Here is a 67900-nt window from a genome sequence, read left to right as displayed (position 1 = left end):
AGTCCCATCAGCAGTCCCAAAACCTTACCACTGCTACACCTGGCTATCAGTGGAGCCTTGTCTGGCATCGAAGCAGTTCATTCAGCATTATTTACTGCCTTAAAAAAAAAAAAGATGATATGGCTGACTTGCTTAAACAAATGTGGTTTCTACTGACAATTGAGATGTACAAACTATGGCATAAGGGGACGACAAGCGGATAAGAGGCAATCCGGATTTTCGATTAAGGCAAGAATGAGCGAGCTAGGACGGACGTAGTCACTATAACTATTTGTTCAGCACTTTTGAAATGTACAGGTGACAGAATTCAGAACATGGGCCGTTCTTACAGTGCTCTCCCTGTACACCAAGTCAGAACCGTAGGATAAATAAAGGGGTTATATAAGCAGACAATGAAAGCTCTTACAATATTCAATGATTACATTTCTCAAAAACAGGTTATAGGCTACATATGCACCACCAAGTCAGAACAGTAGCTGAAAATAGACCAAATTATAACAGTGAAGCACATGGGCTACTAACAGCTTACTACACAACATACACTTAGTATTACTTTCTTAGCTACAGTATACATATCTCCCTGGCATATTACATAATTTATGCAATAGCATATAAGACATTTTTGGACTCAAATTTTATCATCCATTTTGTCATCAAAGTCTGCCATTCTCTGGTGCTTTCAAGACAACTGGGAACTCAAAAAGAAAAAAATGGAATCATGATGACCTCAGTGATCTTCAGGTTGTAGCTCTAGAAAGAGGCTTGAGTTATGGATTTACAATTCCGAGTTGGATGAAAGTGCAAAACGTATTTTCCCAGTTGTAGCTCGTTTTTCCCCGAGTTCCCAGTTCCGAGTTTACAATTGTTTTTAGCGCTGCACAAATCATGCTTCATTGACAGCATGGCCAATGTTGAATGTTTATCATTTTAAACTAGGAAAAGAGACCCTGAATCTTGTCCAATGGCCGATGAGCACAGATACGTTTGATCTATAGTTTCTCATTATTATTTCTCTTCATATGATAAGGATTAAAAAGGATTTGCAAATAGATTGTTGACTTGATTCGTGATGATGACTGCTAGCTAAGATTTTGAAAGTATGATGTTGACATGATCAGTCCAATCAAAGCTACTGTAGATTTAAAGTGATTTGGTGTAATTTTATCTGTGGCCAATGACCTGGAGCTTTCTTGGATGGGCACTTCTAATGTAACTCTATGGCAGCATCCAAGGGGCTTGAATTTTCAAGCTCTACCCTTAGACTTGGCAGTGACGTAGTGTCCCCATGAGTGACAGAACAGTGAGCCAATCACGGCGCTACGCTCTGTATTTTCTGCTGGCTTGCCCGACCACAGAAAGAACTGAGCTAGGCTGAAACACCTGCATTTTGGAGCTGCCTTACTCAAGAAAACAAAAAAGAGACCATGTTTGTATGCGGCTTTATTAAGTAAATTATATATTTTTTTTTTTACATCGTTTGCAAACTGATATGTGACGTATATTATTGCCAAAATAAAATGCAAAGCAGGCAAGCCCCCCCTCTCCACAAAAAAAATTAAATAATTGATTTGTTAAAAATGTTTTGCTAAATGACAGGTCCCACTGAATGCATATACAGTGATTTGCTTCGGGGGCATTTATTTGACTTTGGAACATGTTTTAAAAACCCAAATGTAATGCAAATGTAACTTAAATATGAACAAAAATGAATCACTGTTAATGTTTAGACAATTATTTTTATTACATCATGAATAAATACAGGTTATTGACACTTTCTACTGTTACCTGGGGGGACTTTTATTTCGACAATTTCCTAAATTCCATGAACCGGAAATACTTTATTTTGTGTCGCTGAGGAAACGTTGGTCTTGCGCTATCATACACGTCCTATGCACACAGCACCACGGCGTTTATCAACTGGTGGCTATATAGCATTTTTGCAAGTGGGACACCTGTGTAAAATATGTTTTGGAAGCGTTAAACGTAAGTAGACATGTCTCGAGTGTACGTCAAGCATGGATATATATATATATACTTAGTATATGCGGCAACTGTGTCTTGACTGCCAGGAATACAATCTGAAACCTGAGCTGTCAGAGATTTAGAACTCTGAACTCTGTTTTGTCTTGAAGCGCATGGTGTTTGTAACAAACTGTTACATTAGCATGCTAGCTTAGCTGTGCTAACTTGTTACAAGGAAGGGAACATGCTAACCTAGCACTTTCAGTTCAATTACATTACACGTCATTGGACGAAGCAGTCTTCTGTAGGGCGGTGTTTTGTTAACAAGAGTCGCCAACGGTCGGTCTGAACATTAACACGCGTTGGCTTGCGGTACGGGTTTGGAATCATAAGGACTTTATATGCGCGAGAAATCATTAACAAAAAGTGAAATTGATACCTCTTTACGGTTAGGGTTCCCACACGGCCATAAGTCGATGTTATAGCGCTTGTTTACGGAAAACAGACTACCTGTGCTAATTGTGTAAACAAGACAGACGTCACAAACGTGTGTCCACTGAAAATGCTGTCGGCTGGTGAGCCCAGGACCTCCACATCTGTCTTCTTCCCCTGTGGGATCTCTGAGACCAGCCACCTGGACAGCTGATGAAACTGTGGGTTTGGACAACAAAATAATTTCTGCACAAACTGTTAGAAACTGTCTCAGGGAAACTGACTTCAGTGGACATATGCTCACCTTCGATGGTCACTGGCACTCTGGAGATGTGTGCGCTTCGTTGATGAATCCCGTGTTTCAACTGTACCGGGTAGATGGCGTTGTATGGGTGAGCGGTTTGCTGATGTCAACGTTGTGAACAGATTTCCACATGGTGGGGTTACGGTATGGGCAGGCATAAGTTACGACAACCAACACAATTGCATTTTGTCAATGGCAATTATTATTATTATTATATATATTTTTTTTAACCCTTTTCTCCCCAATTTCGTGGTATCCAATTGGTAGTTAGTCTTGTGTCATCGCTGCAACTCCCGTACGGACCCGGGAGAGGCGAAGGTCGAGAGCTGTGCATCCCTGAAACACAACCCAACCAAGCCGCACTGCTTCTTGACACAATGCCCACTTAACCCGGAAGCCAGCCGAACCAATGTGTCGGAGGAAAAACACTGTACACCTGGCGACTGTGTCAGCGTGCACTGTGCACGATGGGACAAGGATATCCTTATCGGCCAAACGCTCCCTTAACGCGGACGACGCTGGGCCAATTGTGCGCCGCACGATCCTGTTGCCCATTATCGTGCCATTCATGCGCTGCCATCACTTCATGTTTCAGAATGCTAATGTACTGCCACAAGTCGCAAGCATCAGTACAGCTAAATGTCCTAGGTCTTCAATGGCCTGCATTCTCACCAGATGTCACCCATTGAGCATGTTTTGAGATGCTCTTGATCGACATGTATGACAGCGTGTTCCAGTTCCCACCAATGTCCAGCAACTTCGCACAGCCATTGAAGAGGAATGGGACAACATTCCACAGGCCACAATCAACAGCATGATCAACTCTATTGGAAGGAGATGTGTGCATGAGGCAAATGGTCAGCTACTGACTGGTTTTCTGACCCACACCTCTACCTTTTTATTATGTTATCTGTGACCAACAAATGCATATCTGTATTCCCGGTCATGTGAAATCCATAGATTAGGGGCTCTATTTATTTCAATTGATTGATTTCCTTATATGAAATGTAACTCAGTAAAATCTTTGAAATTGTTGCGTTTATATTTTTGTTCAATGTAGAACTCAGGGCCGGTCCTGGCCATTCTGCCGCCCTAGGGGAGACACATTGTTGCCCTTACTAGAATAGTCCCAGTAAGGAAAATTACGTTGAAAAGACGTCCTAAAATACCTATTTTTCCGTATGTTCAATTTGGGTTCTGAATGAAAGTTGAAAAGATGTAATTTATAGACATCTATGTTTAAGGAAAATCAAGGCTGGTCCAGACAGGACAAAATCTGAACCAAACATAGACGTCTATGATTGGTTCAGACCAAAAACCAACGTCCGTGGATGTGGAAATCAAGGCCGGTCCGGATTGCACCAAAAAAGACTCACGGACAGAACAAAAAGAAAAACATCTAAAAGGCGCCAGCGTCGGTCTGTGCTTACTGGGGTATAGCCTACAGTGTCGCCTGAAATTGAATTTTAGGTTTGCCAATCTGTGGTAGGCCTACCATTTGTGACCCAACGTTTCGATTCGATCTTATGTAGCAAAATTTGTAATGGTGTTTATTTTTTATTTTTACATTGGACAAAATGGTATATCATACACTGCAGTTGGGGAGAAATGGGGAAAATAATTCTGCTTTGAAAGTTGATAAACTTGTAACCCCACTTGGCCTTTGGAATGTTTTGGTAAAGCTACTGGAGAGCTCTTCTTTGCCTACACCTATTCAGCATCGTTCACACCCTCTTAAGCCTTAGCCCCAACCATCTCTAAGGTAACCAACCAAAGACTAAAAGTGGTGAAAGTAGTAGCCTACATTAAGGCAGAACTCCACGTAAAAATACACTTTGTCTAGTCCTTGGCCTAGATGATCTGACATTGAAAGTGTCCAGATAAAAATATAGTATAATTATTAGATGATGCTTACACAGACACTTGTCTAAATTGATGGGTCATGTGAAAGAAATGCTGTAACCACCCTCCCAGCCATATCTAGCTAAGTGGATGGGTCACTATTGTCTAGACATGTACACATGTTCATGAAATACAACAGATGGCTGGAATAACCCCCAGACACACCTGGCTAACTTTTATGGGTCATGTAATCCTTCTCTTGTGAAGTGGAGTCTTTTGTTTAGACAGGTAGCTAGCTAGCTAAACAATTAACCATAATCCCACCCATAGCTACAGTACAAAATGATTGGCATACAGTAGTTAGCCACCATCCATGAAATGCTGGAGTATGAATCTGCATGTAGCTAAAGCTAACCAACTAGATTCGATGTTAGCTAGCTAACATTAGGCTATAACTAGCAATGCAGATTGCTTTCTGAGATACGAATAATATTACTACACAGATCATACACGTAATGTTAGCTGGCAAGCTAACGTTCGCTATCTAGCGAACAGTATGCTTTATCTTGCAATGAAGATGACTTTCTGACTAAATTAGAAACTTAATATATGAAAATGTAGGCAGACTCTTACCCATATATGTGTAACGGATGTGAAATGGCTAGCTAGTTAGCGGGTACGCGCTAGTAGCGTTTCAATCAGTTACGTCACTTGCTCTGAAACCTATTAGTAGTGTTGCCCCTTGCTCTGCAAGGGCCGCGGCTTTTGTGGAGCGATGGGTAACGACGCTTCGTGGGTGTCAGTTGTTGATGTGTGCAGAGGGTCCCTGGTTCGCCCCCGTGTCGGGGCGAGGGGACGTACTAAAGTTATACTGTTACATATGGATGAACGCTTCACGGTGGCATGTCTTTTCCGTTTGGTTTGTAGCTAGCTATAGCTTGTTTGGCCCGTTGTCAAGTCACTCCGGGCAACCGTGTGCAGGAAGTAATGTTAGTCCAACACAACTTTTTTTCCCACTGATCTCTGAATCAGCTACCCAACTTTATCAAGAGGAGTTATACATTGCTTATTTGCAATGTGTTTACACAGCAGGAAATGCAGAAGTATATTTTTAGCTATGAACAGCTTATTAAAAAAAATTGGCACATACAAGCATGAAACCAGTTATGGGATGAAACTCCTGGACAGCAGTTGTGAGTAGCCTGATTTGTCCATTTTATTTTGAACTGTCCTGTTTTTAGGATGTTGTTAACATATCACCACATTTTTTTGTTGTTGTTGATTGGGCAACATTTAGGTTAGGCTATTTGATCGTAGAAAGCTAATGCAATAAGTTTACTTCTCATTACATTGTCATACATTTTATCTCCAGCCTGTAGGCTACAGAAAAGGGCACATACTCTTTCTACCATATGCTATATCTGCTACATGATTTATGTTAGATTTGTTTTTTGGGCGGAATATTGGTGGAGTGCTGCAGAGATGGTCTCTCCAACAGCACCATGGTGAGCCACGCTGGGAATTGACAAGATAAATATTTGGCGTCCTTGCCTTTGATAAAGTGAGCACTGCTTATCCCAGGGCGGTATCAGCGCCCACCTAAAAAGGCCAAATACCACTGGTGGGGAGAAATGTCATTGTTTTTGGGAAGAATTATGTGTCGTTTTATGTGTTGTTGGAGGTACATCTTGGTCAGTTTAACTCAGAAAATGACGCCCTAATGAGCAGCCCGGCCCTGGTAGAATTGTACCGCAATTGAAAACCGATTCATGTTTAGATGGAGTATTTGGCTGTTTTGGCTTCCAGAGCCAATTCGCTCTTTAAACAGAACATGTAAGGTCCTTGGACTAAGGAGTAACGTTACCCTTCTTTAGTCCAATATTGGGCTCACCTGGCCCTCATACTATGCTGGATTCTTCCTTCTCCCTACAGTTCTCAGCCATTAGCTTTGCCCACGACTGCCTCATGTGAGCTACAATCCCGACGCTGTGTTTAAACGTCAATCATCGCTTGTTATGGCTTTTGAAACATATGGCACTTTCTTTAATCAGCGAGGAAGAATCCTTCAAATAAAAGATACTTACTGTTGCAGTTTTGCACAGATTCATACAGCTATGGGTGGCTCCAGCCGACGAAACTACAATTCCCGAGTTATGCTTACATACAGGTGCTCGGAACATGCTGATAACTAATTAGCACAGGTGATCGCCTCTTGTTTTCCGTAAACAAGCGCTGTAACATGGAGATATGGCCATGAGGGAACAAAGTTTTTTTTAATACATTTGCAAACATTTCTAAACTTGTTTTTGCTTTGTCATTTATGGGGTATTGTGTGTAGATTGATGGAAAATAACAATTTCATCCATCTTAGAATAACGCTGTAACATAACGAAATGTGGGAAAAGTTGAGGGGCCTGAAATACTTTCCAAATGTACTGTTAATCCCAGTCATTTGGTTACATACATTTCTTTTAATGTATGCATTAGTCATTTTACAATTGAACATTTTTCAAACTAAGAAAATGAAGAAATGGACATAACTGGTAAAAATAATTGAATAAACCAAAGCTTTATCGCAAGTGTTACACCGTTTGAGCTCTCCAAACAATGTACGTCTCCACTATGAGAATGAGAAGAGAACATGTATGTAATATATTCAATGAATTAACAGAAATTACTGTAAACAAACTGTAGGAAAGGCTCTCATTTTCTTATACTATTTAGGGAACTGTCCCTTTAATTGTGGGCACCTCTGAGCGCACCTCCAACCCTTTACCTAGCTGCTTTTATCAACGCGGGTGTATTTACATACACTAGCATTGCTTTTAATTGTGTTTGGTTTTACAAAAGCAGTGTTTTTAAACAGACTACAAAGTGTAAATAGGATCATTTTGGTAAAGTCAGTCTCGCCTAAAATGTAGTTTGGAACATCCGTGCGTCACAACAGGTAAATTAAGGTTGGGGTTTGATTTGAAGATGTCCATATGCCCACGTACATGGGGTGAACAACTGCGGTGATTGCTCTCTATCCAATAGCATAGACAGCGAGACAGACCTGCCCAGCAGCTCCGACTTTGTTTACATAAGACACGTTGCGCATTTTTTTACTTGGATAAATACTCCACCAAACACCTTAGTTAGATCTAAAACATCCTCAGCAAAAACGTAAACTCGAGAAATCTGTAATTATCTTAGACGAATTCCTGTGATTTTGAGGAAGTTAAAGTGTCTCATGGGGGACAAACCTCATTAACCAAACGCAGAATCGGTCAGGAAACACACGTCCAAGACTGAAATCTCGTGTTTCTAATCAGCATCAGAAAAACACGTGTGCCAATCGGACTGTTTTTGTTCAGCCCAATACAATTGAAAGCAACGCTAGTGTATGTAAATACACCGACCCGTTACGTACCTGAGTACCTTTGAACTAAAAGACAGTTACAAACCATCCATGCATTCTAAAATAGGCTACCTGCCGTAACACTAACATTCTAAAATGACTGGGGAAATGCGGGTATTAACGGTAACTTTAATACTGAGTAGGCCAATATATTTAACTGCGAATGTATAAACATTGTCAAAGGGCACACAATTGACACATTAGCTGGTTTCCATCCAATTGGTGACAGATTTTCATGTGAATATTATAAAATGTGCACATTTTCCAATCAGTGGTGTTTGTTGAGAATACAAATCAGTGCGTGATGGTTTTGTCACAAACTGTTGCGTTAAAAAGCAAATGTGCCTACTGTTGTCTTGGCATGTACACTATAGCCAACAATTCGGAGATACAATGCGGGTAGGCTAGTCTACGTGATGAGATTATGGGTAAAGGAGAATATTTGTCAAATGGCAGTCAAGCATCGATTATGTCACCAGAATAAAACCCTCGATAGTTATTGGAAAGGAACATCAAACTGATCACTATGCACTTCCGCCACCCTGTGAAGTTCATCACGTTTTTTCATCTGTAGCCTAATAAACTGCATGGTTTCCCGAGTCATAGTGGGGGGACAATCGGCGTCCACTTTAATTCGATATGATCAATATTTGCTCATAAAGGCGTTTCCACTGCCATTTCTCACATAATGAATTTAACCAACACTGAGATCGCACCATATCGAACAAATTCTGTCTGCATTTATACAATTGTACTGAAACGTCCCGTTTCCATCACCAGCTTTTGTAAATTTTATTTTTTAGATACGGTATGACTTTACTCGCATACACTGGTAGATCGAAACGTGGTTGTTGAATCAATGAATGCGCGATTTGACGGGAGTCGATGCGCATTCGTGGGGAGAGCCGTGCCTAGTGAGTCTCTGCCATACATCTCAGTACCGGAAAGGAAGTGGCGACGCAAGAGTGAGGAATTTGTTTGACTTCATGAGTGTCGAATTTGGTCAACAAAAAATGTAATTGCTACTGTGAGGCTTATTTTATCGAAAATACGTTTGGTAATGGTTAGGTTGTTACAAATGCACTGATTTATAAGTGGACGCACGTGGCATTTTGGCAACGTTGAAAACATCTCATTTATATCGGGAGTTGTGCATGTTGTCATAGAGAGAACTAATCATGGGTATAGCCCGTTTTAACATGGACAGTGCCATTGACTGCGTCCACCATTTTAAAGTAGCCAACAGGGTGGGGATGCCTATGAGTTAGGAGCAATCGGCCAATGAAGAAGGAAAATATACTACTTTAAAATTCAGATTGCCTCATTGGCGCTTCCCATTCTGTCAGGTGCTATAATGGTACAGATGCAAAGATGAGCCCTCTATCTCTATGGCCTGTTGTTCAAACACGCATCTGCCTTCACATTGGCTAGAATGGTCCCACCTGATCTCGCCGCCTTCCATCTTCGAGGACATGTTTTTCCATTGTTAGAGCGGTCAATCGAGTATCTTGTTAATATAATAGTCTTTGTCAATTACTAACAAGTACAGTTCACTACAACAAAGCATTTTTTGTTGTCTCATTTGCCACCATTAGGGGGCATCCAAAGGCCGTAAAAGTAATATCTGAGGTGTTGAAAAAAAATCACTAATTTCAACATAGAGATGAGATGCTATGATGTAATGTGAAAAGGACATTGTCCTACATTTCTTAAAAGTGAAGCAAAAAAGAAATAGTCCTCCAACTGACGTTTCCTATATGACCGTGTAATCATGGCCGTCAATGCCATGACTATTTTAATAGTGAACTGAGTTTGAGCGAAAGGAATTATTTATTCTGTCTGAGTGGCCTCTTGAGGTATAGCAATGCAGCATAGAGCATGTTTACAATCTCACATTACTGTTCTCCCGGAAAAGCCTTTTGAAATCTCTCTTTGGCTTCTCACCATTATCATGATTATAATTTGATCTATGTTCCATAATGTTTTCTCCTGTGAACATACTTTAAATCGTGTGTCTTCTAGAGTTGAACATTAGAACACTACTTACATTATGGCTTGCCTGAGGCCAGACTGTACAAGAGGAATGTGGTGTAACAACATAAGACCATGACAGAAGAGGTTATTTTCATAAATATCTTATCATGAAGTTTACGGTGGGATCCCTGCCTGTATAACGTGACGCGCAAAAACATGCACTTCATACAATGGCTTTATCCACTCTTTTCTCTCCAGTCAGAACTCCTATGAGGACGATAAAGGAGATATCCAATGTGGATTGACTGAAGTCCCATCTTTGGAAGGCCTCTTAGAGGAAGAACTGCCAGGAACAGAAGGATGAAAAGGAAAAGGAGAAGGAAGAATGTTGCTGTAACAGAGGCCATGGGAGGGGAGGAGGACCCAAAAGATGAGGCCCACCAGGGGCCTAGCACCTTAGCTGATGCGAGGGAGGAATATGGTTCAGCTGTGGAGGATCTGGGAGTTAGGTTTGTCAATGTCCCGCTTTGTATTACCTCACAGCTGACCGCAGATCTGTGTCGATGTCACATAATAGAGCCAAAATGGGTCTCTCTTAGTTAACAATAATGTAATTACTAACAATTAAATATCTTCCACTTAGTGAGGAGGAAGACCTGTATCGAGGAGCTGAAGAGCTCCCCCAAGGGCCAGTCAAACATGCAGGACCGGACGCACTGTTTGAAGTCACACGTCAGTCACTTTCAGATCATTTCATTTTTCCCAGAATTGTTTTCCAGAAGTGTCTCCTTAAAGGGGCAATCTGCAGTTGTCAGATCAATTGTTTTACTTATAAATGAATGATATGATCCCATAGCTTTTGAATAATGTTACGATCACACCCCATCAGAACCCAGGAAATATAAATTTGTTTTATTTCAATGTTAGTAAACATTGTAAATGTAAAACAAAAAATGTATATCCTCAACATGGTTAAAATGATATCATTGATGATCAGTCCTTGCATCCATAGCGCTCTCTATGAATTTGATTGTGGTTACATTTCTCCAGGTAACCTTGACAATTTGTTTAAAACGAGTGGCCTCCTGGATCTTTAATTTAAAGCACTTGCTCCCTTCGGTCTCAACGTAGAGGTTGACCTGAAGCCATTCATGTGATTGTGATTTTGCTATTCATTGTAAAGCATGTTTTGTAGGCCTATGTAGCCCAATTGTATCTATGATCGTATGTTATCCATTCATGTTTTTATATATATATCTATATATATATGCCACAGCTGCCATGATTACATATACCTGTGTGTCCTTCCAAACTATATAAACTAGTAACCCGTAGTGTTTGTCATTATACCCTGATGAAGATTGCTTGGCTGTCTAAATGTCGGTTGTACAATTATTGCACCTGAGCTCCTATTATTTTTCATACATTTCTCCAGACCCATCTGTCAGCTTTTTACCAAAAAAAGAGGCGGTGTGCCCTCTTATTGTTTCAACTGTGGATTGGCCCTTTAATGGTACACCCCAAAATATTTTAGAAACAATTCTAGTTTGCACCTTCTCACTTTCTTCTCCATATCTCAGTTCCAAAGGTTGAGGACAGATGCAGTCTGGAGCCGATGCTGGATATTCTGTCCTACAGTGAGAGTGAGTGGAAGGGAAACACTACCAAAAGTACCCTTATTAGAAAGGTCAGTTGATTTGACAGTTATTATGATCTTATATTTCCAAATAAATATTTCGGACATTCTTCTAAATCGTTCATGATTCACCTAGATCCCTCTTCCTGTCTGGTCCCAGGGTTACACTAAGCTGTCTCAGAGGTTTGAGAGCCTGAGACGGGTGAGAGGCGATAACTACTGTGCCCTCCGAGCCACTCTGTTCCAGGTGCTCTCCACCAGCACCCAGCCGCCTGTCTGGCTGCAGGTCGAACACATCTCCACGGTACACCATGCTTGCGTAACTGATGCTGACTACACTGTGACACTTTTATATAAGTCACTAGCCCTCGTACTGTCTGTACATTCAGTGGAAGTGCAAGTATACAGTTGAGTGGACATTAGCTGATGGTCAGTGTGGCTTGCCTTTAGTTTATTGTATTAATCTTGGGTCATATTCATTAGTGCACACCGTAGCAAAAGATTTTGCAACAGAACTAAAATTAGCACATTTTGGGGTTTTAGGTTTTCCTTCCCTGTGTCTGTTTTCTTCTGTTTGGTGCATAATGAATATGACCCTGTTTCTTCTCCACAGTGGGCGGAGGAGCTGGAGGCACGTGAGGGGCTGATTGGCCAGTGGATGTTCCCCTCGGAGTGCAGACAGGGGGGTGGGAGCGAAGACGCCGTCCAACAGCTCAAACGCTACATGGAACTCCTCCAGAACAGGGTACCGCCCATGTCTTCCTTCCACAGCCATACAGTTGAAGTCAGAAGTTTACATACACTTAGGTTGAAGTAATTATAAAACTCGTTTTTCAACCACTCCACAAATGTCTTGTTAACAAACTATAGTTTTGGCAAGTCGGTTAGGACATCTACTTCGTGCATGACACAAGTAATTTTTCCAACAATTGTTTACAGACAGATTATTTCACTTATAATTCACTGTATCATAATTACAGACCTCAGGGGGAAAAATGTAGACCTCCACAAGTCTGGTTCATCCTTGGGAGCATTTTCCAAACACCTAAAAGTACCACGTTCATCTGTACAAACAATAGTATGCAAGTATAAACACCATGGGACCACGCAGCCGTCATACCGCTCAGGAAGGAGACGCGTTCTGTCTCCTAGAGATGGTCGTACTTTGGTGCGAAAAGTGCAAATCAATCCCAGAACAACAGCAAAGGACCTTGTGAAGATGCTGGAGGAAACAGGCACAAAGTATCTTTATCCACAGTAAAACGAGTCCTATATCGACATAACCTGAAAGGCCGCTCAGCAAGGAAGAAGCCACTGCTCCAAAACCGCCATAAAAGAGCCAGACTACGGTTTGCAACTGCACATGGGGACAAAGATCGGACTTTTTGGAGAAATGCCCTCTGGTCTGATGAAACAAAAATAGAACTGTTTGGGTATAATGACCATCGTTATGTTCGGAGGAAAAAGTGGGAGGCTTGCAAGTTGAAGAACACCATCCTAACCGTGAAGCACGGGGGTGGCAGCATCATGTTGTGGGGGTGCTTTGCTGCAGGAGGGACTCGTGCACTTCACAAAATAGATGGCATCATGAGGAAAGGAAAATTATGTGGATATTTTGAAGCAACATCTCAAGACATCAGTCAGGAAGTTAAAGCTTGGTCGCAAATGGGTCTTCCAAATGGACAATGACCCCAAGCATACTTCCAAAGTTGTGGAAAAATGGCTTAAGGACAACAAAGTCAAGGTATTGGAGTGGCCATCACAAAGCCCTGACCTCAATCCTATAGAAAATGTGTAGGCAGAACTGAAAAAGCTTGTGTGAGCAAGGAGGCCTACAAACCTGACTCAGTTACACCAGCTCTGTCAGGAGGAATGGGCCAAAATTCCCCCAACTTATTGTGGGAAGCTTGTGGAAAGGCTACCTGAAACGTTTGACCCAGTTAAACAATTTATAGCCAATGTTACCAAATACTAATTGAGTGTATGTAAACTTCTGACCCACTAAGAATGTGTTGAAAGAAATAAAAGCTGAAATAAATCATTCTCTACTATTATTCTGACATTTCACATTCTTAAAATAAAGTAGTGATCCTAACTGACCTAAGACAGGGAATTATTACTAGGATTAAATGTCAGGAATTGTGAAACTGAGTTTAAATGTATTTGGCTAAGGTGTATGTAAACTTCTGACTTCAACTGTATGTACTGTGCGCTCTAGTTTAAACACTCAAACACTGATGTCCTTTTTACTGTCAATGGAGATGTTGCTGATTCCCAATCCTTATGGTTGTAATTGTGGCCATATAGAAGAGGGTTTTAATGGCAGTTTCAGGATAGTTTGGTATACTGCAACAACTGTACCCTTCCTTGTGGATTGCTGTGTCTTATTGAACCAGTCTGATTGGAAACAGGAGACAGGATAGATGGACCCTCAGTCTTCAGGAAACAGTTTAATACATATGTGTGACGTAGACTTGAGACCTCTGCCAAAAGTTACAGGCTGGCATCTAACAGCCTCTTCCAGTTCTTGAAGAATTCTGTTCATTACACTCTACACTTCAAAGACTCCTTCTGTCGTTAAATGGTTGGTAGCTGTACCCTAGCATCGCTAACTAAGGGGAAAATGGTGCACACTGTCACCTGTGTATTATGGTGAAAACTGACAGTGAAGTCATGAATTGCAGTTGCGGAAAGAGCAACATTTGAATATTCAATATGGTTTACACTAAATGATGACAGTAAGTGCGTGTGTGAATTGCAGTCAAGAAACGGGCAATAATTCAATATACATGCTGTGTATTATTTCCAGCCATGGTAATGTTGACACTGTGGCATGTCTGTGTGTTGTGCCCAGTGGCAGGCGGCGGTGGGCTGCTCCAGCATGGAGGAGAGACAGCGGTTGTGTGAGAGTGTGTTCCAGGGAGGTGAGGAGGAGCTGGGGTTGCTGGAGGCCCTGAAGCTCCTCATGCTGGTCCGGGCGTCGGAGTTCCATACCACCATGCAAGAGGGAGGGGACGTGCCCGTCTTTTGCTGGCTGCTCTATGCACGCGACTCTTCCGACTGCCCACGCACATTCCTCTTCAACCACCTGAGTCGAGTGGGTTTCAGCGGGGGTCTAGAGCAGGTGAGCACTGAAGTTGTCCCGAGATGCAGATTTTTGGGTCAGTTTAGCATTTTCCCCACTACTGGTTAGGATTGGGAAAGAGATAATCCTGGATCTTTTACCTAGGGGAAACTTCACCCCAGAGCTGTGACTGTACGACTATAGAATACACATTCATGGTTCCCTGTTCAATTAAATGGTGGTAAATCACAAACCGGAGGATACAGTAGGATGGGAGTGCAGCTTTCCCACAAACCAAAGCCTAACATGCATACAGTTGCACCGCACGATCTGTTCTGTTGGCACTTAACAGCTGTCCAGTCTAAGCCTCCGGGTCTGTCTGAATTGTTCAGTGACCTTCTTGGGAAGGTCTTAAGCCAGAGCACAACATTTTTAATTTTGGTTTGAAGGTTATTATCATCAATGACAGTGCGGTGTCTCGGGGAAGAATGTATTACACAACCGTACTTTTTTAGAGGTTTCTACTGATTAAAGCTCATTTTCAAAGTGGAAACTGAACAACGTAAACACTTCAATTAAATCTTAATGCCCAGTTTTTAAATACAGTGTGTAATAATTATATTTTAAAGCATCAACTCCGTATCTCATTGGTTCCTTCAGGTGGAGATGTTTCTGCTGGGATATGCCTTGCAGTGCACCATCCAGGTCTACAGGCTGTACATGGCAGACACCGAGGAGTTTGTCACCTATTATCCTGATGACCATAAAGAAGACTGGCCCTGTGTGTGTCTGGTCACAGAGGATGACCGCCACTACAACGTCCCAGTGGGCCAGCACAATGAACTTCAAGTCCCAGAGTACGTCCCTCCAGACTGTTTGGAATCTAAGTCCCAGAAGACCTCACGGCAGGCTGATTGCCACTGAAGAAAAATCTCATGGCATGCACACAGGGCCATAATGTCAGAAGGCTCCTCAGGTTGACTGGAAGAAGACTCCTGCTTATTGACAGTTTACACTTAGTTAAAAATAGCTTTTGGAGTATGACTAGGGCAGAACGACAGATTTTTACCTTGTCGGCACAGGGATTCGATCTAGCAACCTTTCGGTTACTGGCCCAACGCTCTAACCACTAGACTACCTGCCGCCCCAATGTGGCTTGCTTGCGTTGAATCCCGTCCCACAACTGATGAATAAATATATCAGATCACAGGCTTTGCACAATACCATCACGATGCATTTTAATATCAGGTGTAAATGGTGTCTGTCAGATGTCCACTTGCATGAGAGATGGACACCTAACCATCCTGCAAAAGGTGACCAGAGCAAACTACAGTAAGCAGAGGTTGAAACCTCACAGCACGTCATTTAAAATAGAACAGATGACTACTACTTCATGTTAAGGGTTTAACTTTAACATTGTTTGACAATGAAACCATTTTGATACCAGTATTTGCTATGTGACTTTAAAAAAAAATGTAAAACATGATATACACTTGCATTTTGAGACAATCGTAAGGTTAGCACGAGCAATAACGTATTTGAAGATGGGCTTAAACTAGAATACAGTCGAGAGGAGATTGTTTGATCATTTGTCCCTGTGTCAAAGGCATGCCTGGTCTGCTTTTGCCATTATGCTCTTGACTGAAGGTGTGATCTTTTTTCGATATGTAACATGTTGCCTTTAACCAAGGTGCTCTAGGAGAAAAACATTGTGCCCGTGTTGTTGCAACATCCAGATACTGGCAACTGTTTCCAGGTTCATTGTCAAACCACCACTTAGTTGGGTTCCAGATATGGAGCCTGGCTTGGTCCTCCATGTCGCCTTAAGTCATTTATGCACAATAGGGGTGAAGATTGGCAATTGCTGCCTAGAGACCATTTAGCAACGAAAGATAAAGGTAACAATGATTATACCACTTGGGTAAATGCTTTTCTACAGTGTTCAATTTGTGCAGATTAAATCAAAAAAGATATTCAATATGTGTCAATGTTTCAATTGTCTTCTATTATTTTGATATATTTATGTGCCAAATAAGATGCCTTTACAATATGAAGAAAATAGCTATACTTGTCAAAATAAAATGAAAGAGCAGATTCCCAGTCTGCATTAAAAGTGGACAAGCATAATGATGTAAACAGTCACGATACCAGAATTTTGACTTCAATACCACCAAAAAAGCAGCTAGGTTTTTTTTATAGAAAAACATTTGATGTTCTGAAACACCAGGAGACCACATTTTTAGGTCTGGGGAAAATGTAAGAACTGTAGATTTGAGTAGTTTAATACCTTGTAATTCAAATGCATATAAACCTAGCCGTTTTTTTTATTAGCAGTGTTTTCTGTAACGCACGTGTTGGAATTTGCTAAACAAATGTCCGCTGGATTGATGCCAATCATGATTCTGCCAGGTAGGCATAGGCTAATTTGTACCTAACTTTTGATTGTACTTAAGGCCTACATGTAGATTCAATCCAATCAAGAGTTAACTAGCGATGTCAGTGGAACTGCAGTTGGAGCGTCAAATCGTTGAGCAGCTGCTCTTGTAATCATTGTTACAAGCCACACTTGCCCCCACTGGCGTTACGAGTTCAGAACGAGAAATTGTAGGCTATATAGAAATAATTACGCTCAAATTAAATTCATAAAATAATGATTTATATCATCCTAATTGTGGTGTAGATTACATTTCACATTCCAGTATTTTAATTTGTAAACAAGGCTGCATGGGATTGACTCCATGCAGCCAATGGCAATGTCTGCTTTAGGTACAGTATAATGCCAGGAGCCACTTGTGGATTTGGCATCTCTAACGCAGTTCCACCTCGGACACAATCAAAACAACCCCTATGTGAATGTTGGCTAAAACAGATCTGATTGAATGTAGCCCTAGTCTTTCCAGCTACCTGAATATTGTTGTTATTAGCATTACTAACAGCTACACAAAGTGGCAGACATACTTTTATATATATATAGATTCAGCTATTTCATCCACATTCGTTGCTGACGGGTGTATAAATATTAAGCACACAGCCATGCAATCTCTACAGACATAAATTGGCAGTAGAATGACCTTACTGAAGAGCTCAGTGACTCAACGTGGCAACGTCATAAGATGCCACCTTTCCAACAATTCAGTTTGTCAAATTTCTGCCCTGCTCCAGCTGCCCCGGTCAACTGTAAGTGCTGTTATTGTGAAGTGGAAAAGTCTAGGAGAAACAACGGCTCAGCCGCGAAGTGGTATGCCACAATCTCACAGAACGGGACTGCCGAGTGCTGAAGCGTGTCAATTGTCTGTCCTCGGTTGCAACACTCACTACCGAGTTCCAAACTGCCTCTGGAAGAAACGTCAGCATAACTGTTCGTCGGGAGCTTCATGAAATTGGTTTCCATGGCCAAGCAGCTGCACACAAGCCTAAGATCACAATGTGCAATGCCAAGCGTTAGCTGGAGTGGTGTAAAGCTCGCCCCCATTGGACTCTGGAGCAGTGGAAACAAGTTCTCTGGAGTGATGAATCATGCTTCACCATCTGGCAGTCCAATCGACTTATCTGGGTTTGAGGGATGCCAGGAGAACGCTACCTGCCCCAATGCATAGTGCCAACTGTAAAGTTTGGTGGAGGAGGAATAATGGTTTGGGGTAGGCCCCTTTGTTCCAGTGAAGGGAAATCTTAACTCTATAGCATACAATGACATTCTAGATGATTCTGTGCTTGCAACTTTGTGCTAACAGTTTGGGGAAGGCCCTTTCCTGTTTCAGCATGACAATGTCCCAGTCCACAAAGCGAGGTCCATACAGAAATGGTTTGTTGAGATCGGTGTGGAAGATCTTGACTGGCCTGCACAGAGCCATGACCTGAACCCCATGTAACACCTTTGGGATGAATTGGAACACTGACTGCGAGCCAGGCCTTATCGCCCAACATCAGTGCAGGCCAGTCAGCAATGTTCCAACATCTAGTGGAAATCCTTCCGGGAAGAGGGAAGGCTGTTTTCCCAGTAAAGGGGAGACCAACTCCATATTAATGCCCATGATTTTGGAATGAGATTTTCGACAAGCAGGTGTCCACATACCTTTGGTCATGTAGTGTACATGCACTGCACACACACAGACAGGGGCATTGCCGTAGCCTCTTCAGAAAGTTGCAGGAAATAGGAATCACTGATGCATTCTGTTCTAATAAGCTTGGGTAAATATATTTTTTCTCTCCAATAAGTTCAATAGGCTTCATTAACTAGATTTCCAAATGTGTGACACATTTGATAGAGCTGAAAGTTCAAATTCTAATACCAGACAGTTTTCATGTTATAGTATCAGAAAAGTACACTGTGCAAAATTTAAGGCTGGTATTCAATCAGATCAAGTGTCAACGAGCGATACCAGACTCCCGCATAGCCGGTGTTTTGACGACGTCAGAGGTGTAACTGCAATAGAGCTGTCAAATTGGTGAGCGGCTGCTCGTGTGGTCACGAAGGCACACCCTTTCCACTCAAGTTAGAAGTTCAAAACGAGGAATTGTAGGCCCCTCAAACTCAACTCTTGACCTCGAAACCAGTTCCCTTGCATTTTTTCATTGTTCCCCTCTAATCAGGGACTGATTTCAAATGGGTGTAATTAATTATCAGGTAGAAAAGAAAACCAGCTGGTTCCAGAACTCGTAAGGCAGTTTCCCAAATTTGTTTGTTCCCCTAACACTATACAATGTGCACCCGTTAGGGTCCCGAGGAGCGAGTTTGGGAAACCCTGTCGTAGGGTTAGAGTTGGAATACCCCTGGTGTTGCCTATATAGAAATAATGACCCTCAAATTAAAAAATAATTCAACGTAATGAGGATTTCTATCAGCCTAATCGAGGCGTAGATTAGCCTACATCTCATCCTAGTGTTCTGCATGGGAATTCTCTCTATGCGACTCCGTCTGCTATGTCCGCTTCAGGATAATGTGCGCTCGTGGATTTGACAGCTCGCAGTACCACCTCGACACGTCGAAACATCAGCTTTGTGGATTTCGGCTGAAGCGGATCTGATTGAATCCGGCCCAGGGTCACACACACAATAAGCTTCTCAGGTATTCCCGACCCCTCATTGTTAGTCAATACACACTTTGCAATACCCGTCACCAGTATAAAATACACTTGCCCAACTCAACAGGTCCTTAAAAATGTCCCGGCCATAAGATCAAGTAACACATTGTTACCCATGCTCCATTAGCAGTAACATGATGGAAGTTATTTAAATGTATGAACACTTTAGTGCATGGCTTGTCTGTACAGTGTGCGTTCCTCATCATGGCAGATCTCCACTCTTATTGGCTGACTGTCCACACTCAAGGAGCCAATTAACCCTTTACATTCCTGGGAATTGTCCTATATGGATTAGCGCTTAATTTAAACGTTTCTTACAGAAGAAATCTGAAAATAATATGCATAACCATTGTAGCAACTGAAAGGGATACAGTTTGTAAATAATAGGAAAAATAAATAATGGGAAAATCGCTTCATACTCGTCACCAAACCCACTGGCTCTTGGTCATCTACAAGTCTTTGCTAGGTAAAGCCCCGCCTTATCTCAGCTCACTGGTCACCATAGCAGCACCCACCCGTAGCATGCACTCCAGCAGGTATATTTCAATGGTCAATCCCAAAGCCAACACCTCCTCTGGTCGCCTTTTCTTCCAGTTCTCTGCTGCCAATGACTGGAAAGAACTGCAAAATTCACTGAAGCTGGAGACTCATATCTCCCTCACTAGCTTTAAGCACCAGCTGTCAGAGCAGCTCACTGCACCTGTACATAGCCCATCTGTAAACAGCCCATCTATCTACCTCATCCCCATACTGTATTTATCGTGCTCCTTTGCACCCCAGTATCTCTACTTGCACATTTACCTTCTGCACATCTACCATTCCAGTGTTTAATTGCTATATTGTAATTACTTCACCATGGCCTATTTATTGCCTTAACTCCCTTATCTTTCCTCATTTGCACTCACTGTATATAGACTTTTTTTTCTACTGTATTATTGACTGTATGTTTTGTTTATTCCATGTGTAACTCTGTTGTTGTATGTGTTGAATTGCTATGCTTTATCTTGGCCAGGTCGCAGTTGTAAATGAGAACTTGTTCTCAACTAACCTACCTGGTTAAATAAAGGTGAAATAAAATAGAGTCCAAAAAGTCCACAACTGAATCCAAATAGTACATTTGATTTTGTGCATTTCACATTTACTGTACTTTTGCAGCATTTGTTGATCATGAAAAAAACAACTTGAATATATTCAGTAACAAGACTATTCCTGGAAAATGTGGGTTAGGTGGATCATAAGACCAAACAATTACAAGGGTTTGAGTGAGGACTAACTTGAGTCCATATCCCAGTTTATACCTGGTGCTAACATTGTATTTTGTCCTGATCTTGTCCACATTCTGATTGTGCCCACATTTTTAGACAGATGTAGATGATTAAAATACATAGAGATCTGATTGTGACCAGATCTTAAAAGTGTAAACAGACAAGATCAAGACATCAGGTCAAGATCATGACGAAGGACATTTTGGCGACAGGTATAAATTAGGCTCAAGTGGCCACTCCTTTCCAAAGTGTGCACAGCAATTTCAATGCCCATTAATGACTAAGGCTGCGTTTCCACAGGCAGCTCAATTCTGAAATGTTTCCACTGATGGGTTTTTGACCAATCACATAAGTTATTTTGTTTTTCACAGCAGATCTCAGAATTGGGATGACTTAACGCAGCCAAAGAAGTCTTCAACAATAAGGTACTTTTAGTTCTCCTAGCTGTGCCGTTGAGGAACTAGAGCAAGCACACCTGCAATTGTTTTGTTTGGAACAACCCTGCATCCCCGCCATCACACAATTACTGTTGTTTACGCAATCCAAAAACAGTCCATAAATCACAATCTGGGTGAGGTGGGCATGATTTGAAAGCTTGTTCTATTGCCAAAATGACAAGCTAAGTTATAAAACACGCTGTTACAGTGTTAGGCTTTTACAAGGCAATTCGGAGAAACAGATGGTAATTTCGGTGAGCATAGAAAGAGTCATGAGTGCATTCAGGTTCAAGTGCAGCAGCAAATTTTCTTCACAAACAGGCTCATTCTGTTCAGAACAACCCAGAGTATGGCACCATGTCATCTTGTAACTGTACGTCAAACAGTGATCATAAACGTTGACACTGTATATTACATACGTTTTATGATTTGGAAATGTGAAGTGCAAATTTGGACAAGTTGTTCGGGTTGCTGGTTTGACATCAAAGCGGCATTTATTATAATCCTCATCTCATCTTTCAAAATATAGTCATCTTTTTAATTTAAAGCATTCTCAGACAGAAATTGCAAGAGTTGCCCAATTATCAGGAGGGATGGGGGAAACTTCTTGTCGCACAGGGTGCTCAAGTTCAGAATGGCTGTCAGTCAAAACCCATACAGCGCTGTGACATCATATATAGCATGTTACTGTACAGCCACAACATTCCAATTTAGGCTCTTATTAGTGCCCAAATCTACACTTTTCAACCAGTATATGAGTATGAGTGTAAAGGGTTAAGGACTCTGTGTGATCCCCTCAGTTGTTCTCGCAGGTCCGGTATTAGGACCAACCCACTGGAATTCCCTTTCTCTGTGGCTTTCAGCTCCATTTTCTCCTGTCCCTTTCCCTCCGAGTGCCTCTACTCATGTTCCTCTTCCTCGATGGCGTCCTTCTGAGTTCTGGAACACACCTCACTCGGCGGAACAGACTCCTCTCCCTCCACCAGCTTGCTGGCCATCTCATAGTTTTTCTGTGCAAAAGAAGTGGAGATCGAAAGAAGGAGAGACATGAAAGGAATGAAGAGAAATGTAGAGTGATTTTGTACTTCACTGTGACTATACAGTTTCTTACTCTCCTTTTGCCTTTAGGGATGGGACTTCACCTGTTTTTGATAGACATAGCAGGCAGCTAGGGCCACCATGATAGACTCCCCTACGAAACCAGCCAACAAGGAACCAACCCCGAGAGTAGCCCCGTGGACACTGAAACACAAACCCAAATTCATTAACCCTGGAACCACTGACCAGTAGAGATCAGAATACAGGATATACAGTAGGCCTATGTGGTACAGGCTTACCATTTTTCAATACATTTTGAGGATCCATATTAGACTAAAATAAGACACTTAACCCTTCCTCAAAAACAAAGCAGCCATTTAGTTGTAGGTCTATTATAGTGTGTGGCGAGCGAAAAATGTGCGAGCGGGTTCCCGGAAGAACATGAGTCATCTGAGATGTCAGGCTATTTCACGACAAGACATCTGGCACAGATGGATATTGTTGGTTGGGTAAAGATAAAAAGGATTTTCCACTCTTGTGAGTCTTCGCTATAGCAGCAGGTCTGGTCTACTTGCTTCCACTTGTCAGTCCGGATGAAAGGTGTTGCTAAGCGAAGGACGAAATGTAATCTCTATATGGCCAGTCTTTATGGTGACGTATATAACAATACGTTTTTATTTGTAACTCACTAACATTTTTGCGGAATAAGTGCAGATGCAGTTTGCCCACAGAGAAACAACCATCTTGAAGTGACAGTTTTCTGGTGCATACGTTTCAGATATAAAAATGGCTTTGCGAGAAACGGCAGTAGCATATTCACTTACATTTACGGATAAGGTAGAGTAAAATAAGGCCAGCTAGTATTGCAGATGGGTCAAATTCTGGTGGCATAGCTCATAAATTCATGTTTTGATAACCTTATGCCTTATGTTTAATTCAAAACCATGCACAAGGAACCGGTATAAAGATTGAATGTGTATATTAGCTCAATACAAAAAAACTGCAGAGAATCCATTAATGCGTACCTCACAATGAATTTGCACAGACTGCATTTGATGGTAGGTGATGCAGTGAATGGTGATCCTTTACATTGTCCCGATTTAAAAACTCACCTCAATACATTTCTATGAATATTTGCTCATCATGAAACAGGGCGCAGCTCTTCAACTGTCAGATTGTAGTCCAATCAAAATGACACTGAGCAAAGTTTGCCGAATTCAAAATGAACCATCTTTAGAATAGAACATCATGTGTCATATTAGTCAAAAGTAATGCACTAAAGGGAATAGGGTGCCATTTGGGACACAGAGGCTGGTCTGTGTCCACTGAATTGTCCACCTACCCAATAGAAGGCAACACGACCAGGCTGGTGATGAGGACGATGATGCGGAGCACAGAGCTGGGGGCCAGCACAAAGGTCATCTTCAGGGTCATGAACCAACCGGTCAGGTGGGACCGGACTATAACTACACACACACAGGGGAAGTCAGTGGAAACATTACATCCCAGACACAATGCTCTCTCAGCTAAACCATGGCTCATTGCTGTTCACAGACAAGAGAGGAACAAAACACTACATTTTGGGACTAATCATTATGGTCAAAAATTCCAGCAGATATTTCCTGTTAAAACAACTTTGTTAAAAAAAATTGTATTTAACCTATGTGGCCCGTCGGTAATCAAACCCACAACTCTAGTGTTGCAACCACTACGCTCCAGCCAACTGCTCAAGAGGCATAGGGAGTGTTTTAATGCTGAAATAAGAAGAGCGGTTCTTCTTACCTGGCAGAGGGAAGAAGGAGATTATCCTCAGTGGAAGAACACAGAGGTCAGCGAAGGCCAAGTCCACCCCAATCACATTCACCAGGATCATTTCCGAGATGTGAGGGGTCCAGAACACCATGAAGCAGAGCTGTCCAAAGTTTAACAAAACAAACAGAGGTGGTCGGTACATCACACACAGCTGGGCAAATAAACAGAGTAATTTAACTTGGTGTTAAGCACACACAACAAAGTTGGTCAACCTTGCCAAAACCATGCCTCATTAGAATTTACTAGATCGTTAAAGCGGTAATCAGCAGCTATAACAATAATAAAGCGTCCTCCCCACCCATTTTTCGGTAAAAAGCTGAAGGATGGGGCTGGAGACAATCCACAATATCAAAATCAGTTTTAACCCTGTTTTAAAAGGTTATATAGTGTTTGATTACATTTATTTGTTTACAAACATTGGAATAAAACAAGCTTATATTTTGGGTTCTGATGAGGTACGACAACTAAGCTCATGAGGCATTTATAAATCCAAAAATGTAGGTAGCAACTGCATATTTCCCCTTTAAGGCGAGTGGTTTCGTTTCACTGTGGTCCCTTAGAAGTTAACACAAGCCAGACGTGTGACCGAAGTCATTCATTCAAATTGTGGTAGCAATGTACTGTAGATACAGTATATAACAATATTGCAAATCAACTTATAAACCATCTGTAGCGCTCATCAGGTTCTGGTTAAAAAACATTGTATTGTCAAAGAAAATGTAGCAGTGTAGTCGTGCTGATTACCATCAGATGTTTATCTAGTTGTAGACAGTCAGTCACCTGTCATACTCTCTACACAAATAGAGTGGTCATTTTGAGTCAATGAATCAGTGGTTTTCCTCCCTTTTTCGCCAGACTTACTCAGTCTAAATCTTTAAACGCCGTCTAAGGGGGGGGGGGGGGGGGGGGGGGGGGATAGATACCTAGTCAGTTGTACAACAATGCATTCAGCTGAAATGTGTCTTCCGCATTTAACCCAACCCCTCTGAATCAGAGAGGTGCGGGGCGCTGTCATAATCGACATCCACGTCTTTGGCGCCCGGTGTTTCTTGTGCACCGTTATCCATCTTGTCCGCTCTGTGCTGTTCTCCGTTGTCTGTCCCTCGGAGTCAGACGCAAATCAGAGAAAGTCCTGGCCTGTGGTCAGACAGGCGTTGCCCAAGTTTTCATCAAGCCCTTAGGCCACGCCTATCTGGCCCAACGTGTTGTGTGCTGCCAGGCATGAGCCCACACCCCACTTGTTTAAAACTGAAATTCCACATCTGGCTGGAATGCCACTTCTTTCTCGGGTTCCAAGACCTAACTTTGGCCACAAACGTCAAACCAGTTTCTTACTATTCCCATTTCCATCCTACAGGGGTTAAAGCAAAACAAAATCCCATGATTGATTTCAGATCGATTGTCTATGGGGGCCCAGTTATCCTCCCCTGTAATGTAAAAAAGTACTGACCACCATGATTTTAGGGAAAGACGATCCATTTTGTACATAGTTCTACAGTTTCCATGGTGCCCTAGCAGCCTACGCGGAGAGCTCCTGTACATTTTGTAAATATTTTTGTCATCAATTCATTTTGGTTTTAAGAATGAATATTTAATATAGCTAATTCATATCAGAATCAACCACAGCATTAAGACTGAAGCTGGCAAGTCATTTGTTTGTTTGGCTAGCTAGCTAGCTAACATTAGCTGGCTAGCTGTTTTGATTCGAGTTCCAGCCAATGTCCAGCGGTTGAGGATGGAGAGAAGCCGAAAGCATGATGGCAGAGGTGTGCGGTGATGAGGATCGTAGGGAGGCTGCTCTTGAATTATTATTGAAATGTGGTGTGCTTTCTGGCGCCACGTAACTGCTGCAGTGTCATCCAAGTGGCTGCTTCATTTTGGTAGTAGTGAAGGAATAGTTAAATAGCTAGCTAGCTACCTACTACAGAGTCCATGGGCTACAGTGTCTTAGCTCAGATTATGGAAAAGACAAACAGTGAGACACCTTGATGAGCTACCTGCCTGTCTCCGGCCTCTCTCTCCCTGCTTGACCACCTCCCTCAGATGATCACTCAAGCCATGAACTTTCTCATGACTGTCCATCATGAAGTTGTAATGTTGTTTTTCTTAATTACATTTCTTTTTTTGTGCTTTCAGGGCTGCCAACTTTTGATAAAAACTTGGAGTGAGATTCGCTATGTGAATTGAATTGCCCTCTGGCACAACCTCGGGGGACTAATTTCTACGTATTTTGACATGGCTTAGGCCCATGACCAGGGTGGAACATCTTTAAATAAAACCCCAGATCATGTGGATTGAGGATGCTTTGAACATTAAATGAACTCAGAAGAATATACTTAACTGTCTTATGATTTATATTATCTTGTTTGATATTGTACATTTATTTGTACAAACGATTTTGGAGTATAGTTGAAAAGTTAACACACAGAGTACACAAATGGACTAATTAGAAAAATAAAAGCAGTAGTTTTCAATGCGCGAGACATAAGAGGTGTGAGGGAGTGAGAAGAGGGTCCAAATGCATCGCACAGCCAATGCGTGAGAGTTGGCAGCTTTGAAAAGCTCTATAGAAGTTGAATTATGATTATTATTCGAACTGCAAGTTTCACCAATTCCAGTCCTTTTTAAAATTGTAAATTAAAAAAGTGAAAAACCAGACGGTTTATGACAGGGCATAACTAAACTCCGCAAAAAAAGAAACGTCCTCTCACTGTCAACTGCGTTTATTTTCAGCAAACTTAACACGTGCAAATATTTGTATGAACAGAAGATTCAACAGACATAAACTGAACAAGTTCCACAGATATGATTAACAGAAATGGAATAATGTGTCCTTGAACAAAGGGGGGGGGGGGTCAAAATCAAAAGTAACAGTCAATGCAGCTGGTAGTCACACCAGATACTAAGTACTGCAGTGCATCTCCTCATGGACTGCACCAGATTTGCCAGTTCTTGCTGTGATATGTTACCCCACTCTTCCACCTGCAAGTTCCCAGACATTTCTGGTGAGAAAGGCCCTAACCCTCACCCTCCAATCCAACAGGTCCCAGATGGCAGAAAACTGACATTCCTGTCTTGAAAGGAAATCACACACAGAACGAGCAGTATGGCTGGTGGCATTGTCATGCTGGAGGATCATGTCAGGATGAGCCTGCAGGAAGGGTACCACATGAGGGAGGAGGATGTCTTCCCTATAATGCACAGGGTTGAGATTGCCTGCAATGACAACAAGCTCAGTCCGATGATGCTGTGACACACCGCCCCAGACCATGACGGATCCTCCATCACCTAATCGATCCCACTCCAGAATACAGGCCTCGGTGTAACGCTCATTTCTTCGACGATAAACGCAAATCCGACCATCACCCCTGGTGAGACAAAACCGCAACTCATCAGTTAAGAGCACTTTTTGCCAGTCCCGTCTGGTCCAGCGACGGAGGGTTTGTGCCCAAAGGCGACGTTGTTGCCGGTGATGTCTGGTGAGGACCTGCCTTACAACAGGCATACAAGCCCTCAGTCCAGCCTCTCTCAGCCTATTGCGGACAGTCTGAGCACTGATGGAGGATTGTGCGTTCCTGGTGTAACTCGGGCAGTGTTATTGCCATCCCTTACCTGTCCCGCAGGTGTGATTTCGGATGTACCGATCCTGTGCAGGTGTTGTTATGTGGTCTGCCACTGAGGACGATCAGCTGTCTGTTCTGTCTCCCTGTAGCACTGTCTTAGGCGTCTCACGGGACAGACATTGCAATTTAATGCCCTGGCCACATCTGCTGTCCTCATGCCTCCTTGCAGCATGCCTAAGGCACGTTCATTCAGATGAGCAGGGACCATGGGCATCTTTTTTTTGTTGTGTTTTCCAGAGTCAGTAGAAAGGCCTCTTGTGTCCTAAGTTTTCATTCCTATGACCTTAATTGCCTACCGTCTGTAAGCTGTTAGTGTCTTAACGACCGTTCCACAGGTGCATGTTCATTAATTGTTTATGGTTCATTGAACAAGTATGGGAAACAGTGTTTAAACCCTTTACAATGAAGATCTGTGAAGTTATTTGGATTTTTACTAATTATCTTTGAAAGACAGGGTCCTGAAAAAGAGACGTTTCTTTTTTTGCTGAGTTTCTATCCTTTGGGATATATGCTCTCTCAACAGCGCTTTTACAAAAACAACCTGTTGTGCTTTGTTAATGTCTATTATTTGTACATCTAGAGCTGAATGTAAAATAGAAGTCAGCTTTCATTATTTTGAAATACAGGCATATATAAACGGGTATGTTTTATGGGAAATATGATATGTTTTTGTACCCCTTAAACCAGGAGTAGAAGTGTTAGGGGGAACAACAGCCCCCACCATGGTGTGCCTCTCTTAATCTGACACACACTGCAACCTGACTACTAAAGCCAGAATTAGAACTGTCCAAAAAACCCTGGTGGTCAAAATACTGTACATTCAGTCCAAATATACAGGTAGTTAACCACTTATTCAACATCACTGGTTCTATACTTGCTTGTTTGGTGGTTTAGCGCTTCAAGCCCCAGGACTTATCTAGAGCCACACACACACACAGTCAAAAGTTTAGACACCTACTCATTCAAGGGTTTTTCTTTATTTTTACTATTTTCTACATTGTAGAATAATAGTGAAGACATCAAAATGATGAAATAACACATATTGAATCCTGTAGTAACCCAAAAAGTGTGAAACCATACATTTTATATTCTTCAAAGTAGCTACCCTTTGCCGTGATGACAGCTTTGCACGTTCTTGGCATTCTCTCAACCAGCTTCATGAGGAATGCTTTTACAACAGTCTTGACGGAGTTCCCACATATGCTGAGCACTTGTTGGCTGCTTTTCCTTCACTCTGCAGTCCAACTCATCCCAAACCATCTGAATTGGGTTGAGGTCAGGTGATTGAGGAGGCCAGGTCATCTGACGTAGCCCTTACACAGCATGGAGGTGTGTTTAGGGTCATTGTCCTGTTGAAAAACAAATGACAGTCCCACTAAGGCAAACCAGATGGGATGGCATATCGCTGCAGAATGCTGTGGTAGCCATGCTGGTTAAGTGTGCCTTGAATTCTAAATAAATCACAGATGGTGTGGGGGTGCTTTGCTGGTGATACTATCACACCTCCTCCATGCTTCACGGTGGGAACTACACATGCAGAGATCATCCGTTCACCTACTCTGCGTCTCACACAGACACGGTGGTTGGAACCAAAAATCTCAAATTTTGACTCCAGACCAAAGGACACATTTCCACCCGTCTAATGTCCATTGCTTGTGTTTCTTGGCCCAAGCAAGTCTCTTCTACATATTGGTGTCCTTTAGTAGTGGTTTCTTTTCAGCAATTCCACCATGAAGGCCTGATTCATGCAGTCTCCTCTGAACAGTTGATGTTGAGATGTGTCTGTTACTTGAACTCTGAAGCATTTATTTGGGCTGCAATTTCTGAGGCTGGTAACTCTAATGAACTTATCCACTGCAGCAGAGGTAACTCTGGGTCTTCCTTTCCTGTGGCGGTCCTCATGAGAGCCAGTTTCATCATAGCACTTTATGGTTTTTGCGACTGCACTTGAAGAAACTTTCAAAGTTCTTGCCATTTTCCGGATTGACTGACCTTCATGTCTTAAAGTAATGGACTATCATTTCTCTTTGCTTATTCGAGCTGTTCTTGCCATAATATGGACGTGGTCTTTCACTAAATAGAGCCATCTTCTGTATACCAATCCTACCTTGTCACAACACAACTGATTGGTTGAAACGCATTAAGGAAAAAAATTACACAAAATAACTTAATGCACACCTGTTAATTGATATGCATTCCAGGTGACTACCTCATTAAGCTGGTTGAGAGAATGGCAAGAGTTCAAAGATGTCAACGAGGCAAAGTGTGGCTACTTTGAAGAATCTCAAATGATTCCATATGGTGTTATTTCATAGTTTTGATGTCTTCACTATTATTCTACAATGTAGAAAATAGTAAAAATAAAGAAACACACTGGAATGAGTAGGTGTTCCCAAACGTTTGACTGGTACTGTATATCCATCCATCCATGGCAATGTGCTAATCTATCAGATGTTCCAGCTTTGCCTTCCTCCTTTTCTCACAATCGTTTTCCGCTAGGACCAAAAAAGTAGGCTATAGTTCAGGAAATTAATAAGTAAGACACCGGATGTTATGTAAGAAGCATTGACAGAGGTAGAAATACCAAGCATTTGTCAGTGCAGGAATCTTAAGGGACGATTTGCTCTGTTTGCTGAGTCTCAACCTGTTTTGGCTCTGAATTCTATACTCCGACTTCTTTTTTCTGTAGAGTTGGTATACTTCCCAATATAATTGGATTCTGTGACTTATCAAAATACAGTATTGGAATAAAAACAGATCCATACATCCTTCCATCTATAGATCCTTCTTACCGTAAGTGATAGTGCCAAACAACAGGCTGTAAACTTTTTGATATGCGTCTTTGTAACCGGTGTGTCAGAAGTAAGCTTATTGCTGGGATTGGTCTGTTGGAGAAGAGAATAGTATCATTATTGGGGAATAAAGGAAGCCAATACAAGTCACCTGTATTCATTTAAATCTGATGATATTAACTATGTTGTGATCTGCAACAAGAGGCTATTCTTAGACTGTGGATGAGGTCTTGGTTTACCTTGTCGAAAGCAGGATAGATGGCCCTCAGTTCGGTCAGCCAGCCGTACGGCAAGTGACCCACAGGATAGGTGGCAGTGAGGACAGCCACAGCCTGGCCAAGCAAAGAGAGAGACAGAGAAGTCATTAGGACTCATATTTCATTTCCTTTTTAAACAGCTTACAGTAATGTAGAAAAGTTGTTAAAACACGACTGTGAGCCAAAGCCTGTCAGCAAAGACAATTATGAATATGTGCTAAGTTGGTAATCACATGTGGATTTTCCCATAACTATCAAATCAAATGTTATTTGTCACATGCTTGGTCAACAACAGGTGTAGATAAACAGTGAAATGCTTACTTACGGGTCCTTTTCCAAATATGCAGAGTTAAAATAAATAGCAAGTGACACAAGGAATAAATACACATAGAATAACATGGCTATATACAGGAAGTACCAGTACCGAGTCAATTGGCAAAGGTATGAGGTAATTGAGGTAGCTTTCAGAAAGTATTCAGACTCCATGACTTTTTCCAAATGTTGTTAGGTTAGTCATTCTAAAATTGCTTCGTTTTTCCCCCTCAATCTACATACAATACTTTTTTTATTTAACCAGGTAGGCCAGTTGAGAACAATTTAGTTCTCATTTACAACTGCGACCTGGCCAATATAAAGCAAAGCAGTGCGACAAAAACAATAGAGTTACACATGGGATAACAAACGTACAGTCAATAACGCAATAGAAAAAGTCTATGTACAGTGTGTGCAAATTAAGTAAGATTAGGGAGGTAAAGCAATAGAGGCAAAGTAATTACAATTTAGCATTAACACTGGAGTGATAGATGTGCAGATGATGATGCGCAAGTAGAGATACTGGGGTGCAAAAGAGCAAAAACAGAAATAACAATATGGGGATGAGGTAGTTAGATGGGCTATTTACAGATGAGCTATGTACAGGTGCAGTGATCTGTGAGCTGCTCTGACAGCTGATTCTTAAAGTTAGAGAGGGAGATAAGTCTCCAGTCTGAGTGATTTTTGCAATTCGTTCCAGTCACTGGCAGCAGAGAACTGGAAGGAAAGGTGGCCAAAGGTGTTGGCTTTGGGGATCACCAGTGAAATATACCTGCTGGAGCGCGTGCTACGGGTGGGTGTTGCTATGGTGACCAGTGAGCTGAGATAAGGTGGGGCTTTACCTAGCAGAGACTTATAGATGACCTGGAGCCAGTGGGTTTGGCGACGGATATGAAGTGAGGGCCAGCCAACGAGAGCATACAGGTCGCAGTGGTAGGTAGTATATGGGGCTTTGGTGACAAAACGGATGGCACTGTGATAGATTATATCCAATTTGCTGAGTAGAGTGTTGGAGGCTATTTTGTCAATTACATTGCCGAGGTCAAGGATCGGTAGGATAGTCAGTTTTACGAGGGTATGAGTGAAGGATGCTTTGTTGTGAAATAGGAAGCCGATTCTAGATTTCATTTTGGATTGGAGATGCTTAATGTGAGTCTGGAAGGAGAGTTCACAGTCTAACCAGACACCTAGGTCTTTGTAGTTGTCCACATATTCTAAAATCAGAAACATCCAGAGTAGTGATGTTAGTCGGGCAGCAATCGGTTGAAGAGCATGCATTTAGTTATAATAGCATTTAAAAGCAGTTGGAGGCCACGGAACGAGTGTTGTATGGCATTGAAGCTCGTTTGGAGGTTTGTTAACAGTGTCCAAACAAGGGCCAGATGTATACAGAATGGTGTCGTCTGCGTAGAGGTGGATCAGAGAATCACCAGCAGCAAGACCGACATCATTGATATATACAGAGAAAAGAGTCGGCCTGAGAATTTAACCCTGTGGCACCCCCATAGAGACTGCAAGAGGTCCGGACAACAGGCCCTCCGATTTGACACACTGAACTCTGAGAAGTAGTTGGTGAACCAGGTGAGGCAGTAATTTGAGAAACCAAGGCTATTGAGTCTGCCAATAAGAATGGGGTGATTGACAGAGTCGAAAGCCTTGGACAGGTCGATGAATACGGCTGCACAGTACTGTATTTTATCAATGGCAGTTATGATGCAGGTTAGGACCTTGAGCGTGGCTGAGGTGCGTGCACCCATGACCAGCTCGCATAGTGGAGAAGGTACAGTGGGATTCGAAATAGTCGGGGATCTGTTTGTTAACTTGGCTTTTGAAGATTTTAGAAAGGCAGGGCAGGATGGATATAGGTCTATAACAGTTTGGGTCTTGAGTGTCTCCCCCTTTGAAGAGGGGGATGACCGTGGAAGCTTTCCAATCTTTGGGGATCTCAGACGATACGAAAGAGGTTGAACAAGCTAGTAATAGGAGTGGCAACAATTTCGGCGGATAATTTTAGAGAGGGTCCAGATTGTCTAGCCCAGGTGATCTGTAGGGATCCAGATTTTGCAGCTCTTTCAGAACATCAGCTGTCTGGATTTGGGTGAAGGAGAAGTGTGTGTGTGTGTGTGTGTGGGGGGGGGGGGGGGGGGGGGGCAAGTTTCTTCAGGGGGTGCAGAGCTGTTGGACGTGGTAGGGGTAGCCAGGTGGAAAGCATGGCCAGCCATAAAAAAAGCTTATTGAAATTATTGCTTATCGCAGATTTATCGGTGGTGACAATGTTTCCTAGCCTCAGTGCAGTGGGCAGCTGGGGGGGGGGGAGTGCTCTCATTCTCGAAGGACTACAGTGTCCCAAAACTTTTTGTAATTAGTGCTACAGGATGCAAATTTCTGTTTGAAAAAGCTAGCCTTAGCTTTCCTAACTGACTACCCGATAATAAAACATTTACATAAGTATTCAGACACTTTACTCAATTCTTTGTTGAAGCACCTTTTGCAGCAATTACAGCCTCGAGTCTTCTTGGGTATGACGCTACAAGCTTGGCACACCTGTATTTGGGAAGTTTCTCCCATTCTTCTTTTCAGATCCTCTCAAGCTCTGTCAGGTTGGATGGGGAGCGTCGCTGCACAGCTATTTTGGTGCCAGATTTCCTCCAGATGTGACGTTTGGCATTCAGGCCAAAGATTTCCATCCTGGTTTGATCAGACCAGATAATCTTGTTTCTCATAGTTAGAGTCTTTAGGTGCCTTTTGGCAAACTCCAAGCGGGCTGTCATGTGCCTTTTTACTGAGGAGTGGCTTCAGTCTGGCCACTCTACCATAAAGGCCTGGTTGGTGGAGTGCTGCAGAGATGGTTTTCCTTTCGGAAGGTTCTCCCATCTCCACAGAGGAACTCTAGAGCTCTGTCAGAGTGACCATCGGGTTCTTGGTCACCTCCCTGACCAAGGCCTTTCTCCCCCGATTGCTCAGTTTGGCCGGGCGGCCAGCTCTAGGAAGTCTTGGCGGTTCCACGATGCTCCCTATGGGACACATCATTGCACGCTATGCTTCTCTGTAAACTGGTCATCTCTGTAAACCTGTTGCAAGACCCACTGGTTGATGCTTATTTATGAAACCATCTTAGGCCTCACTCCCCCCTATCTGAGATATCTACTGCAGCTCTCATTCTCCCCATACAACACCCATTCTGCCAGTCACATTCTGTTAAAAGCACAGACATCCCTGGGTCGCTCCTCTTTTCAGTTCGCTGCAGCTAGCGACGAAGGAGCTGCAACAAACACTCAAACTGGACAGTTTTATCTCAATCTCTTCATTCAAAGACACACTTACTGACAGTTGTGGCTGCTTTGTGTGATGTATTGTTGTTTCTAACTTCTTGCCCTTTGTGCTGTTGTCTGTGCCCAATAATGTTTGTACCATGTTTTGTGCTGCTACCATGTTGTGTTGCTACCATGCTGTGTTGTCAGGTGTTGCTGCCTTGCTGTGTTGTCTTAGGCCTTTCTTTATGCAGTGTTGTGATGTGTGTTTTGTCCTATATTTCTTTTTAATCCCAGGCCCCCGTCCCCGCAGGAGACCTTTTGGTAGGCCGTCGTTGTAAATAACAATTTGTTCTTTAACTGACTTGCCTCGTTAAATAAAAGGTTTTTTACTTTTTATAAATTTGCAAAAATATTTTAAAAAGCTGCTTTCGCTTTGTTATTATGGGGTAGTGTGTGTAGATTGCGCAGGATTTTTTATTATTTTTTAAATCCATTTTAGAATAAGGCTGTAACGTAACAAAATGTGTTAAAAGTCAAGGGGTCTGAATACTTTCCGAAGGCACTGTACATAGAGTGCCTTAAAGTATTCACAGGCAAAATCCTAAAGGAAAACCTGGTTGTGTCTGCTTTCTGGGAGACAACTGTTCCTTTCAGCAGGACAGCCTAAAACAGAAGGCCAAATATACACTGGATTTGATCAACAACCAACTTTTTAAAATAATGTGCAAAGCTCTTAAAGACTTACCCAGAAACACTCACAGCTGTAATTGCTGCCAAAGGTGATTCTAACATGTATTGACTCAGGGGTGTGAATACTAAATTGCAAAAATGTCTAAAAACATATTTTCACTTTGTCATTATGGGGTATTGGGTGAGAAAAAATATTCAGGTTTTAACAAAAAAATTGTGGAATAAGTCAAGGGTAGGGGTAAAGTAACTAGGCAACATGATATAATAGACCGCTGTAGCAGCAGCTTATGTGAGCAGTAGAGCAGAGTATGTCGTGAGTGTGAAAGTGTGTGTGTGTGGCATCAGTATGCATGTATGTGTCAGTGTACTGTATGTGTGTGTTGGGGTGTAAGTATGTGTGAGTGTATGGGTAGAGTCAGAGCAAGAGAGTTAATACAAATAAAAGGGTCAATGCATGTAGCCCAGCTAGCCATTCATTACTATTTAACTGTCTTGTTTAGAAGTCTTATTGCTTCGGGGTACAAGCCGTTCAGGTTCCTATTAGTTCCAGATTGGGTGCACTGGTACCACTTGCCATGCGGTAGCAGAGAGAACAGCCTCTCCTTCAACGTCAGCAAGACAAATGAGCTGATCGTGGACTACAGGAAACGGAGGGCTGAGCATGCCCCCATTCACATCAACAGGCTGTAGTGGAGCGGGTGGAGAGCTTCAAGTTCCTCGGTGTCCACACCACTAAGGATCTATCATGGTCCACACACACTAAAACAATCATGAAGAGGGCACGTGAACGCCTCTTCCCCGTCAGGAGGCTGAAAAGATTTGGCATGGGCCCTTCGACCCCCAAGAAGTTCTATAGCTCTACCGTTGAGAGCATCTTGACTGGCTGCATCACCGCTTGGTATGGCAAATTGCTTGGCATCCGACCGCAAGGCTCTACAGAGGGTAGTGCGTACGGCCCAGTACATCACTGGGGCCGAGCTCCTTGCCCTCCAGGACCTCTATACCAGGCAGTGTCAGAAGAAGGCCCTAAAATGTGTCAAGGACCCCAGCCACCCAAGTCTTATACTGTTCTCTCTGCTACCGCACGGCAAGCGGTACTAATGTACCAAGTCCGGAACCAACAGGAACTTGAACAGCATCTACCCCCAAGCCATAAGACTGCTAAATAGTTAGTTAAATAGTTAACCAAATAGCTACCCAGACTATCTGCACTCACCCTTTTGATTCATCACATATGCTGCTGCTACTGTTAATTAATCAATCACTTTATTCCTAGTTATACATGACCAAAAGTATGTGGATGCCTGCTTGTCTAACATCTCATTCCAAAATCATGGGCATTAATATGGATTTGGTCCCCCCTTTGCTGCTATAACAGCTCCACTCTTCAGGGAAGGCTTTCCACTAGATGTTGGAACATTGCTGCGGGGACTTGCTTTCATTCAGCCACAAGAGCATTAGTGAGTTCGGGCACTGATGTTGTGCAATTAGGCCTAGCTCCCAGTCTGCGTTTCAATTCATCCCAAAGGTGTTCAAATGGGGTTGAGGTCAGGGCTCTGTGCAGCCCAGTCAAGTTCTTCTACACCGATCTCTACAAACCATTTCTGTATGGACCTCACTTTGTGCACGGGGCATTGTCCTACTGAAACAGGAAAGGGCCTTCCCCAAACTGTTGCCATAATGTTGGAAGCACAGAATCATCTAGAATGTCATTGTATGCTGTTGCATTAAGACTTCACTTCACTGGAATGAAGGGGCCTAGCCCGAACCATGAAAAACAGCCCCAGACCATTATTCCTCCTCCACCAAACTTTACAGTTGGAACTATGCATTGTGGCATGTAGAGTTCTCCTGGCATCCGCAAAACCCAGATTTGTGCGTCGGACTGCCAGATGGCGAAGTGTGATACATCACTCCAGAGAATGTGTTTCCACTGCTCCAGAGTCCAATGGCGACGAGCTTTACACCACTCCAGCCGACGCTTGGCATAGCACATAGTGAACTTACGCTTGTGTGCGGCTGCTCGGCCATGGAAACCCATTTCATGAAGCTCCCGACAAACAGTTCTTGTGCTGACTTTGCTTCCAGAGGCAGTTTGGAACTCGGTTGTGAGTGTTGCAACCGAGGACAGGCTATTTTTACGTGCTACAGCAATCGGTGTACCCGTTCTGTGAGCTTGTTTGGCTTACCATTTCGCAGCTGAGCTGTTGTTGCTCCTAGACGTTTCCACTTCACAATAACAGCACTTACAGTTGACCGGGGCAGCTCTAGCGGGGCAGACATTTGACGAACTGACTTGTTGGAAAGGTGGCATCCTATGACAGTGCTACGTTGAAAGTCCCTGAGCTCTTTAAGGCCATTCTACTGCCAATTTGTCTATGGAGATTGCATGGGTGTGTGCTAAATGTTATACACCTATCGGCAACGGGTGTGGCTGAAATAGCCGAATCCACTAATTTGAAGGGGTGTCCACATACACTATATGTACAAAAATAACTACCTTAATTACCTCGTAGCCCTGCACATCGAGTTGGTACTGGTAGCCCTTGTATATAGCAAAGTTATATAGCGAAGATATATATATATATATATATCTCGTTAACTTTTTTTATTATTTCAAAATGTTCTCCCTCTGCATTGTTGGGAAGGGCCCATAAGTAAGCATTTCACGGTTAGTCTACACCTGTTGTTTACAAATCATGCGTCAAATCCAATTTGAACAGTCTATGGCTCGGGTAGCTGGAGTCTGACAATTGTTGGGGCCTTCCTCTGACACCGCCTGGTATGGAGGACCTGGACAAGTGCCTCAGGCTAACTTCTCCTTCATTTTGATTTTGGCACAAATGAAAAAAAGTGGCATTGACTTGCCCATTTTTCATGCATCGTCTCAATGAAGAGTTCAGTGTTCGACTAGCCACGTGCGACATGCACACGCAGTTACAGGCCTGCTCGAGTTAGCATCAGGCAGACAAGCAATATCCACTGTCGTAGTACAGATAAAGCCTGAGCTGGAATGCGAAGCTAACTGAAGCTGGTTAGCTTTAGAAAACCCTGAGTAGATCTAGCTTAATTTGTAGTATACCCCTCTGGTAAAGGCCATTGCGGTTGGCAGCTTCCCAATTACAGTGAGTGGGACTGCGCTAAAAATGGGACATTATTGGGGAGTGGACTGAGTAGGCTTCAAACTCACCTCAGTAGCTGCGCTGCTGCCATGGAGGTCCCGGGACACAAAGAGGTTGACGATGGGCCTGCTGATCCGCTGGGTAGCCAGGATAAGGGCCAGAGGCCACCAGAAACTCAACATCTTCCCGATGGTGACATCTCCCTGCAAAGAAGCAAAATTATAGGGGAAAACAAGGATATGTTCAATCTGGGTGCCTTAGAGTTGTAGCTGTAGCTCCTTGCCATACGTGAGAGCAGTAGTATTGATTACGAGATAAAATAGGGGCCATTGACCTAATTGTCCTGGTTAATTCTGGGACATGGGCTACTATCTAGGTAGTCGGCAACTGCATTAAAGCCAGTTTTAGAAGACCAAGATTAACAAGAGAACCGCCATAGGACAACGGCAACCGATGTTTGATTTTGTAACTGTAAATTTAAAAAAATTAAAAAGCCATCCCCCCCCAAAAAACATCCTGCTCCTTACCTGACTTTTCCTACATATATAGTACCAGTCAAAAGTTTGGACACACCTACAGTGAGGGAAAAAAGTATTTGATCCCCTGATGATTTTGTACATTTGCCCACTGACAAAGAAATGATCAGTCTATAATTTTAATGGTAGGTTTATTTGAACAGTGAGAGACAGAATAACAAAAAAAATTGTTTCTTGTAGTTGGCCACCAGGTTTGCACACATCTCAGGAGGGATTTTGTCCCACTCCTCTTTGCAGATCTTCTCCAAGTCATTAAGGTTGAGGCTGACGTTTGGCAACTCGAACCTTCAGCTCCCTCCACAGATTTTCTATGGGATTAAGGTCTGGAGACTGACTAGGCCACTCCAGGACCTTAATGTGCTTCTTCTTGAGCCACTCCTTTGTTGCCTTGGCCGTATGTTTTGGGTCATTGTCATGCTGGAATACCCATACCCATCCACGACCCATTTTCAATGCCCTGGCTGAGGGAAGGAGGTTCTCACCCAAGATTTGACGGTACATGGCCCCGTCCATCGTCCCTTTGATGCGGTGAAGTTGTCCAGTCCCCTTAGCAGAAAAACACCCCCAAAGCATAATGTTTCCACCTCCATGTTTGACTGTGGGGATGGTGTTCTTGGGGTCATATGCAGCATTCCTCCTCCAAACACGGCGAGTTGAGTTAATGCCAAAGAGCTCCATTTTGGTCTCATCTGACCACAACACTTTCACCCAGTTGTCCTCTGAATCATTCAGATGTTCATTGGCAAACTTCAGACGGGCATGTATATGTGCTTTCTTGAGCAGGGGGACCTTGTGGGCGCTGCAGGATTTCAGTCCTTCGCGGCGTAGTGTTTTACCAATTGTTTTCTTGGTGACTACGGTCCCAGCTGCCTTGAGATCATTGACAAGATCCTCCTGTGTAGTTCTGGGCTGATTCCTCACCGTTCTCATGATCATTGCAACTCCACAAGGTGAGATCTTGCATGGAGCCCCAGGCCGAGGGAGATTGACAATTATTTTGTGTTTCTTCCATTTGCTAATAATCGCACCAACTGTTGTCACCTTCTCACCAAGCTGCTTGGCGATGGTCTTGTAGCCCATTCCAGCCTTGTGTAGGTCTACAATCTTGTCCCTGACATCCTTGGAGAGCTCTTTGGTCTTGGCCATGGTGGAGAGTTTGGAATCTGATTGATTGATTGCTTCTGTGGACAGGTGTCTTTTATACAGGTAACAAACTGAGATTAGGAGCACTCCCTTTAAGAGTGTGCTCCTAATCTCAGCTCGTTAACTGTATAAGACACCTGGGAGCCAGAAATCTTTCTGATTGAGAGGGGGTCAAATACTTATTTCCCTCATTAAAATGCAAATCAATTTATAACATTTTTGACATGCGTTTTTCTGGATTTTTTTGTTGTTATTCTGTCTCTCACTGTTCAAATAAACCTAGCATTAAAATTATAGACGGATCATTTCTTTGTCAGTGGGCAAACGTACAAAATCAGCAGAGGATCAAATACTTTTCCCCCTCACTGTACTCATTCAAGTGTTTTTCTTTATTTTCTACAATATAGAATAATAGTGAATACATCAAAACTATGAAATAACACATGGAATCATGTAGTAACCAAAAAAGTCTGACGGGTGACAATATTATCAATTATAAACTGGGTGGTTAGAGCCCTGAATACTGATTGGCTGACAGCTGTGGTATACCAGACCGTATACCACGGGTATGACAAAACATTTATTTTTATTGCTCTAATTACGTTGATAACCAGTTTATAATAGCAATAAGGCACTTTGGGGGTTTTCGGTATAGGGCTATGTCCAGGTACACTGCGATGCCGAAGAACAGCCCTTAGCCGTGGTATACTGGCCATATACCACACCCCCTCGTGCCTTATTGCTTAATTATACAACAGGTGTGTTTAATCCTGGATACTGATTGGTTAAAACCGCATTCAGACGGTGTCTATTCCACAAGTTACTTATTTACTGTTTCATCTGACTGCGCAATCCAGTCTCAGCTCAGCCAGGCAATTTATATTCTAGATATACACTTTAAAAAGCAACTAGACATTATGTCCCATTTCTTTAAGACTAGCATTTTGGTTTTCAACAGCAGAGATTTGTAATGACCTTGTAATGACCTAATGTCTGTCTCTCCTACATTTGCAACATTGTTTCAATATTGAAATTCGATCTCCAGCTGTCCTATGCTAATGAACGTGTCGGGAGTCGGGACGAGACAGAGACTGGCAGCTTTTGTCAGCTAGTTGTAATCATGAATCAGCATAATTTGTATGGATATACACAAATAAATGTCAATAGAAAAACACAAAATGTTTTCAGCTTCAGTTTGAAGTGATTGTGTTAGCAGTGTAGATGGCTAGCTCTTCTGAACAGTGGCCTGGCGCGTGGACGCCAGGCAAAAATCACACATCATTAGCTCATTGTTATGGATGTATCTCCCCCCCAAAAAACACTAGAAAACAGCTTAAACAAATGCAAATGCAGCTACTTTGCTGTTATTCTTGTTGCACTATTTGAGATGATTGTGTAAGCCAAAATTGGCTAGCTTAGCAAGCAAGGGATAAAAACGTTGCCAACCACCATGGCAACGGCACATTTAGAACAAATGACTGACTCCCGTCCATATTATTAAAAGTAATAAAGCCCTCGAAGCTGGTGTTTAGAGGATATTGACACGAAAAACATCCGTGCCAATATATCCTCCAACACTAGCTTCTTGGGTATTATCACTTAATTGTTCAATTGTACATGAAGAGATGGGTGCAGCTCGTCATTGACAGAAGCAGGGAAAGGGTCACCACTTTTTCCAATCCTCCTCCAGAGTCACATGTAGGTAAGACATTTTGATTTCTATATAGTATCAGAAAACAGCAGATTCTGCAGTTTCTAAGACACTGACCTTTGTCAAATAACAAAAAAATTCATGAGGTGAGCTCTATTTCAAAATATCACTTTTTCCAAGAATAACCACGCTGTCCATGCATTCAGCACATGAGCACTCGTGGGATCATTGCTCAGGCTACTAAGTAAAGTACTAACGTAATACAACTTAAAATATGCTATTCTGTTTTTGAAATACATTTTCTTATTTCCATAATGTTCAAGACCTGCCAAAACTAAATTGCTGTGGTGGTTTTAATGGTTTCCACATATAACCTACAGTAACAAACTAATGAAATGCTATTATTTTTTTCGTATACTAATGTTACCTAAGACCTTCATAAACACACCCAGATGATTATTCTTCTGATAGCATATATGGAATTTAATTTTTTGACTGTTAGAATATTGATGCAGTCTTTCCCCTAAACCACAGAGGGCTGAGAGGCTGCAGGTTCTCTCCTCCCTTGTATTTGGATGAATTAAGGAACCCACACCTGGTTTGTTTATGGCTTAATTGAAAGGACAAACCTGACACTAGGTCCTCCACAGAATGTGTTTGACACCCCTGGCCTAAATCATTGTCGCCACTCAATTTTTAAAAAACAACGTATTTTAATTAGTAAAAAATTATTCGTTTTCGGGATGGTAAAACGTTTTCAGTGAAAAAACAGATAAAGTATGTAGAAAGGATAATGGAGCTGTATATATAATAAAAACTAGACAGTGAGGGAGAATCTGAAATTAAAAACATTTCACGGCATGGGGCCCCAATTGATTATGGTATAATGTTTGAGTCACTCAGATAGCTTAACACGGCATAAACCATGGTAAAGTATGTAGAATTGCAGAAAATTAGCTTTTAAACCACAATTTTTTCTCAGTCCCATGACAATGTGTGGAATCATAGGAAACTAGCTTTACATTTAAAAAAAAAAAAAATGTCTCTCCGCCCCATGGCAAAATGTGTACAATTGCAGGAAATTAAGCTTTAAAACATTGTCTGTGGCCAAGAGGTTCTAAGATTTCCTGACGAAGACAGCCACGGCCACCAGTTTAGCAGTTTCTAAGCTAATTTCCTGCAATTCTACGCATTTTGACATGGAAAATGTGGTGTTCTTATGCTCAAACATAGCAAAATCAAATGGACCCCTGATTGTCTAGCTTTTATAGGTTCTAAAAGATTATAGGCTATTATTAAAAAATATACAGGTGCAGTATTTCTACAAACATTTTATTTTGTTTTAGTCGTTAAGTTTACACTGAAAGCATTTCTTTCCCATTCCCTCAAATGTATTTTCATGCAATGCACCACAAACGTCTCGGCTGCGACCCAGTTTGGGAACCACTGCTGCAGCGGATACTTATCGCCTGAAAGGCCCAGCGGTTCTAGTGTTAAATAAACAACACGTTGAACTCTTAAAAAGGTCTCAGCTGGGTGAAGAAGGAAACAGCGTACCCCCACGTCAACTCCACTGGAGTCTGGGATGTTGTCGTGAATGTTGTAGTAGTAGCCCAGGCCCAAGATGACGAAGCGCATCAGGGCTCCCATGTACAGGGCGAGGATGGGGATGAGAAGGGGCTCCACACACGGCAGGTTACTATGCAGCAGGACGGACACAAACACAATCTGCCACAGAGAGGGGGGGGGGGGGCCACAGTCAGAAACACTCCCTTAGGACCACATCACACTCACAACCTATCAGAGCAGGGCATACTGCCAAGTCCACTTTTGAGGGTAATTGCATTTTTGTTTTGGCTACAAGGACCCATCTTCACTGTACTGGGAATTAGTGAACAACAAGGAAGCAATCTGTTGAGTACCTGGGTGATGACATCAGAGATGGAGGCAGAGCCTACAATGACACTGTATTTGTGCTTGAGGAGGATTCCAGCATGTATCCAACACTAAAAAAAAAAAGATTAAGGAGACAATAGTTGCTTCTCCACCCAATAATTTTAGCACACCAAGTTATTTTCTGTAAAAAATAAAAGCAACCCAAAAGCTCACATTGAAATGTGTCAATATGCGGTAGTTGAAATACAGGGACAAGAGCGCGTACGTTTTAAGATCAGCATGATGTCAATGCAATTATACATACATTTGTGTTTTTAAGCTTCTTTCTGCCATGATTAGCCATGCTTTGGTTCATGAAAGAGCCGGTCTGCTTCCTAAATGGCACCCTATTCCCTACATAATGCACTACTTTTGAACATGGCCCATAGGGATCTGGTTCAAAGTAGTGCACTACAGTGCATTTGGAAAGTATTCAGACCTTCACTTTTTCCACATTTTCAACCTTATTCTAAAATGGATTAAATTGTATTTTCCCCACTCAATCTACACACAATACCCCCATAATGACAAAGCAAAAATAGCAAATCTCACATTTACTTAAGTATTCAGACCCTTTACTCAGTACTTTGTAGAAGGACCTTTGGCAGAGATTACAGCCTCGAGTCTTCTTGGTAATGAAACTACAAGCTTGGCACACCTGTATTTGGGGAGTTCCTCCCATTCTTCTCTGCAGATCCTCTCAAGCTCTGTCAGGTTGGATGGGGAACGTCGCTGCACAGCTACTTTCAGGTCCCACCAGAGACGTTCGATTGGGTACAAGTCCGGGCTCTGGCTGGGCCACTCAAGGACATTCAGAGACTTGTCCCGAAGCCACTCCTGCATTGTCTGGGCTGTGTGCTTAGAGTTGTTGTCCTGTCGGATGGTGAACCTTCACCCTAGTCTGAGGCCCTGAGCAGGTTTTCATCAAGGATCTCTGTACTTTTCTCCGTTCATCTGTCCCTTGATCCTGACTAGTCTCCCAGTCCCTGCCACTAAAAATCATCCCCACAGCATGATGCTGCCACCACCATGCCTCACCGTAGGGATGGTGCCAGGTTTCCTCCAGGCGTGACACTTGGCATTCAGGCCAAAGAGTTCAATCCTGGTTTCATCAGACCAGAGAATCTTGTTTCTCATGGTCTGAGAGTCCTTTAGGTGCCTTTTGGAAAACGCCAAGTGGGCTGTCATGTGCTTTTTACTGAGGCGTGGCTTCCGTCTGGCCACACTACCATAAAGGCCTGATTGGTGGAGTGCTGCAGAGATGGTTGTCCTTCTGGAAGGTTCTCCCATCTCCACAGAGGAACTCTAGAGCTATGTCCGAGTGACCATCGGGTCACCTCCCTGACCAAGGCCTTCTCCCTGATTGCTCAGTTTGGCCAGGCGGCCAGCTCTAGGAAGAGTTTGTGGTTCCAAACTTCTTCCATTTAAGAATGATGAGGCCACTGTTCTTGGGGACCTTCAATGCTGCAGACATTTTTCGGTACCCTTCTCCAGATCTGTGCCTCAACACAATCCTGTCTCGGAGCTCTACAGACAATTCCTTTGACCTCATGGCTTAGTTTTTGCTTTGGCATCCACTGTCAACTGTGCGACCGTATATAGACAGGTGTGTGCCTTTCCAAATCATGTCCAATCAATGGAAACAGGATGCACCCGAGCTCAATTTCGAGTCATCGCAAAAGGTCTGAATACTTCTGTAAATAATGTATTACATGTTTGTTTTTTTGTCATTATGGGGTATTGTGTGTAGCTTGATGAGGAAAAAGATTTATTTAATCAATTTTAGAATATGGCTGTAACGTAACAAAATGTGGAAAAAGGGAAAGGGGTCTGAATACTTAACTAATACACTGTATATAGTGAATAGGGTGCCATTTGGGACGCAGCCTTGAATCAAGCCGTATACTCTACTCAGTACTCACCATGGAGTCCAGTAGTGGGAAAGTTGCCAGGTAGAGGAAAGCCCTCCTGGTCTTGTTGCCCACGGAGTCATCCACATGATGCAGCTTATTGATAATGTAGTAGCCTAGGTCTGTCTGGGCTAGAGAGGGGAGAGAAGAAGAATAATATAAGGACTGAGGAGATGACACCACTAACTCGTTTTGAAACTTTTGAGATGATAAAACGCTCGTGGGTTGGCCTCTTAATTTAAAAAAAAAACTGAAAAAGCTTAACTTAAAGCAGTTTACAACTGATATATCACTGGATTTAAAATAATCACTTGGAATAAATAAGAATAAATACTAGTAGTTAGTTACTATTAAATGTCATGGTTTGGGACAAAACAACCATGTTTAATCCTCACCTATGAGAACATGAATGATGAATGCCATAGTGCCTGCTACCGCCATGCACAGCACAGCCTTGCCCCGGTCCCTCTTGCTGTTGACAAACACCAGGCCCACGTTCTTGAAGTCACTCATAGGCCCAGTAAAGAACTTCATTAGCGAATAGGCCAGCCCGTAGCTGGCGAGCATCTCAACCGCATCCTCTTTAAAGCCTGCTAAACCCCGGTTTAGAGCCTGCCAAGGACCACAAGGCCAAGGGAATGGATGGGAAAGAGTGAGAACGCATTAGCCCCAAGGTTCAGCATCATACAACCATCAATCATACCAGTACGCACTAGCCTGAGGGGTATACTACAAATCAGGATTGAGGAGTTAGCGAGATAACTTCGGTCAATTGAGTTAAACTGTCAATGCATCTATTAATAGATATTTTAAATTTTATTTTTTAACTAGGCAAGTCAGTTAAGAACAAATTCGTATTAACAATGACGGCCTAACCCGGCCAAACCCGGACGACGCTGGGCCAATTGTTCGCCTCCCTATGTGACTCCCAACCACGGCCGGATGTGATGCCGCCTGGATATTTTCCCACATATTAATGCCTCTGTTAACGCCAAGACAGTGGCATTTCTCCATTTCTATTTGAGATTTAAAATTATAATATTGTTGTGACTATGTTAGTGCTTATTTTTATTTTTTTTATCCCCTTTTCTCCCCAATTTTCGTGGTATCCAATCGCTAGTAATTACTATCTTGTCTCATCGCTACAACTCCCGTACGGGCTCGGGAGAGACGAAGGTCGAAAGCCACGCGTCCTCCGAAGCACAACCCAACCAAGCCGCACTGCTTCTTAACACAGCGCGCCTCCAACCCGGAAGCCAGCCGCACCAATGTGTCGGAGGAAACACCGTGCACCTGGCCCCCTTGGTTAGGGCGCACTGCGCCCGGCCCGCCACAGGAGTCGCTGGAGCGCGATGAGACAAGGATATCCCTACCGGCCAAACCCTCCCAAACCCGGACGACGCTAGCCCAATTGTGCGTCGCCCCACGGACCTCCCGGTCGCGGCCGGCTGCGACAGAGCCTGGGCGCGAACCCAGAGACTCTGGTGGCGCAGCGATGCAGTGCGATGCAGTGCCCTAGACCACTGCGCCACCCGGGAGGCCCATGTTAGTGCTTATTGACCTATTAATGAACTGCTGTGACTGTAAATGGTTAGCTACCTGATATATCCTAGCTCCCTAGTTAACCATTGGTAATCTGAGCATCGTATATCATTTCTGAAGAATGTGTCCTTTCAGAATGAGTGGTGCTGAGGCTACTGGTGTCACTATTGTCTGTCGTGGTATGGGCTGAGGAAAGGAGAAGAGTTGAGGGATCGGAGAAGGACATTCAACAGTGACAATGAAGAGGTAGCGAGCTGGGTGAGAGATTCAGATTAAGAGCCAAAAGGCCTGAGGCTACTGAGACTAACCACAAATGACTGGCCAGGCCATCACACACACCTTCAGTACACTCCTCTCCCGGCCCTCTTCCCCTGGCAGCCACGTACTCACTCACATAACTAACATTTAGGGAAGATCTAGGGCTGTATTCACAAAGTGTCTCAGAGTAGCATTGCTGATCAGGTCCACCTTGTCCATGTAAATCAGAAGATGCAGCTGCTATTTCAGCACTGTAATGGCGACAAAGCAGTGGAAAACGACTTTAGATGCACTAGAGTGCTTTAGACAAATTCACTCTGAGGTGGTTTAAAGTAAACTTCATCCAAATGTTGACTTTTCTTTTGGGAGTGAAAATTTGAAATGGAAGTTATGGAACTCCCTCGTGTGCTTCTGTTATGGGGAAAAAGTCCACAATGAAACAGACATTAAATGTAAAGAATGATACATTTGCATCTGTTGGCCATCAAGTAGGCTGATAATTGCAATGCCATTGCAGGCTACTGTAGCCTACCATTTGAAACAATAAATATATGTCGAAATGGAGATATCACTGGAGTCAATGCAAATCAATGTGTCACCTGTGTTGCCTACCTGGCTGGAGCTGGCAAACAGATTGAATAAATACCCTATAACTTCAGTTTGTTGTTATAGCCATGTGTTATTATGTAATTATTCAAATGGCCATGTTTAGTTAATTAAATTCAAAGTTCTCAATTCTGATCATGGTCACAGCTCTATCATAAATGTATCATTCTCCAAATTTAATGTCCGTTTCATTGTGGACTTTTCCCTGAAATTAGATGTTGGGATATAAGAATACCTGCATCTTGCTCAGCAAACCATGGCAAAGTTGAATTGCAATTATAAACCCAGATTTTAGTCAGTAGCCTATGCCTATTGAAATAACAAGTCAATCTAGCAAATGAGCTAGATTTATAACATCTGTAGTCTTAACATCTGCCACATAATAACGGCACAATTGCCAGAAAATAGCCGAACATTCGGTTTTTGAAGTTCGTCCAAGTGTTTCTTGCACAAAGATTGAGATTCTCTGTCCAAGTTTTATCTCTCAAACTCTCCTGTCGGATTGATCAGTTATGCACATGCGCAAATGGGATTTATTTACAATTATAAACTGGGTGGTTTGAGCCCTGAATGCTGATTGGCTGACATCTGTGGAATATCAAACCAAATACAGCGGGTATGGCAAAACATGTATTTTTACTGCTCCAATTACATTGTTAACCAGTTTATAAAAGCAATAAAAGGCACCTCGGGGGTTTGTGGTATATGGCCAATATACCACGGCTAAGGTCTATGTCCAGGCACTCCGCATTGGGTCTAGTATAAGAACAGCCCTTAGCCGTGGTATATCGGCCATATACCACACGCACTCAAGCCTTATTGTTTAATTATAAACTGGGTGATTTGTAACCTGAATGCTGGTTGGTTGAATCCCATGGTATTTTAGACAGTGTACCACAGGTCTCACCAAAACATTTTTTTACTGTCCTACCCTGAACAAAAATATAAAACTAAACATGTAAAGTGTTGGTCCCATGCTTCATGAGCTGAAATAAAAGATCACGGAAATTCTTCATACGCACAAAAAGCTTATTCCTCTGAAATTTTCTGCACAAATTGTTAACATCCCTGTTAGTGAGCATTTCTCCTTGGCCAAGATAACCCATAAACCTGACAGGTGTGGCATATCAAGAAGCTGATTAAGCATGATCATTATACAAGTGCACCTTGTCCTGGGGACAATAACAAGAGTGTGCAAAGCTGTCATCAAGGCAAAAGGTGGCTACTTTGAAGATTCTCAAATAGAAAATATATTTTGATTTATTTAACAGTTTTTTGGTTACTACATGATTCCATGTGTGTTATTTTATTTCATAGTTTTGGTGTCTTCACTATTATTCTACAATGTAGAAAATAGTCAAAATAAAGAAAAACCCTGGAATGAGTAGGTGTCCAAACTTTTGACTGGCACACACACACACCTTTTTCAGGACCCTGTCTTTCAAAGATAATTTGTAAAACTCCAAATAACTTCACAGATCTTCATTGTAAAGGGTTTAAACACCGTTTCCCATACTTGTTCAATGAACCATAAACAATTAATGAACATGCACCTGTGGAACGGTCGTTAAGACACTAACAGCTTACAGACGGTAGGCGATTAAGTTCACAGTTATGAAAACTTAGGACACTAGAGGCTTTTCTACTGACTGAAAAACACAACAACAAAAAAGATGCCCACGGTCCCTGCTCATCTGCGTGAACGTGCCTTAAGCATGCTGCAAGGAGGCATGAGGACTGCAGATGTGGCCAGGGCAATAAATTGCAATGTCTGTACTGTGAGACGCCTAAGACAGTGCTACAGGGAGACAGGATGGACAGCTGATCGTCCTCGCAGTGGCAGACCACGTGTTACAACACCTGCACAGGATCGGTACATCCAAACATCACACCTGCGGGACAGGTACAGGATGGCAAAAACTGCCCGAGTTACACCAGGAACGCACAATCCCTCCATCAGTACTCAGACTGTCCGCAATAGGCTGAGAGGCTGGACTGAGGGCTTGTAGGCCTGTTGTAAGGCAGGTCCTCACCAGACATCACCGGCAACAATGTCACCTATGGGCACAAACCCACAGTCGCTGGACCAGACAGGACTGGCAAAAAGTGCTCTTCACTGACGAGTCGTGGTTTTGTCTCACCAGGGGTGATGGTCGGATTCGCGTTTATCGTCGAAGGAATGAGCGTTACACCTAGGCCTGTTCTCTGGAGGGGGATCGATTAGGTGGTGGAGGATCCGTCATGGTCTGGGGCGGTGTGTCACAGCATCATCGGACTGAGCTTGTCATTGCAGGCAATCTCAACCCTGTGTATTATAGGGAAGACATCCTCCTCCCTCATGTGGTACTCTTCCTGCAGGCTCATCCTGACATGACCCTCCAGCATGACAATGCCACCAGCCATACTGCTCATTCTGTGTGTGATTTCCAGTGTTCTGCCATGGCCAGCGAAGAGCCCGGAACTCAATCCCATTGAGCACGTCTGGGACATGTTGGATCGGAGGGTGAGGGCTAGAGCCATTCCCCCCCAGAAATGTCCAGGAACTTGCAGGTGCCTTGGTGGAAGAATGGGGTAACATCTCACAGCAAGAACTGGCAAATCTGGTACAGTCCATGAGGAGATACACTGCAATAGTTAATGCAGCTGGTGGCCACACCAGATACTGACTGTTACTTTTGAACCCCCTTTTGTTCAGGGACACATTATTACACTTGTTAGCCACGTCTGTGGAACTTGTTCAGTTTATGCCTCAGTTGTTGAATCTTATGTTCATACAAATATTTACACATGCTAAGTTTGCTGAAAATAAACACAGATGACAGTGAGATATCTACATATAGCTAAATTAACCTTTACCAGTTAAATTTTTCTGAAATATTGTAACAAAATCTGCATTGGAGACCATATACATGTGCCTATACATAATGGATGCATGTGGAAATATGTAAAAACCCATAGAAATAGAAAGAATAGAACAGGCGTCCCCATTAAAGATAATGATGGCATAATGGGTGGACTGGCAGAAATTGCAAATGTACCCATAGTAGCAAAGCAGGATGTAAAAGCAGGATGTGTACCTATCAATCTGTTCCGTGATTAGTTTAATAAACTTAAGACAATACAAAAAATACATTCCATGAGCAACTTAAGTTAGCATAATTTAAATTAACATTCTACATTACCAGGCAGTCATTGCGAGCGTACCCATGAGTTCACCAGTCAGGTTCCAAACTCCAAGCCCATTCAACTCATTCTAGTTCTATGCTAAAAACACTTTATACCCTGTCGTGATCCTGAACAACTGAATTAGTCATTCAGGCGAATTAGACATTATTTCCATTTAGCTTTGCCTCCAGAGAGGATCCGCAGCTGCCGCTTTCCATAGAAGGGGGCTGGGTACGATTTATAGCTGCTCACACGGCCATTACGTATGCATAATCCTAACCTCTTCCGAGACGCACGCTTGGACTCCTACTGCCCACTAGGACTAGGCAAGAATACCAGCTAGTATGAGTAGGCCTGTCATCTGTCATATGACTGGGACTGCTGTGGGTCACTGGCGTGGGGCTATGATACTCATAAGATCTCCATTGAACTGGACTTTAGTTCTGTGTGCATTATGGCCTTTTCAGAAGCCACAAAGATACACAAGTAGATCAATACATCTACTAATAATTAAAATCAGTCACCACTCATTCAACAAAAAGCTACTCTTCTTTCCATGTTATAGTGGACATCTGCTGCTCCCGGTTCTAGATCCATGCTACAATTCAAGGGCTTTTTAGTTTACATTCACTGCTCTAGATATCACAAATGGAGCTTGAAGTCCTAAAACACAGAAATGAGTTACCTCTGGTTTGTTAAGCTATCCCTATTTGTGAAAAAGAATGAGGAAAGAATAGGGTTTTGGGATAAACGCCCCAAAAAAAAGGTCAGAGGTTAACAGACGCTTAAGATATCTTACACGTATTGTTCTATGAGATAATATCAGTCAGTTAACATGACCTTTATGAATTTTGAAGCCATTATACATTATGCATATACAGTGCATTCGTAAAGTACTCAGACCCCTTAACCTTTTCCACATTTTCTTACGTTACAGCCTAATTCTAAAATGGATTAAATAAAATGTCATCAATCCATACACAGTACCCCATAATGACAAAGCGAAAACAGGTTTAGATTTTTTTTGCCAATTTATAAAAAATAAAAACAAATACCGTATTTACATAAGTATTCAGACCCTTTGATATGAGACTCGAAATTGAGCTCCGGTGCATCCTGTTTCCATTGATCAAGTTGTAGAAACATTTCAAGGATGATTGGAGTCCACCTGTGGTAAATTCAATTGATTGGACATGATTTGGAAAGGCACACACCTGTCTATATAAAAGGTCCCTCAGTTGGCAGTGCATGTCAGAGAAAAAAACCAAGCAATGAGGTCGAAGGAATTTTCCGTAGAGCTCCGAAACAGGATTGTGTCGAGGCACAGATCTGGAGAAGGGTACCAAAAAATATCTGCAGCATTGAAGGTCCCCAAGAACAGTGGCCTCCATCATTCTTAAATGGAACCACCAAGACTCTTCCTAGAGCTGGCTGCCCGGCAAAACTGAGCAATCGGGGGAGAAGGGCCTTGGTCAGGGAGGTGACCAAGAACCCGATGGTCACTCTGACAGAGCTCCTATGTGGAGATAGGAGAACCTTCCAGAAGGACAAGCATCTCTGCAGCACTCCACCAATCAGGCCTTTATGGTAGAGTGGCCAGACGGAAGCCACTCCTCAGTAAAAGGCACATGAGTCCGCTTGGAGTTTGCCAAAAGGCACCTGAAGGTCTCTCAGACCATGAGAAACAAGATTGAACTCTTTGGCCGAAATGGCAAGTGTCACGTCCTGAGGAAACCTAGCACCATCCCTATGGATGGTGGCAGCATCATGCTGTGGGGATGTTTTTCCAATGGCAGGGACTCAGGATCAAGGGAAAAATGAACAAAGTACAGAGAGATCCTTGATGAAAACATGCTCCAGAGTGCTCTGGACCTGAGACAGGGGTGAAGGTTCACCTTCAAAAAGGACAATGACCCTAAGCACACAGCCAAGACAATACAGGAATGGCTTCGGGACAAGTCTCTGAATGTCCTTGAGTGGCCCAGCGAGAGCCCGGAATAGAACCCAATCGAACATCTCTGGAGAGACCTGTGCAGCAACGCTCACCATCCAACCTGACAGAGCTTGAGAGAATCTGCTAAGGGGAGAAACCCCCCAAATACAGGTGTGCCAAGATAAGATTGTAGCGTCACACCCAAGAAGACTCGAGGCTGTAATCGCTGCCAAAGGTACTTCAACAAAGAACGGAGTAAAGGGTCTGAATACTTATGTAAATGTGATAATATATTAAAAATAAACTTGCAAAAAAAAATAAAAAAAATGTATTAAGTCAAGAAGGGGAGAAAACAAATACAATATGACACCCATCTAACCTGGAGGAGGAAATTGTTGTCCAAAATCAAACTTTCACTGGCCGAACAATGATAAAGGGTGAATATGCACACTCAGCCAATTCTCTCCACTGGTGCCAAGATAGGCTATACTGTTCGCTAAATTTAGTTGAGTATTATGATAACTAATAGACATATTAGTATTTTCATTGTCTTCTCTTTACAGCAATAACTACTTGCTTTCCAAACAGTTTTCCAGCAATTATGTTTTGAAATATTGCAATATGCCTGGTAGTGATGGGGGATCAATAGGTACATATGGGGACATTATTTTTGACTATCGTATCATTTTGAGAAAAATAAAATAAAATAAAAAAAATTGCTAGTTTGCTGTACCGGCACCAAAACTCCATAGCCTTTTCTCCTTTTTCTGTTTAAATAATGAGTCAATTAGATTTCGACCTCTTTCTCATGGCTCGTCCCTCTGCAGCAGACATGGTGAGCAATATGTTCGGCAAATCGAATCGCAATAAATAAATAAAATCACAATATCGATTCTCAATATAATACTGAATAGCAATACATATCGCAACGGATCCTAAGTATCGTGATAACATCGTATTGTGAGGTCACTGGCAATTCACAGCAGTAATGCCTGGCTGTGCCTCTACTTTTCAATGACAGTCGCAACTCAACAATCATATAGGCTATTTGGTATAACCTGGTATTTGCCACCAGTGCTCTACAGTGGGACCATTTTATTAACATATGCGCCTAAATATTTTGCTGTGCCGACCTGGAATTTGAATTTAGGAACACCAGTGCACCTAGAACATTTAAGATTCTAGCTTTATTTCTTCATACACCACATGGCCAAAGTCATGGGCTTTACTATGGAGTTAGTCCCCCGTTGCTGCTATAACAGCTCCACTCTTCAGGGGAGGCTTTCCACTGGATGTTGGAACATTGCTGCGGGGACTTGCTTCCATTTAGCCACATAAGCATTTGTGAGGTCGGGCACTGATGTTGGACAATTAGGCCTGGCTCACGGTCGGTGTTCCAATTCATCTCAAAGGTGTTCAATGGGGTTGAGGTCAGGGCTCTGTGCAGGCCAGTCAGGGCTCTGTGCAGGCCAGTCAGGGCTCTGTGCAGGCCAGTCAGGGCTCTGTGCAGGCCAGTCAGGGCTCTGTGCAGGCCAGTCAGGGCTCTGTGCAGGCCAGTCAGGGCTCTGTGCAGGCCAGTCAGGGCTCTGTGCAGGCCAGTCAGGGCTCTGTGCAGGCCAGTCAGGGCTCTGTGCAGGCCAGTCAGGGCTCTGTGCAGGCCAGTCAGGGCTCTGTGCAGGCCAGTCAAGTTCTTCCACAACTATCTCCACAAATTGAGGAGTATTTGTCTGTAATAAAGCCCTTTTGTGGAGAAAAACTCATTCTGATTGATGTGAAATCCCTAGATTAGGGCCTAATGAATTTGTTTCAATTGACTGATTTCCTTATATGAACTGTAACTCAGTAAAATCGTTGAAATTGTTGCATTTATAATTTTATGTATAGTTTTCATTGGGAAGGCAGATAAAGCGTTTTTATCAAAAGCAATCCCTTTTGAATGAGAAAACACAGAATCCTAGTAATTGCTACACATGCTTAATTACGTCACTTTTGTTTTGAGCCGACTTCGCAGCGCACCTGACTCACGCCCGGGAGGCAGCCAGGTTCCAAATACAATGCATTCAACTTTCAGCCGGAGCAAAACACCTACACGGGCACCCGGGCGGGACTAATCAAACTGTGTGTGTGTTCCTAATTTTGCCAACAGACAAAACACTGAATGGATCAGTGGTTCACCAATCAGGGCCTCACAAGGAGTGATGTGAAATGAAACCATTTTTTGAGGGGCAGAAAGCTTCTTTGGGACAATCAGTTGATTTCTGATACACAAATGTTCCTGTAACATTCCCATGAAACATGTCTACAACATTAATATCAATTATATTCTGAGAACATAGCAACCATGTTCTGTGGGAAGTAATGAAATGTTCTCCCAACCCTCAGAAAACTGGACACATGAATGTTCTTGTAATGGAAAATATGCTTACTTTCCTTATGAAACACCATTTTCCACCCATGCTAGAGTGGTTTAACATTAATCCTGGATGTTGTATATCTGTTCAACCAATCAGGTTGAAACTACCAGACCATGGGCTATGTTTATTTTATGCCTGCTGCTGTAGCAGCATCGCATTGGTGGAAACCAAGACTACTCTCAGGGCAGACCTGGTTATGGCAACAAATGTTGGCGTCATGTCTGGGACTATTTTAGCATTTTAGCTAACCTTAACCTAATTCTCCTAACACGTTAAAAACAAAACAAAATTCACCTACCAAGCACGTTTTTGTATGGAGGATTTGGTCCCCCCCCCCCCAAAAAAATATATGGCTTATTTGCTACGTGAGGTTTATTTCATTTAATATAAATTGCATAACACTTTAGTTGTTAGGAGTACTGATATAAGTAAGACACGTGACTTCCCCACAACTTTGCAAAAAAACACTTTTATCGGAGTTGTAATTGAGATGACTAAGCATATCCATGTTATGAGGCTAGTAGCGTTGCATTTCTCCGTTGAATACATGCGGTTGAAATCAACAACCCTCATCGAATATTCAAAAAAGTATTTAAAAAAAATTAGATGTATCCACCAATCCAAAGAATGTATAGGCGGGATTAGCATTTTGCCACTAACATTGGTGGTGGAAAAAGGTGTTTCATAAAGTAAGTATATTTTTCCCGCCATCTATCCATTCAATACAGTTGAGGAAATCGAAGCCTATGCCGCCTGAATGGAGAATATGTCAGGTACGAACCGGTCCACAAGTGATACGAATGTATTGCTGACTCCATAATTTATTTGGACGGTAAAATGACCCGTCTCAATATCGCCATCTGCCGGCTTTTAAATTATACACCCGCCTGTTCTGAATTTATCAAATTCTGGATTGTAGGCCAATACTAGTGGTGGTCTGATGGATAGATACAACATTCTGTACCATGTTGAATGCTTAGTTCAAGTCAAATCAAACAAGCGCTAGAAGTTAGCCGGACCGTGTTTTGACAGAGCCTGACATCTAGCTAATTGTTGACGTTCATCCGTAATTCTTGCCTCAAACCCCAATGTTGGCTACCGACTAGCACATATCCTATGCAAATATCGCTGTCTCATGACAATTTGATGCCGCCGACCTACCTGTTCACCGACGTCGATGGCTACATTGGTAATAGCCATAGGCACCAGAAAGCGGATGAGAGGCCAATATGGAATGAGAGATGGAAATTCCAACATAGTATAGTCGGGGTGACAGAACCAGGGGCATCTGCTTCAGTCGTGATTATTTATAATATTACGTTAAATCGGTAGAATAGATTGTAGGTAGGCACTTCACTTCTCTTTAAATAAATGTCAATTCAACTGACAATCAAAGTCAGAACGCTCCCCGCATCGCTGGATCCAAGAAATACGTATCGGTGTGCAGAGGAGGCGAAGGTCATAAGAATTATTGCAGATGGGCGTTTCTCCATTGCTCGACAACGTTGGAGAAAATGACAGCTAGCTGCATCAAAAAATTAGACCGAGAAAATCCAGCGAGAACCTCGGCTTGTATCAAAACAATGAGGGAATTCCAGAAAGCTTTGCTCTCGTAGCATACGATTCTGAGCGTTCAACAGCCAGCAAGCCATCCCCGCCTTGCCTGAAACCAAACCATCACACACGTGGGTCGGCACCAAATTTAAACTTCCTCCACCTACTCCTGACGTCATTAATTATAGGTAGACAAATCAAATTGTATTGGTCGTTTACACATATTTAGCAGATGTGATCACTGGTGCAGCGAAATGATTATGTTTCTAGTAATTACATTCACTAACGCTCTATTTAACATGGAAACAGCCTAATCAGCTCTGCTAGAGCGAGTAAAATGGTCAGAGTGAGGTGTTCTCTTATTTGTGTCTGGAAGTAGCTAGCAAGGTAGCTAACACGACCAGTTAGCTTGGGTGCTTGGCTGCGGTTATGAGGGCAGAACGCTCGGATCAACCCTACTCCTCTGTCGGAGCGTCCAGTGTGCGCTCTGAATGCTCAGAATTTACGAACGACCCAGAGCGCGTTCTGACTCACTGGAGTGGAGGCAATTTAAGAATACAGCCTTAAACAATAAGGCACAAGAGGTAGCGCTGTAACAGGTAAAGAAATGACATTGTTCGCCCCGACGCGATACACTGCCTTCTTGCTTTAATAAAACGTATTTTTACCAGCATATTTAATTGTCATTAAAGCTTTATTTTGATAAGTCAGTTCATACAATTTAATTCTTCCACCAGAATATTTAGTCTGGACAAAAATCTGGTTGTTAGTTATTTTGGTCATGTTGCTAATTCTTTTGCATAGTTGCTTTGCAGAAGGTCTGGTCGTCCGTTCTTAACAAAATGGACTACCCATTTACATGTGACTATTCAAGATACAGCACTGCCTCGCGTGCCTTATTGATTTTATAAAACGGTTACGGTTACCAACATTGCATAGTTGCAATTCAGATGGATGGTAGTCCGTTGTAAACAAAATGTTTGCTATGCAGGCTGGATAATGTTCTTGTCACTTGCCAACTTCAGATAACTCTGTCACGACAAACATTGAACCTGGAATGACAGTATAGCTGCATTTTCGTTAGTTTTTTCCCCCCTATTGGCATTTACTTCGATTTGTCCATGATAATGACGTTGATGCGTGATTTCGCCTAGCTCAGAAAAAAGTTGTCTCATCTCGTTTTAAACATTGTTTCCGAGATTGGACAGGCGCTGTACCAAACTAAATGCCAGGCTGGAAGCAAGGGGAAATAATGCGCAAGTTGAGATAAATACAAGAGATGATTCGGACATGAACATGATAATCTTATGGCGGTGCAGTGATTATTTTCAGATGGAACTGTTTGCAGGCATAATGTGCCTGTGACAGCCAATACAGTGTAACGGATGTGAAATGGCTAGCTAGTTAGCGGGTACGCGCTAATAACGTTTCAATCAGTTACGTCACTTGCTCTGAAACCTAGAAGTAGTGTTGCCCCTTGCTCTGCAAGGGCCGCGGCTTTTGTGGAGCGATGGGTAACGACGCTTCGTGGGTGACTGTTGTTGATGTGTACAGAGGGTCCCTGGTTCGCCCGGGTCGGGGCGAGGGGACGGTTTAAAGTTATACTGTTACAACAGCACGACCTCCCTTCTTCGGGCATAGATTCTACAAATCAGAAACTTTATTTATTTATTTAATGTATTTTATTCATAATACAAAAATGAACTTACATTGCTACATCAAACATGTCTAGCAAACCAAACACAGGTATTAACAATGCTCAAACATACAAAAAATATAAAAATAAAATACAAAAAATAAACAATTTAAGTGCAATTATATTCACTCTGAAAATATCTTATTATAATGATTCATGAAGGTGTTATTCTTGTTGTTATTCACTAGGGTTAGTGTTTTAATAAGATAATTAAATTCAATCAGAAAAATTGGTAATTTTGGTATAGAATTTTGGAATTTTTGTTTGTGTATAAAGTATTTGGCAACAAGAATAAAAAAAAATAACAATCATTTCAGTGGTTGTGTTATCATTGCAATAGTAACATATTATATATTTTATGTTAAAATTATAGGCAGTGTTCATAATGGTAAATAAGTACTTTGCAAGTTTTCCCCAAAATTCTGACACAAATTTACATTCAAAGAACAAGTGAGACAGATTCTCACCTTCTTTTTCACAGAAAACGCAGATATCATCAATAGCCACAAATTTGGAAATCATAGAGTTACATGGATATATCTTATATAAAATTTTGAAGTGCACTTCTTTAACTTTGTTTGGTATACAGTATTTGTAAGGCCTTAACCATGCATTTTTCCAGACAATGTCAGGAATAAGCATGTTCCAGAAAAACGTTCCTCTCGGTGTAAGTTGGTTTTGTGAATGAAGAATTTGTCTTATAATATTTATTACAACAAGATTTCTCAAGTAAGCCCACACCTTCCAATCTGAGTTCTGGATAAACTTTGTTATCATTCCCAAAATTAAGATGACTTTTCATAAGTGTAGTTAGACCACTGGGAATGGCTTTGATCACAGAAATAAACTCTCTGAAAGGTATTGGAAACTCTTTCATTGTTATAAATTGTTCATATGTGAGAATATTACCCTTGTTGTCGAAAATATCCAGAACAAAGTCAATATTCCTCTCATGCCAGCTGGGGTAGAACAATGACTTATTCCTTACAGTAATGTCTGAATTATTCCACAAAAGAGCTTTATGAGGGGAAAAATTGTGCAGGAAACATATTTTCCAGGCCATTAAAGCTTGTTGGTGAAACCTAGACAATTTAGCAGGTAATCTTAAAGGAATATAATTACATGTCAGTAAAAATCGAAGACCTCCCAATTTATTAAACACATTATTTGGAATGAAATACCATATTGAGTCAGTATCGAGCAAACATTTTTTCAGCCAGTTTATCTTGAAAGTGTTATTTATGTCAACAAAATCCAACACTTCTAGACCGCCTTCAGCTCTTTTGTTAGAAAGGACAGATTTTTTTAGTTTGTGAGACTTATTTTTCCAGATGAAGTCAAGAAAGGTCTTATTGACCTCTTTACAAGTAGCTGGATTTACACATAACGATAATGAGGGGTACACAAAACGAGACAGTCCCTCTGCCTTGGACAGAAGTACTCTCCCAAGTATAGAAAGATCTCTTTGTAGCCAATTATTAAATATATTTTTAGTTCTCTTAATTTTAGGAGAGAAATTAAAATGTTGTCTGACTAAGTGGTTTTTTGACAGATGTATTCCTAAATATTTAACACAGTCCTTTACAGGAATATTTTTAATTTCTTTATCATCAGAGTCAAATAAACATAAGATTTCACATTTAGAAACATTCAGCATTAATCCTGATGCAATAGAAAATGCCGTTATAGCATTAAGGGCATGTGCGACCTGGTCTTTGTCTCTTAAGAAAAGAGTAGTATCATCAGCCAGTTGGGAAATTTTGATTTCTTTGTTAAAAATGGTTAAGCCATACAAATTTGCATCATTCAGAATATCTAGAGATAGAAGTTCCACAACCAAAATGAATAAAAATGGCGAAATTGGGCATCCCTGTCGTACACTTCTGTTGATACTAAATCTTTTGGAAGTATTAAGGTTTAGTAGCACAGAACTATTTATATCTTTGTAAAACATGTGAATTACTTTAATAAAATGTTCACCAAATCCAAAAAGTTTGCGACCTAAAGAGAAATTCATGTTCAATTGTGTCAAAGGCTTTACAGAAGTCCAGAAATAGGACAACCGCATCTGAGTCAATTGCATCTGAATAATCTATAAGGTCCAAGACTAAACGAATGTTAGAGCTTATGTGACGGCCCTTCATAAATCCTGTTTGAGTCTCATTTATAATGGTATCTATTCCTTTCTTTAATCTTTTGGCATAAACCAGAGCAATCAATTTGTAATCAACATTTAATAAAGTAATTGGTCTCCAATTGTCAATGAGAGAAGGGTCTTTATCAGGCTTCGGAATCAATGAAATTAAGGCCCTGTTTCATAGTGGAGACCATTTCCCCATTTTTAATGCAATCTTGAAACATATTGAAAATCGGGTCTTCTAGCAACTCCCAAAACTGTCTATAGAATTCAACTGACAGGCCATCAGGGCCAGGTGATTTCCCTTTTTTCATTGAATTCAGAGCCTCTCTAATTTCTCCAATTGACACAGGTGAATCGCAAACTGAGTGGAAATCATCCTCAATTACAGGGACACAATTCTGAATGTGGCAAATGTAGCTTTCACAACCATCTTCCTGAAATTGAGAGCTGTAAAGGTTTTCATTAAAAGGAATTGACAAATGATGATATTGTAATGGGATCTTTGCATAAAACATTGTTAATTTTGAGTGCAGTTATAGATTTTCTTTTGTAGTTTCTCTTTTCAAGTGCAAAAAAGTAACTAGTGTTTCTTTCCCCCTCTTCAATCCATTTTGCTCTTGACCTTACAAAGGCGCCTTTTGCCAGATCCGTGTAAGTCTGTTCTAATTCTAGTTGTAAAGACCTGAACACAGACTCCTCTTCTTCAGATAGATTATCTTTCTTTAGAAAACTGTCAAGCTTGCTCATCATCTCCTTTTCTCTATGGTTCTTTAATTGCATCAGCTCTTTGGCACGTTTAATGGATACAACTCTGACTTTATATTTGAAAAATTCCCATCTACTTCCATGACCCAAGTCTTTTCTTGCAAAAATATCTTTAGCTAATGATTTGATGTTTTCAATGAGATCAGTATCTTTAAGAAGTGTATTGTTTAATTTCCAATACCCTCGAGTGCCTTTTGATTTTTTAGTAGCTTGTAAATTCAGGGAAATCAAGTGATGATCAGAAAAGGGAGCCAACTGATGATCTACATCTATAACAAATTGTAACAAAAAAGGGGAAATTACAAATAAATCTATTCTAGATTTACGTGACATAGTTTTGTTGGTCCAGGTATAACCTTAGCATCCGGATTGAAATAACGCCAGGCATCCTCAACACAGAGATCCTTGCATAATGTAGTAATAATGTTACTATTTTGAGGGTTTTGACTCGTTCTAGGAGGAAAACGATCAACAGATGCATCAGGTGTTTCATTAAAATCCCCTGAAATAATTAGAAAAGCCTCTGAGTATTTGATGTTTAAATCCTGTACTTTCCTGGTAAATTGGGTAAAAAGGGTCTTATAAGGAGCATGTGAGTTATGTCCGTATAGATTACAGATGATGAAAATAGCATTGTCGAGTTTAACAGTTACTATGACCCATCTGCCGTCTTGTGAAGATGTGGATTCTAGAATGTCACCTTTAAACTTGTGAATAAGTGTCAAAACACCAGCAGAATGATTTGATCCATGACTGAAATAGGCCATATCTCCCCATTGTGCTTTCCAAAATGTCAAATAACTTTCACCCGAATGAGTTTCCTGAAGAAGGACAAAATCTGCATTACTGCGTTAACAGTATAAAAATAAAGCTTTCCTTTTTGTAGGATTTCTCAAACCCCTAGCATTCAGACTAACGATATTGAGTGAATTGAAATCGAACTCCTGCATTAAAAAAATAAAAAACACAAATTAGATAACAAGTATTAATATGAACAATAAAACAAACAGTGAACCTTGAGAGGATTACTCGACGGAAAACTACGCTCAGCTGAGGTAGCGGTGGTTAACAGAATAACAAATCTATTTACTTCCTTTCCTTTGGCAAGTGTTCATCAGTTGTAGTTCGAACGGTACATGTATTATTGGCAGTACATTAACTGTACTCATGGTAATACTCACAGTTCCAATTTGGTTCATGTCAACAGTTACCCAGTAATCATTCTTCCTTCGATAAACGCATGTGGGCCCTTGAATCCCGCCTTCTTTCCCTCTTGTCGCGCCTTCTGTATCAGCGGCCACAGTTTCTCTCTGGCAGCCTGATCCTGCGGTATCAGAGCTTCTTTGATGCGGAGTTTCTTCTCGTCCAGAAACTTGTTCCCCTTGGCCATTTTCCATATGATGTCCCTGTAATGGCGCATAGTTAAGCGCAAGATGATATTACGAGGGGGTCCATCAGATCTTCGTTTCCCAAGTCGATGTATCACATCAATCACGTCTCTTAGCCTGTCTTTGATGCATGGTGCCACTTTTCCCAGGATATTAATAACTACTTCTCTAATATCCTCTCCCTCTACCTCTTTTACATCTTGGATTTTCAGATTCCACCTGCGAGAGTACCTTTGAAGTGCAGCTACATTCTCACACAGCTCATTATTTTTGGATTGCATTTTCTTCAGCTCATTCTCTAGGAACGTTATCTTTTCCTTGTTCTCGCTCACAATTTTGTGTAGTTGATTGACAGTTTCTGACAAATTATCGATCTTCTTTGATGTTTCTTCTGTAGCCCGCTCTATGATGGACACTTTGGAGAGCGTGGCGTCTTGTTTAGTAGACAGGGACTGGATTGCAGAGAAAAGTTCCGACATGGAGATGTCGTCTTTTACCTTTTTCACCGGAGGATTTTTACTTGGGGTCTGAGGTAAAGAGGTTGCAAGGATTTCATCCTGGTCAGTTTTGTTCTTTCTCTTGTTAGAGATCGCGGCTTCTTGTGTATCCATGCTGCTCTGGTCCTAGTTGTGGCTAGCTAGCATGTCAGCCGTCTTCTGTGAGACTTGGATATTTCGTCTACTTTTGTCTTTCTGTCGTGTTCTTCCCATTCAACTTGACAAAAACTAACTCTAAACTTATCCCATGTCCATAAGAAAAGTTATAGTTAGTTTATTTCAATATTAATAGCCAATATTTGATTGTTAACCACCTAACCCTCAATATTGCTTTGAAGAGCGCGATAACACTCCCTCTCACAGCGACGCCATCTTGGCCTTTTTCTACAAGTCAGAAACATTGCACAGGGATGTTGGTCCATGCGGACGCGATGGCATCACACAGTTTCTGCAGATTGGACAGCAGTACACCAAGGCCACCAGCCTGTACCGTTGATACCACGACCTCCCTTTGCCTCCAGAACAGCCTGAATTCTCCAGGCACGGCTTCTACAAGTCAGAAACGTTGCACAGGGATGTTGGTCCATGCTGACGCAATGGCATCACACAGTTTCTGCAGATTGGACAGCGATACACCAAGGCCACCAGCCTGTACCGTTGACACCATGCAGGATGGGTCCATGAACTCATGCTGCTTAAGCCAAATCCTGATTCTGCCATCAGCATGACACAACAGGAACCGGGATTCGTCGGACCAGGCAATGGTTTTTCAGCTTCTTGTTTTTAGTTGATAGGTGTGGAACTCTTTGTGGTCGTCTGCTGGAAATCCTTGATAAGGATCGACAAGTTGTGTGTTCCGAGATGCTGTTCTGCACACCACTGTTGTATTACGCCGTTATTTGTCTGTTTGTGGCCCGCCTGATAGCTTGCACGATTCGTGCCATTCTTCAACCTCTCATCAACGAGCGGTTTTCGCCCACAGGACTGCCGCTGACTGGATTTTTTTTTGTGTGCCACCATTCTTGGGAAACTCTGTCATGCGTGAAAAGCCCAACAGGGCGTCCGTTTCTGTGATACTGGATCCGGCGTGCCTGGCCCCGATGATCATACCATGCTCAGTCGTTTAAGTCACTAGTTTTGCCCATTCTAACGTTCAATTGAACAGTAACTGAATGCCTGTCTGCCTGCTTTATACAGGAAGCCACGGCCACGTGACTCACTGTATGTAGGAGCGATCCATTTTTGTGAACGGGATGGTGTACCTAATAAACTGTCCGGTAAGTGTATATACACTACATTACCAAAATTATGTGGACACCTGCTCGTCTAACATCTCATTCCAAAATCATGGGCATTAATATGGAGTTGTTCCCCCTTTGCTGCAATAACAGCCTCCACTCTTCTGGGAAGGCTTTCCACTAGTTGTTGTAAAGTTGCTGCGGGGACTTGCTTCCATTCAGCCACAAGAGCATTATTGAGGTCGGGCACTGATGTTGGGCAATTAGGCCTGGCTTGCAGTCATTGGGCAAAGCATTGGCTGGAGTGGTGTAAAGCTCTCCGCCATTGGACTCTGGAGCAGTGGAAACACTTTCTTTGGAGTGATGAATCACGCTTCACCATCTGGCAGTCCGACGGACTAATATGGGATTGGCGGATACCAGGAGAACCTTACCTGCCCCAATGCATAGTGCCAACTGTAAAGTTTGGTGGATGAGGTATAATGTTCTGGGGCTGTTTTTCATGGTTCGGGCTAGGCCCCTTAGTTCCAGTGAAGGGAAATCTTAACGCTACAGCATACAATGACATTCTAGACGATTCTGTGCTTCCAACGTTGTGGCAACAGTTTGGGGAAGGCCCTTTCCTGTTTAAACATGACAATGCCCCTGTCCACAAAGAGAGGTCTATACAGAAATATTTTGTCGAGATTGGTGTGGAAGAACTTGACTGGCCTTGACTGACCTCAACCCCATCGAACATCTTTTGGATGAATTGGAACGCCGACTGTGAGTTAGGCCTAATCGCCCAATATCAGTGCCCAACCTCACTAATGCTCTTATGACTGAATGGAAGCAAGTCCCTGCAGCAATGTTCCAACATCTAGTGGAAAGCCTTCCCAGAAGAGTGGAGGCTGTTGTCGCAGCGAAGGGGGGACCAACTCCATATTAATGCCCATGATTTTGGAATGAGATGTTTGACAAGCAGGTGTCCACAAACATTTGGCCATGTAGTGTATATTATATAATGGTGTGAATGAACAGTATATGAATAGAAATGGTGAGTACAGCAGTAGTTATATAGGATAAGCCAAGACTATAATACAGTATATACATATGAAGTAGGAAAAGGGATTTATAAATACGTTTGATTGATTGAGTATGTAAACATTATTAAGGTGACCAGTGTTCAATGGCTATGTACACAGGGCAGCAGTCTCTAAGGTTCAGAGGAGAGTTCTGGGTGGTAGACGGCTAGTAACAATGACTAAGTTCAGGGCAGGGTACTGGGCGGAGGCTGGCTAGTGGGGACTCTTAACAGTCTAAAAACATATTCTGTCTCTGGCCCAGCTTTAATGCACCTGTACTGTCTCTGCCTTTTAAATGACAGCAGGTTGAACAGGCCGTGGCTCAGGTGGCTGAGGTCCTTGATGATCTTATTGGCCCTCATGACACACCGGATGCTGTACTGTAGATGTCCTGGAGGGCAGTCAGTGTGCCCCCAGTGATGTGTTGGGCTGACTTCACCACCCTCTTGAGAGCCTTGTGGTTGCGGATTATGCAATTGCCGTACCAGCCGGTGATACAGTCCGATAGGATGCTCTCAATGGTGCATCTGTCGAAGTTTGTGAGGGTCGTAGGGGCCAAGCTGAATTTCCTCAGCCTCCTGAGGTTGCTGTTGTGCCTTCTTCATCAAACTGTCTGGGTGGTGTGACCATTTGATGAACTTCAAGCTTTTCACCCTCTCCACTGGGGCCCAGTTGATGTGGATGGGGGCATGCTCTCTCTGCTGTCTCCTGAATTCCTTCATTTGTTGACGTTGAGGGAGATGTGATTTTCCTGGCACCTCTCTGCCAGAGCCCTCACCTCCTCCCTGTAGACTGTTTCATCGTTGTTGGTAATCAGGCCTACCACTGTTGTGTCGTCAGCCAACTTGATGATTGAGTTGGAGATGTGCGTGGCCACGCAGTCATGGGTGTACAGGAAGGGGCTGAGCACGCACCCTTGTGGGGCCCCAGTGTTGAGGATCAGCGTGGTGAAGGTGTTGTTGCCTATCTTCACCACAGTTGAATGCAGAGTTTGTAGGCCTATGAGGGTTGCTGAAGAAGCAAAAGTCCAAACTATAAAGGTAGCAGCTGATTAAACTTCAAAACACACACAAACTACTAGCCTACATGGAATATTTTTACAGTATCCTCAAGATCCTACACTATAATGTTTTATGGGTTGTGCAGTAAAATGGATGCCTTTAGGAAGAAAAAAAAATTTCTGGAACCTATATAGGAAATTGGTGCAATACTTGTAAACTTGCAACATTGTATCCCAATGACAAGAACTTTGTACGACTCGATCAGGGATCTAACCCACAACGTTGCAATCTCATGGTGATACACCAGCCACAACGCCACTGAGTGGAGAAATGTAGGCCCTATAAAACTGTTGAATCTGTGGCAGTGTGTTAAATTGTCCGTTTGGCCCGGGGTACTTTGGACCTGTTCAATTTGAAACCTAGTTCTGTTCGCAACGACTAGGTGTCAAAGCAACATGATATATTAATTATACAGTTGAAGACGGAAGTTTACATACGCTTAGGTTGGAGTCATTAAAACTCGTTTTTCAACCTACCACCAATGTATTGTTTACAAACTATAGTTTTGGCAAGTTGGTTTAGACATCTACTTTGTGCATGACACAAGTCATTTTTCCAACAATTGTTTACAGACCAATTACAATTCCAGTGGGTCAGAAGTTTACATACACTAAGTTCACTGTGCATTTAAACAGCTTGGGAAATTCCAGAAAATGTCATGGCTTTAGAAGCTTCTGATAGGCTAATTGACATCATTTGAGTCAATTGGATGTGCACCTGTGGCCTACCTTCAAACTCAGTGCCTCTTTGCTAGACATCATGGGAAAATCAAAAGAAATCAGTCAAGACCTCAGAAAAAAACAATTGTAGACTTCCACAAGTCTGGTTCATCCTTGGGAGCAATTTCCAAATGCCTGAAAGTACCACGTTCATCTGTACAAACAATAGTACGCAAGTATAAACACCATGGGACCATGCAGCTGTCATACCGCTCAGGAAGGAGACGCGTTCTGTCTCCTAGAGATGAACGTACTTTGGTGCGAAAAGTGCGAATCAATCCCACAACAACAACAAAGGGCCTTGTGGAGATACTGGAGGAAACAGATACAAAAGTATCTATATCCACAGTAAAACGAGTCCTATATTGACATAACCTGAAAGGCCGCT

At 42.3% G+C, this 67900-nt stretch overlaps 2 protein-coding genes across 4 annotated transcripts; one reads left to right on the top strand and one right to left on the bottom strand.

Moving 5' to 3' along the window:
• The first annotated feature begins 1860 nt into the window (after positions 1–1860).
• LOC120027959 (ubiquitin thioesterase otulin-like) lies at positions 1861–16592 on the top strand. 3 transcript variants are annotated; one of them, XM_038973053.1, is made up of 8 exons: positions 1880–1983; positions 10173–10423; positions 10558–10646; positions 11495–11601; positions 11711–11854; positions 12164–12295; positions 14405–14674; positions 15275–16592. In XM_038973053.1, exons 2-8 carry the CDS (start codon positions 10275–10277, stop codon positions 15536–15538), a joined length of 1155 nt encoding a protein of 384 aa, XP_038828981.1. In that variant the 5' UTR covers positions 1880–1983; positions 10173–10274; the 3' UTR covers positions 15539–16592. The 3 variants fall into 3 exon arrangements, with proteins under 3 accessions (XP_038828982.1, XP_038828981.1, XP_038828980.1); XM_038973052.1 differs by having other exon boundaries at positions 11687–11854; XM_038973054.1 differs by lacking the exons at positions 10173–10423; positions 10558–10646 and having other exon boundaries at positions 1861–1983; positions 11687–11854.
• A 7181-nt stretch (positions 16593–23773) lies between these two features.
• LOC120027591 (progressive ankylosis protein homolog) lies at positions 23774–56647 on the bottom strand. Its single transcript, XM_038972575.1, has 10 exons — positions 56552–56647; positions 45868–46084; positions 45485–45603; positions 43550–43633; positions 43185–43355; positions 38366–38500; positions 30902–30994; positions 30663–30755; positions 24218–24347; positions 23774–23901 (listed from the first exon to the last, which is right to left on the bottom strand). Exons 1-10 carry the CDS (start codon positions 56645–56647, stop codon positions 23774–23776), a joined length of 1266 nt encoding a protein of 421 aa, XP_038828503.1.
• Between the last annotated feature and the right edge of the window lie 11253 nt (positions 56648–67900).

The sequence above is a fragment of the Salvelinus namaycush genome, chromosome 33 (assembly GCF_016432855.1).
Source record: "Salvelinus namaycush isolate Seneca chromosome 33, SaNama_1.0, whole genome shotgun sequence".
Classification (NCBI taxonomy): domain Eukaryota; kingdom Metazoa; phylum Chordata; class Actinopteri; order Salmoniformes; family Salmonidae; genus Salvelinus; species Salvelinus namaycush.
The sequence above is the reverse complement of the archived record's forward strand: the minus strand, read 5'-3'. Positions and strand labels throughout refer to the sequence as shown.

Coding starts and splice junctions, on each gene's coding strand:
- LOC120027959 (XM_038973052.1), top strand. CDS start 10,275: ATGAAAAGGAAAAGGAGAAGGAAGAATGTTGCTGTAACAGAGGCCATG. Junction 11,602..11,686: donor AAAGTACCCTTATTAGAAAG/GTCAGTTGATTT, acceptor TGATTCACCTAG/ATCCCTCTTCCTGTCTGGTC. Junction 14,675..15,274: donor TCAGCGGGGGTCTAGAGCAG/GTGAGCACTGAA, acceptor TGGTTCCTTCAG/GTGGAGATGTTTCTGCTGGG.
- LOC120027591 (XM_038972575.1), bottom strand. CDS start 56,647: ATGTTGGAATTTCCATCTCTCATTCCATATTGGCCTCTCATCCGCTTT. Junction 38,501..43,184: donor CCAGTGGAGTTGACGTGGGG/GTACGCTGTTTC, acceptor GCTTCTTTGCAG/GGAGATGTCACCATCGGGAA. Junction 30,756..30,901: donor TCTATCCTGCTTTCGACAAG/GTAAACCAAGAC, acceptor CTTCTCCAACAG/ACCAATCCCAGCAATAAGCT.